This window comes from Carya illinoinensis, chromosome 9 (genome assembly GCF_018687715.1).
Source record: "Carya illinoinensis cultivar Pawnee chromosome 9, C.illinoinensisPawnee_v1, whole genome shotgun sequence".
NCBI classification, from domain to species: Eukaryota; Viridiplantae; Streptophyta; class Magnoliopsida; order Fagales; family Juglandaceae; genus Carya; species Carya illinoinensis.
The window spans coordinates 43,054,128-43,120,780 of NC_056760.1; the positions used below are offsets into that span (position 1 = coordinate 43,054,128).

Below are 66,653 nucleotides of genomic sequence, written 5' to 3' on the forward strand. Positions count from 1 at the left end.
TGGATATTGACAGGTGCATAATACATCCCTTTAATAACTTGGTCCGTTTTTATTTCTTACATAGCTTATTGGTAGCAGCTTTATGTCCTTAGTGTGCAAGTGGTAGAGCTAGAGCAGTTATTTATTAGCTAGCTTAAAAGGTGGGGTTTGTTTTTGGGACTTTAAGATAGCATATTTTGTTAGAAATATTTTTTGGCATTGGATACCTAACTAGGAATCATTAAATGAGTTGCAGAAAATGGTAATATAGGTGGATAGTTACTGAGTGATTAAAGCTACTTCCTGCTGTAATATCATGTAGGAATTTCTGTGGAAACTTTATTAATACCATGATAGCAATGCTTTAGATAACATGATATTTTTATGCAGCATTGTTTGACTCAATTAGTAAAGGGACTGAAAGGGACTACTGCTAGAGACAAAGGACTACTGCATGCCTGAGACACTTCCAGAAATGTTCAAATACTTGTTTTTTGAGCCAAGACCACACCTGCTTTTGTCCAGTAACTTATCAAAGTATAAGTCAGTCTAGCTTGAATCTAGATGTATGAACTGCTTTCGAAAGTTGCCTAACTGTTGGAAATTTCTATTTTAGGATGATATTTATATGGCTGATAGATCAGCTCTATATGGTTTATGTGGATCATGTTTAATGATAGCAGAAGTAATATATAAAATGTGTGTATATGGAAGTACTTTACGCAGAAATTTGGAGTTGATAGAGTTTATATTGCTGATCAGATTTTATGATGATGGCATTAATGCAGCAGTGTTTATACACAGATTTGTCATTACATTGTGTGAATTGATAACAGATCTTGGGTCTTTAATGGCCATCCATGCACATGCATACTGATCATTATGTGCATGGAATTTGGCTAATATGTAAAGAGAAATAATAATGTTGACTATAATGCAACCAAAATATACATATATACATAAATAGGATCGAGCAGGAGCGTTCTATACACGTCCAATGTTATAAGCCGCCCCACTGCAAGATGGAATAAATTTACAACAAATTTATGTACGTACTGGGCTAATGCTTGAATGTTACTTCATTCACTATAGTCGCAAATCTCAAATTCCTACGCCATCTAATTGTGGAAATTATTATACATTTCAGTCAATTTCCAGATTTTTTGTGATGCTGATTTGTGGAAAGAGACTTTTAGCAGCAATATTGAATACTCAATAAACATCTTATGATTAATAAGCCCATCATTCAATTAATTTTGTGTTGAAGATGTATGTTTGCGGAAATAGATTTTTTTTAGCATAAAATAAACATGACAATAGCCTATTTTCAAAACAAGTTTTTGTTGGAAATACACATTAATCATTATGCTCATTTGTAGACATTCTTGTTTAGTGACATAGTTGGATGGTCAATAAAATTATTTCCCACAAAAACTCAGTTCCAATAATTTTTTTTTTTTTTTATGTTATCCATTGCGGTAATTGTATTTTAGTAGCGGTACCAAAATGTTAATGGAACCAATTTACAACAATCACTTCTCATTGCTAGCTGCTTGTTTTGATGATGACCCTTTGTGGGAATATAATTATATTGGCACAATGTACTGCCAATATATTCTATACATGGCGCTAACTATTTGTCGTATTCCACAACTAGTGACATAATTTCTTAACGAAAAAAATATTTTTTTACAATGTATCATCTTAGCAAGTAAGTATCTCATGCGACAATGTACTGCTAATATATTCTATACATGGAACTAACTATTTGTAGTATTCCACATCTACTGACAGAATTTCTTAACGAAAAAAGCCTTTTTGTACAATGTATCATCTTAGCAAGTAAGTATCTCATGCGATGGTGAATGATCTAATAGGCTTATTTCTGGCAATTGTTTTTCTTATATGCAACAATTGGAGTTGCTGTAATAAGTCTACATTTGTGACAAATTACACTTTTGCCGAATTTGATAGTAAAATTGGAAGTTTATTATCTGCAAACGTGCGGCCATCAGTTTTTGTCAGTATTGGAGATTTACGGCAATTTTCCTTGCTATTTGCAGCAAAAGTCATTGCGGGAAAATGCTGAATTTCTTGTAGTGATGATGTTTAACCTGTTCTCAAATGGGTAGGATGTGTTTTGATGCACGACACGTTTGGGTATTTGTTTTGTGTCTATATTGGGGTATTTATGATATTTGTTCATATATGTATAAGGGAGGTTTGTATCATGTCCTTTTGTTCTTTAAGCAAGCATTGTTTATGATGATTATTTGATTTAGACCCAATAATGTTGATCCCCATCATATGCTTAGACCCAACTAAAGCAATATCTCAATTAATTTTCACATAAAACTCCTTAGGAGAATGCCAAGTGTCAATAATAGATGGGTTTTGTCCACTATTGGGTTGTGCCATCCCTAAGAAAATCACGAAAATCTTTCAAACACATTTATGCTTTCATAGCCAGAAGAGTAGGATGCTGAAACTTATCATAAAAAACCAATTTATTCCTACGAACCCAAATCAACTTAGTCAACATAGATATAAGATTCAAACCAGAAGGACTAAGCCTCATTGGCAACAAAGAAAGCAGTTCAGAAAGACTCCCTCCAAGAGTCAAAGATTTTTGTAAACCTCTCAGACAAAGACTTCATACATAAGAATAGGAAGGACATTCTCATAAAATATGCATAGTTTGAAATGGTAGTCTTTATTTTAGTTTGAAATAGTAGTGTTTATTGTAAGAGATTGACAGAATGGCTATGTTTTAGTCACTTGTTATTTTGGTCAAACTATAATTTATAGATTTGAAAAATATGAATGTTTGTGACGATATTATGACACAATGACCTGATTACACCAAGCTTAGTGAAATTGGATCGATTATGTTAGTAATGTTTTCAAAAGAATAATGTGTTATAAAATGTTGGGGTTGACTATAAATATGTATAGTATGTAATCATTGACAGTTGAAACCAGACAAACTTGGCCAATAGATATAATCCCCCCCATTATCTATGCCTTCCATGACTTAGTTGATTTTGCATGCCAACTTTCACACCAATATAGAGCTAAAATGTTCTATAAAATGGCATCGGTTTAGAGGTCCCTTTCATGGCTTAGAATAGAATAATTCTTTATGATTTTATAAACTTGAAAGAAAGGATGAAAAGGAAAAATTAAAACTTCGTTAAGTTCCAGTCACTTAGAAATATCTTGAGGTTGAATCCTTAAAGATTTTGTAAAATATATCTTTTCTCTAACCTTGAAAAATGTATCATTTTTTTCCTCTCATAATGTGCTTTTATAATCGGGTAAAAGTTTTATTAAAGCTTGTAAAATATAAGCTTCTTTCTCCTTTCATGAGTGAGGTAATGGAGCTATTTCTCACTCAAATGTGGTCCACCAAAATATATCATTGAAACTCTAGATTTCATGCTGTTAAATAGCAGCTGTTTGCCAAAACCCTGTGTCTTACACTTTGAAACTTTCCATTAGTCATAACCCTATTATAAAATTAATTAGTATCTTTACATGCAAAAACCCATCAGGTGTGATAAAAAAACCATATTTGGCCGTTGCCAGCCACCTCAAGGAACTTGAATCAGTACTACCTATTATGGCTTGGTGAAAGTATGTAAAATACAAATATGTAAAATATGCATCTTGATATAGATGATGTGTAATAATAAAAAATTAGCTGACCGACTTAGTTTTGTTCAGCTTGTTTTCTTATCAAGTACTCACTTTTTATTTCTTTCGTTTTAATGTTATACATCTATTTCTTTTATTTAGTAATGCAACATTGCAATACAATGATATATTACCAATTTACCAATTCAGTGAAGAATGGGCCAGTCTATATATTGCTAATATGTTGGAAGATGAGGTTATTTATTAGGTAAAATTGTATGGAAAATTTCATAGTTAATGCTTGAAGCATATTAAAAGTATCTTTTGTAATAGCTGATTATGTAATAAACTTCTAAATTAATGATGTTATAACTTTGTTTATATATATGTTTGGTTATTTGTTTGTTGTGTTTGATTGTTTATTCTACTGTGTTTGTTACTAAATGACAGATGAAAGAAGATTCTATGAGTTGTAATGTCGGTACAACTCAAGGGGTTGGTAGTGACTCCTTTTCTCTTTCAGTTGATGTGGAGGAGCATGTGAATCTTCCAACTCCTTCATCCACATATACACAACAACCTACTCATTCCATCCTACCTTTACCCAAAAAATCCAAGAAAACATCTAGTAACCAATCAGTGGTTTGTGAACATTTTGAGAAAGTGTTACCTATTGACCCCAATAACCCAAAAACTAAGTGCAATCATTGTAGTAAGCAGTATAGTTGCCACTATAGGAATGACACTTCTTCTATGAATCATCACCTATATAATATATGTGAAAATTCTCCTCTTAGGATTAAAGAAACTGAAAAAAGTAAATCCTTTAGTGGTAAAAGGGATGCGGAGGGAATAATATGTAGCCCTCAAAGTGTAGTAAAGTATGACGCTGAAAAACTTAGGGTGTCAATTACTAAGTTTTTTATTAGGTATGAATTGCCTTTTAGGCTAGTGAAGCACTTGGGGCTTATTGAGTATGTGGTAGATTTAGAGTCTCGATTTACATTGCATCCCTACTCACTCTAAAAAGGGATTGTATTAATCTGTATAACGAAAAGAAGATACAGCTAAAAAAATTATTAGATGGTCAAAGAATTTTTCTAACCACTGATACCTAGACATCGGTGCAAAACATGAACTACATGTGTATTACTATACATTTTATTGATTTCAAAAAATAATAAAGTTTTGCCAAATTTCCAATCATAAGGGCGAAACTATTAGGAGGGTGCTAGACATGGGGTTGCATGATTGAGAGATTAATAAAATTTTGACAATCACAGTTGATAACGCCTCCTCTAATGATGTTGTTGTTGATTACATGAGGAGGATGATAAAGGATAGTGATTGTACCATATTAGGTGGTGAGTTCCATCACATGCGGTGTGCTACCTATATATTGAATTTGTTTGTTAATGACGGTTTGAGAGAGGTTAATCAGTTAATATCAATGATTAGAGAAGCCATCAAATATGTGAAGTCTTCATCGTCAAGGTTTTCCAAGTTCAAGACTTGTGCAATAGAGGCAAATATTAGCGGGAGAATACTTTGCTTGGATGTTTTCACTATATGGAACTCCACATACTTAATATTGAGCAGTGAGCACCGCTATAAAATACAAATTAGCCTTTGAACGCTATTATATGTATGCGGATAATGAATTTGTGAACCCCACTAGTGATGATTGGAAAAAAGCACAGATTTTTGTAGAGCTACTGAAAATATTTTATGATGTTACATTGAACATTTTTGGTTCTTTCTATGTGACAACTAATGTATATTTCTAGGAATTGTGCACAATCGAAGATACATTAATTGATATGTGCATGAGTAATGATAGCATCACTAGGGCCATGAGCACGGATGTGAAAAATAAGTTTGAAAAGCATTGGGGTAGCACAAATAAGTTTAACTTGATGATATATATTGCATTTGTGCTTGATCCAAGATACAAAATGTTGTCAATGAGGTTTTGGTTGCGATGATGCTAAGGGGATGAGTTGGGGGATAAGATAGAAGCCAAGGTTAAATTCTTGTTAAGCCGCTTGATTGAGCAGTATAACAAATTTCGTGTGGCTAGTGGGGGAAGTTCTAATGTGGCTCAAGAGAGGCCAAGCACTATTTCTACTTCTTCTAGTAGCTCGATAAAATTTGATAGCAAGTTAGAGAAATACCTTGAGGAGCAAGGGTTTATGGAGTTTAAATCATAACTAGATAGGTATTTGTCGGAGGGATGTGCACCAAAATCACTTAGTTTTGATATCTTGGATTGGTGGAGAGTTAATGCTGTCTATTATTTTGTTCTTGCTGAGGTAGCACGTGATGTGTTAGCCACCCCATTTTCACTGTTGCCTCGGAGTCCGTATTCAGCACCAGATGATGCATCTTGGATCTTTTTAGGAGTTCATTGTCTCTAGAGACTGTTGAAATTCTCATTTGCACCCAAAATTGGTCGAGGACCAAACCTGTCGACATCCGGGAGTTGGAAGAATGCATAGAGTTGATGGACCTTGAAGGTAAATTTGAAACTTGAAATATTTTTTTAATATCTATCTAACTTAGTTTATTATATATCTAACTTTGTTTTTTTAATTTTTTTTGATGATTATCTAGCTTTATCTTCACAGCAGACTGCTGTGAATTAGCCTTCCCAATTATGTTGAAAAAAAAAAACTAGTGTAAATGAAACTTTTCTTTGTTCTGTTTATCTATTAATTAATTTTCAGTACTGAAAATATATATGCGAATAATGTTGTTGACAAAAATATATTGAGGTTACATCAGTTTAAGAATTTGTGTTCTTAAATTTGCAGGGCCTTAATTGTGAATATTGGCGACATGATGGAGAGCTGGACTAATTGTTTATTTGGGTAGTTTATCATTCTGTTAACTTGCTATTCTTGAATGGTTTGATATTGATGATTATTATATGTTGATGTCTTTCTGCTTTTCCACTTCAAAATTTGATGCTGAAATTGACTTTTACGTCAAACCAAATCCCAAATGTGTCCCCAGGTATTAATGAGGCACCTATGTATTAATGGTCATATAGAAAAATTATAAGCATGCATATAGTTGGGTGGGTATGACTTGTGGCACAAAAATTAATTTGATGCTTTGTGTGCATAAAGTGGGAACTGTCTAGAATGTTGAATCACGCATGGTTTGCTTCCGTGCACAATTGATTGCAGATATTGGACTGGTAGGCATTCTTCTTTAGTATAAACTCGAGTTTTGGAGTCCTCATATTTTTAGCTGAATGAGGTGCGAAAGTTAGAGGAATATATTTCCTAACCTGACATAAATTTTCACTACTACATTGTTAGATTGGTTTTGGTTACATTTTGATTTGATACGCACCATCAATTTAAGCTTTAAAGTGTGCTGCTGGATTTTTAAATTTGAAATAAATCTTTTCAGGAAGCTGCTTTTGAGGCCGATGAAGTATTCTTGGCTGCAATTGATAAATTCGATGCTATGATGTCCAAAGGCAATGTTTATGCACTTGATGGTAAGTTTTGGAGGATGCATTCATTAGGATTGTATGGAGGATGCATAACTATGATCTTTCTTTTTAGCTTTAGGCTTTTTTGATTGTTTTTACAATGCATCATTCCATTTCTTTTCTTTCTTAGGGCAGGTTTGGTAAGTAAGATGAGAATTTTAAGTTGAAATGAAAGTTTAAAATATTATTTTTAAGTATTATTATTGTTTTGTGATTTGAAAAAGTTGAATTATATATTATATTTTATGTGAGAATTTAGGAAAGTTGTAATGATGATATGAGAATTTTGAGTTAAGATGAGAATTTTGGGTTGAAACATGTTTATCAAACCTACCCTTAGTCTCCCTTTCTATCAAATCCTAATGAAATGACTACATCAAGAATGACTCAAATACATTCTTGTTAACAAAATTTAGAATAAAAAATTCTAATTCTTGAACACCAACAATAGCTCAGATGCACCGTAGGTTGACTTATTGTCATTGTTATCTTATGTATGATTTTGAATTTTTATATGATCTTGCTTTGATTTCAGAGTGGCCCACCTTTCATTCAGTAGTAGTCATGGAAACCCATTAATGTATCTTCTTTGATTCTTGTTTTACAGTCTGATGGATTGTTATATGCTATTGCTCGTGGTCCTCTTCATTGGATTCAAGCATATTTTAAGCATTACTTTTGGTTAGTTGTATTCTGGATGTGTTTTTCTAGATTTATTTTGTCATTTTGTTGGTTAATCAAGTGGGTGCTTGTAGCTTTTGTAGCATTACATCATTTCTATGGTTGGTTTGGATCTTGATAATTGTTGTAAAAATGACAAAACGTGATCAATTTATAGTCATAATCACATAATTAGAGTGGCTACAATCTATAACTGGTTAAAAATAATAAAAATAATAATAAAAAAACTGGGTTCAACCCGGAATCTGGATTTTTCAAAACCTGGATACATCCGAGTTCCGGCCTGTATTTGAGACCCGGATTCCTGGGTTGGAACTCGGATGAATAGTCCTATTGAGGATGATGATCTGGGATGGGAAGTTGTTTTAGAGTGAGTTCTTCTAAACCTGCATAAACCTTTAGCTCAAGGTAGAACAATTACACTGAATGGTATGAAGCAATGTTTTCCATTATAGTACAAGAATTTACCAAGGTTTTGCTTTATGTGTGGAAGAATACTACATGATGGGGAGGTCTATTTAGATGCTAATAAACTCAAGGAAGAATAAAAACAATTTGGTTCTTGGTTACGTGCGGTTTTGGATGGAAGATGAAGGCATACTTTCAAATTGGGTGGATCTAGTCCTCTGGAAAAGCATCACAGGAAGGAGGTAGGGGGTGGTAGTGCGGTGGATATCGGTAATACTTTGGCAAGTGATCCAACCACTGAGTCAACTTCGGGAGAAGGAAGGAGCGGGAAGTTAGGAGAATATCCTGGAGGAGATCATGAGATTGAACATGAAAAGGAGGAGTTCATTATAGGCAATGCGATGATAGAAGAATATGGGTAAGGAAAGGATCTTGAAGAGACTAATTTAAAGGTAACAAATATATTGCCAAAGGAGGTTGATATGGTAGTTAAGGGGAATATGGCTAGTGAAGGGTATCCAAAAAATGCAACGGCAATAAAAATGGTAAGAGCAATGGGGGACGAGAGCCAACCAGAGCTATCTAATAGGCTTGAATTCTGTAACCTAGCCCATCTACAAGAGACACAAGCCCACCAACTCTCAAAGCACATGCAGGCACATCAGAAAACACGTTCATGGAAGAAATGTGCATGCATTCCAGGTAAACTTTCTAAGCCTCTTATGGAGACTAGTAGCAAGAAGAGAGACTTGATTGATAGTAGTTGTTTGAATGTAAAAACTCAAAGTATGAAAAGGTAGAAGCTTAATGATAAGGAATCTGTGGACTTGAAGGCAACCGAGGGGGGAGGAGATGAGACACTTATTAATAGATCGATATAGGCTATTTATTAGCCCTGTTGAGATTAATGATTGTCCTAAGCTAGAATTCATGTGGGCTTGGGAACCCACAGAGAACTTGAGTCCTTTGTGACTTGGTCAGAAGGGAAGTTCCCGAGGTCCTGTTTCTTCAAGAAACACTACTGCATGCTAAGGTTATGAAAAGACTGAAGTTTAGTTTGGGATTTGAAAATTGTATGGCCGTTAGTTGTGAACATAGAAGTGGTGGCATTGCTTTATTTTGGAAGAAGGATATTTTGCTTACTATTCTTGATTTCTCTAAAACATACATACATGCCCAAATTAAAGGGGAAGATACTGTTGAACCATGGATCTTTATGGCCACCTTGAAACAACTAAGAGACACGAGACATGGGCTTTTATTAGATCTCTCAAAGTGGGTTAGAGTCAGGCTTGGTTACTGTTGGGAGATTTTAATGAGATCTTAGGGAATAATGAGAAATGTGGAGGACAACAAAGACCAGAAAGGCAGATGTTGGATTTTAAAGCAGTATTAGATGATTGTGAACTTAAGGATTTGGGTTACATAGGGCACCAATTCACTTGGTGCAATAGGAGGGAGCTCAATCAATGTATTAGTGAGAGATTTGAAAGATTTCTTGCTAATTTGAGATGGTGCTCAAATTATCCAATGGCTTGTTTGTAGCATGGAATAGCAACCTACTCAGATCATGTGCCAATTATTCCTAAAGATGCAGGTTGATAATTATCAAAGGAAGGGACAAAGGCTGTTTAGATTTGAGCCCGTGTGGGTGGAATCATCAGAATGCAAAAGTGTCATTGAAGATGCATGGAAAGGGGTGTCTAGTGTGGATGAGCTTAATATAGTTATAAGGAAAATAGAGAGAGGTGGAGAGAAGTTGGTAGTTTGGAACAAAAACAGTTTTGGGCACGTAAAAAAAGGAATTGAAAAGGCTAGAGTAAAGATGTAGCTTTTGCATGGCCTTGATTCACACTGTCAAAGAAGATCTGAGCATAGAGAAGCAAGAGCTTAAATGTCAAAATGGCTAGAGAGGGAGGAAATAATGTGGAGGCAAATGTCAATAGCACTTTATTAAAACAAGGGGACACAAATGCAATGTTCTTTCATCATAAAGCTTCTCAGAGAAAGAAAAATAATTTTATTAAGGGGTTTAGGAATGCAGATGGTATATAGTTATTGAATGAAGAAAGGGACAAGCTCATATTTGAGTAATTCAGTACTCTTTTTAAAGCATCTTAAAAATTGGCTAGATGGATTTTTTGGAGGGTTTGAGAGGCAGAGTTGATATAGCTATGAATGAGAAACTCTCAAAGGAATTTAGTGCAGATGAAGTCTGCTTGGCATCGAAGCAAATGGATCCTACTAAGGTCCTAGGGCCTGATGGTATGGCTCTAATATTCTATAAAAAATTCTGGAGTATAATGGGAAAAAATGTGACAGCTGCTGTTCTAAAGGCTCTTAATAGTGATCAGTTTCCAAATGAGATCAACCATACCTTCATCATTTTGATTCTAAAGAAAAAGCAGCCTGAGCTTGTGTCTGATTTTAGGCCCATCAGTTTTTGTAATGTAATATACAAGTTGATTTAAAAAACTTTTGCCAATAGACTGAAGGATATATTGCCAAATATTATCTCAAACTCACAAAGTGCTTTTGTACCTGAAAGATTCATTATTGATAATATCCTTGTGGCTTATAAATTGGTGCACTTTCTCAGACAGAAAAGAGTTTCCAAAAAGGGTTTTATGTCATTGAAACTTGATATGAGTAAGGTATATGATAGAGTGGAATGAAGGTTTTTAGAAACAGATATGAAGAAAATGGGCTTTGGAGGGAAATGGATTGATTTGGTCATGCAGTGTGTGAAGTCTGTCTCTTTTTCAATAGTGGTGCATGGAGAGCCAAAATGTCCTTTATACCCCACTTGAGGACTAAGGCAAGGGGATCACATTCCCCTTACCTTTTTCTGTCATGCACTGAAGGCTTGATATCACTATTTCAGCATGCTAAAGTGTATAAACAAGTTTATGGCATACAAATTTGCAAGGGAGCACCAAAGATTAATCATCTTTTATTTGTAGATGATAGTGTTCTTTTTTGTAGGGTAACTTCGCAGACCAGTCTGAATATACAACACCTACTTAAGGTTTATGAGCTAGCTTATGGTCAAAAGGTGAATAGAGAAAAGACTTCTATGGTATTTAGCAAGAATGTGCCAAATAGACAATAGGAGGAGGTAATGGCTTTCTGGGGGGAAGTCCAGCATTACTAGCAGTATGAAAAATACTTAGGTCTTCCTCCTATGGTGGGTAGAGGCAAGAAAAAAACTTTTTCTAACCTGAAGCAGAAAGTATAGAATAAGCTAAAGGGTTGGAAGGAAAAGTTGCTATCTCAAGAAGGCAAAGAAGTTCTGACCAAGGTTGTGGCTTTGGCTATTCCAACATACACTATGAGCTACTTCAAACTTCCTGCTACACTTTGCACTGAGCTAGAAAACATGCTAGCAAAATTGTGGTGGGGTGAAAACAATGTTAGGTGGGTGAGTTGGAAGAAAATGTGAGGCAAAAACTAATGGAAGGATGGGTTTTAAGGATTTACAAATTTTAAAGCAAGCCCTACTTGCCAAGCAAGGTTGGAGGATCATGAAAGAAGACACAACACTGTTGCATCACATTTTTAAAGCCAAGTATTTTTTACATACAAGTTTCAGTGAATCAACCTTAGGGTCTGCTCCTTCTTATGTATGGAGAGGTACCTGGGAGTCAAACAAGAACCTGTTGAAATGGTGTAGATGGAGGGTGGGGGATGGTAAGTCAATTAATATATGGATAGACTATTGGCTTCCAACCCATATACTGATTCATAATACGTCATCTACATGTCTTGAATAGGCCTCTCAAACAGTAGCAAACCTTATTGATGAGGTGACTAAGTGTTGGGACTGTTTGTGGCTAAGCCCTTGATCAAACAATGTAGGAAGGAGAATGCTTAGATGCTTAGGATCAGAGAAATGTGTGGAAGAAATTATGGCAAATAAAGATATCAAATAGAGTGAAAGTTTTTGCATAGAGAGCCTGCTAAAATGGGCTTCCAACTTTGTAGAACTTAAAATAGAGAAAAAAAAATTATGGAGGCCTCTTGTAGGTGGTGTAATGAAGAGGCTGAGGATGTGAGGAATGCTTTATGCTACTGCCCTACAATTAGAGAGCATTGGCAACATCATTTCCATACTTTGATGGCAGCCGATGACAAAATGGATTTTCTGCATATTGTAATGAAAGTTATGGCAAGTGGTAATAAATGGGAGCAGTTGGAATTTTTTTTGTTGGCATGGAGGATGTGGTATAGAAGGAATCAACAGGTGTGTGAAGAAAAAATCTTAATACCTGAACAAGTTATTGAGCATGCGTTGATCTTATCTTAGGAATACAAAGAAGCTAAAGAACAAAAGCAAAAGCCAAAGTTATCCAACTGCAACTGGCAGCCCCCTCCCTAAGGGGTTTTGAAGTTAAATGTGGATGGAGCCATCTTTAATGATCAATGTAGAGTAGGGGTGGGTATGATCCTAAGAAATGAAACATGCGGAGTGATCTTGTCTACTAGTAAGAAGGAGAATGAGGTGAATGAGGTGAATGATCTTATGGAAGTGGAATTGCTTGCTATAGTAAGGGGTCTACAAATTTGTATCCCTCTGGGTATAAAGGAGCTCATTGTTGAAAGTGATTCACTACTTATGGTTAATGAGATACTTGCAGTTGGCGACTCTTTGTCTTTATTGGCCAATCTAGTCTATGAGATTAAGAACATGCTGAAAATGATTCTGAAATGTACCATTCAGCATAATGGATGTATGGCAAATGAAGCTGCTCACACATTGGCAAGACATGCTGGCATCTAGAAGACTTGATAATTTGGTAGGATTCTTTCCTTGATTGTATTTCACAGATTTTTTTAATCTGAATCTTTGATGCAAGTATGGTTGCTCATGAATAAGAGACTTATCTTGATATATATATATATATATATATATATATATATAAAGAATGTCATTTCATTAACAAAATATATTTGGAATGAAAATCTCGTCCAAAAAGAGCATTTCTCAGCTTAATTGTAGTATATTTTGTTAATTTGCTTCGATTTATACGAGTTAAATTAGAGTATTAGGGGTCTGAAATTGGTCAGCTTGAATGTTCATGACTTAACTGGATTTAAGTTCTATTAAAAAGATAAAATAATAAAGTTTTTAATTAAGGTGTGATATTTGTTGTTCTTTTGCACCAAATTAAGCACTTGTGGGAGTCTGGGACTGTTTATTGGTACTGTAGCCATGCATGTGCCTTTCAGGAGATGCGGTCACACCCAGTAGTAAAGTCTTAGAAAATGTAATTTGCATGTGCATGTGACAATATTTGTAGTGTAAAAGAATCCTACTATTGAACCCATTAGAAAGAGCGAAAGAAGGAAAAGAGAAAGCTAGAGTGGAGAATAAAGAAGACAAGAGGAGAGTGAAAAAAAAAAAAGAGAAAGAGTACTAGCATTCATGAATGTGCAAGTACCATGTAATTATTTTGAAAAAAGTGAATAAGTACAGAATTTATAAGAAAAGAGATTAATTTTTTAATAGTGAATCTTATTTTTTTTAAAGCAACTACACATCACTTATACATTTTATGTCTCTATGTAACATTACTTGAAAATAAAATAGTAAACTCTATATACTTAAATTGATCTTAATTGTTTATTTATTTGAGGAAAAAAATTAAATGTTCAGTTATTATTATTATTATTATTTTAAAATGGATAGAATTTTTTCCATTTTTCTGTTTGAATAAGAACTTAATTACATCCCGATTCAAAAAGGAAAAAAAAAAAAAAAAAAGACATTACATCCGTTAGTTTAAGAAAAATGCTTGACTCCTTCAATGGGATTGTAAAGTACCTGGAAAATTAGATGATACGTTAAAATATTCATTTAAACAATAATACATGAGTAGGTTGATCTAAAATTTCGATGAAATCACAGTGTCGACATCTTTGAACTAAAGTCTTAAAATTTGGTTGTACGGACACTGCCCGTTAGTTGCACCTTCCAAGGATGAGCCCATAATGTCCTCATTCCAAATTTTCGATTCCTAACCATTAAAGTCTGACATAATTATTAAAATTACAATATTACCCTTGCATTTTATAAATTAACATTAATATTAATGCACATTAATTACTGATAATTAACGACATATCCTTCTACTTTGTGATCTCATCCTTGGGTTTTGTTTGACAAGTGAACAAAAAGACAAGTGACCTAAGCAGTCCTAATGCATGTTTCATGCAACCATATAGAAAAATATATTTATATATGTATATTTATTTATTTACAATAATACTTGCAAACATATAAGTCTAGATATAAATGATGTTTTAATTTAGAGTACATGATGAGGCGGTATTGCAAAGAAACAAAAGGATGTTTTCGTAATATTAATATATATATATATTATATGTATGAATGGTTTATAATTTTTTTTAAACCAATTATATGTATGTTTTATAGCTAAGCCGATCTCCTATATTTTCAGCTGTTGAAATGTCGGAAGAGAAGTGAAAAAATGGCGATTGATCTTACGGATGCAGTTTGGATATTGACGAGTGTCGCTCTAAGAAAGAGCATATATATGTTCGAGGAGTTTGCAGTCATGTTGATCGATTTCCTTCCGGTTTTGGTGTCAACAATCCGGTTTTCTCGTTTCATTTTCAGTCACCCGACGCCTGTTTCTGCAGGCCGCAGGTACTCTCCCATGTCATCAATGGTGGCTCGACACGATCGGTAGTAGTCCTGCAAAGTTCAAGCCTTCATGCTCATGTGTTGGTGGCTATCTATCTCGTAAGTTTGGTTTTATCTTTTTTCTTGTTTTGCCTCGTGCTTTGAGTCATGAGTTCATTTTAAGGGCTACGATTTGCAAATAAATGTGGAATATTAATCCCAGAGACATAGTTATCTTGTGATTGATCTGTTGTGCATAATAATGCAGAATGTAGTTCTACTTCTCTTTGAGTACTTCTCAGCTTCTTGTGATTTTGGAGGATTTGCATTCTGGTTTAATTGTGTTATGTGCATCAGTGCTATACATGCATGAATATTGATGACCATGAAGCTGGGTTGGGTATTGAGATCAATCCTTATTAGAATAAATAGCCTTGATGTTCCTTAGATAAATATGTACTGAGCATTATCACAAGCACATGGTGTGCATTCTTTGTAAATACCGTAGACAATAGTTTGTTATTATCTACGGTTACCCATAACAAACTTTATTCCTTATTTGATTCCTTTACAGTGTATATATATACATGTACAATATCACATATCAATACAGTGAGAATATTACAAAATCCTCTGCTCATACTTTGCTTCATTCGCACTACTCTAACAATCCTCATCAAATATATATATATATATATATATATGATCTGTGATACAAAACGAGTACGAAAACTTGTTATTGTTTGATAGATTGGATATAATCTTCTTCATATCAAGCGTATAAGGTGTAAGCTAGCTACTACATTGATGAATTAATTAGTGGTGATGAATATATGGGAATTAATGACAATAAATAAAAAATAATTGGCTGCACCAAAACCATTAATGGGATCGGTCTCTTCATCTCCAAGTCATTCTCGAATTTACTTTAATTATATACTCTTCTTATTGAAGGAAAGTATGAAAAGGAGGCCGCCGGGAGGACAATCTTGGCCGCATGTAACCCAATTTGGCAATGCTTGTTTTGGACCTTAATTCAGTCGTTAATTAAATTAGTATGTGCTTTGGTAATTTTGAAAACTAGTAGTGGGACATGACAAGTAGTCCATTTTTAGGCATTAACTAGGAAATAATCACTCAATAGTTCTCGGCAATTACCCTAACTGACCAGTTGATCAATAGATTTTAGTACTAGATGATCAGTTGACTACAAGTTTTCTTAAATGAACAACTTCTACTTCATCATCACTTGTCAACTGATCATCTAAGTAGTATATACTGAAGAAAATTTTTATTTATCATCCCTTAAATCACATACCAACATGTGATTTATTATTTTTAATCTTTTATTTAAACACATATATATTGATATGTAAATATGTGTGTTTAAATAAAATAATAAAAATAACAAATCTTATATTGGTATATGTTATAGGGAAGAGAAGTAGCATTTCTCTATAATATCAAATTAGGGTTTGAGTTGCTGTAAATCAAAACATGGAAAATATAAAAGTACCAGTAGTACTGTCTGTAATTCTGTCATGTGACTGTTGGTGCTGTCATATAAATGTGATGCTGTCCGAATGTCAATGCATTGTCGTTGTTATATATAGTGTCAGCCTTTGGTTTTCCTGGCTAGCTAGCATTGAGTATATTTGGGTGTAGTTGGTTTTTGATGTGTAGTTTGTGATGCAATATTGTAGCATTTTGGAGAGCTAGTTGATGTCAGATGTGCATCATGTACAAATTAGACTCATTATTTAGAGAAACGCGGTGACTAGTAGATCTTATCCTCGATCTTTTACTCATCCAGATTTTCAATTCCAAGGACATATGTACACAGTACACACATGATTAACAGAAGGAAAAATAAGGACATGGCTAGTAAACAATTAAGCACCTGTGGCAGCTGTTTCTTTATTATATATGTTACTTAACTAAATTATTATTTATTTGTCATTAATTTTTCACCAGAAATGAATACTACTACTCTTTTGGGTTTTCTTCTGTGATATGCTTGATGAGATGATAGCAAGTCATCATGCTAGCTTGGGGTACTGCCTTATGCTTCAGGTGATCATGCATGAGCTAGAACCTTACAAATTACAACCATGTTTGGTTCATGATGGATGTAATTTTTTTGTATTTCTTGTTTCCTTCTCCAATTGCAACGTCCTTATTTATATTGACTGTGGATGGCAGAACTTATATAAAGGCTTGCAATATGTATATAATGTATTGACCAAGCTATTAATTTGCTTCCGCATGTGACATGATCGATGGCATTTTAAGTGCTGGTTTAAGATCATGAATACACAAAAGTGCTTTTTAACAACTTCTTGCTTCATGCGGCACAGCACTTCTCAGAGCTCTTTTTGTTTTGATTTGGATTTCAGAGCTCAAAACAAAGAACATAAGCTAGCTAGCTAGGGTTTATAGAATTTGTGACAATGTAATTTGCACAGTACATACCCAATATGTGCATGGCGATCATATATATAGTGTGCAAAGGAAGAGTGTATTATATATGTATATATAATATATATAAAGTCACATCTTTATGCAAAAATTGAAAGCAAATACCTAACAAAACTTTGGAGAAAGACATCAGACTTCAGAGAATCAAATTATATGTAAGACCACCAAACTGAAGACATGAGAGAATTATCGAGAGACAACGAGTTGTTGAATCATCGTTTTCAAAGATCATATATATATATATAGCAACTTATTCAAGCAGAAACCCGCATGGTCTCTATAGATATTATAATAATTTTCATTCACAATAGCTGAAATCATGATACCACAATTCATCAATTATAGACGAGCAGATAACATTTATTGGCATTTTTAATGATCAATGTGGAGCATGGGTGGGTATGATCCTAAGAAATGAAACATGTCGAGTGATCTTGTCTGCTAGTAAGAAAGAGAATGAGGTGAATGATCCTATAGAAGTGGAATTGCTTGCTATATTAAGAGGTCTGCAAATCTGTATCCCTCTGGGTATAAATAAGCTCATTGTTGAAAGTGATTCACCACTTATGGTTAATGAGATACTTGCAGCTGGTAACTCTTTGTCTTCACGGGGCAATCTAGTTTATGAGGTTAAGAACATGATGAGAATGATTCCGAAATGTACCATTTAGCATAATGGACTTATGGTTAATGAAGCTATTCACACATTGGTAAGACATGTCTGGCATCTAGAAGACTTGATAATTTGGTAGAATTCTTTTCTTGATTGTATTTCATAGATTATTTGGTCTAAGTCTTTGATGTAAGTGTAATTGTTCATGAATAAGAGACTTATCTTGATATGAAAAAGAAAAAAAGAATGTCATTTCGTTAACAAAATATATTTTGGAATGAAAATCTCGTCCAAAAAGAGAATTTCTCATCTTGTAGTATAATTTGTTAATTTGCTTCGATTTATACGAGTCAAATTAGAGTACTATTAGGGGTCTTCAAGATTTACTGAAATTGATCAGCTTGAATGTTCATGGCTTAACTCGATTACGGTTCTATTAAAAAGATAAAATAATAAAGTTTTTAAATAAGGTGTGATAGTTGTTGTTCTTTTGCACCAAATTAAGCACTTGTGGGACTGTTTATTGGTACTGTAGCCATGCATGTGCCTTTCAGGAGATGCGGTCACACCCAATAGTAAAGTCTTAGAAAATATAATTTGCATGTGCATGTGACAATTTTTGTAGTATAAAAGAATCCTACCATTGAACCCATTAAAAAGAGCGAAACAAGGAAAAGAGAAAGCTAGAGTGGAGAATAAAGAAGAAGACAACAGGAGAGTGAAAAAGAAGAAAAAAAAGAACGATATTAGCAAGTACTGTACAATTATTTTAAAAAAAAGTATGGAATTTATATGAAAAGAGATTAATTATTTAATATTAGATTTTTTTTTTTTTTAAATTGACTACACATTACTTACATATTTTACGTCTCTATGTAATATTACTCGAAAATAAAATAGTAAACTCTATATACTTAAATTGATCTTAATTGTTTATTTATTTGAGGAAAAAAATTAAATGTTCAATTATTATTATTATTCTTTTAAAAATGGATAGAATTTTTTCCATTTTTCTGTTTGAATAGGAACTTAATTACATCCCGATTCAAAAAAAAAAAAAAAAAAAGAAAAATAGACATACATTCATTAGTTTAAGAAGAATGCCTGACTCCTTCAATGGGATCGACTAGAAAATTAGATGATATGTTAAAATATTCATTTAAACAATAATACATGAGTAGGTTGATCTGAAAATTCGATGAAATCACAGTGTCGACATCTTTGAACTAAAGTCTTCAAATTTGGTTGTACGCACACTGCCCATTAGCCGCACCTTCCAAGGATGAGCCCATAATGTCTTCATTCCAAATTTTCGATTCCTAGACATTAAAGTCTGACATAATTAATAAAATTACAATATTACCCTTGCATTTTATAAATTAACATTAATATTAATGCACATTAATTACTGATAATTAACGACATATCCTTCTACTTTATGATCTCATCCTCGGGTTTGGTTTGACAAGTGAACAAAAAGACAAGTGATCCTTAAGTAGTCCGACTGCATGTTTCATGCAACCATATAGAAAAATATATTTATATATGTATATTTATTTATTTACAAATTACAATAATACTTGCAAACATATAAGGCTAGACATACATGATGTTTTAATTTAGAGTACATGATGAGGCGGTATTGCAAAGAAACAAATGGATGTTTTCGTAATATTAATATATATATTATATATGTATGAATGTTTTATAATTTTTTTAAACCAATTATATGTATGTTTTGTAACTTATAAGCCGATCTCCTATATTTTTAGCTGTTGAAATGTCGGAAGAGAAGTGAAAAAAATGGCGATTGATCTTACGGATGCAGTTTGGATATTGACGAGTGTCGCTCTAAGAAAGAGCATATATATATTCGAGGAGTTTGCAGTCATGTTGATCAATTTCGTTCCAGTTTTGGTGTCAACAATCCGGTTTTCTCGTTTCATTTTCAGTCACCCGACGCCTGTTTCTGCAGGCCGCAGGTACTCTCCCATGTCAACAATGGTGGCTCGACACGATCGGTAGTAGTCCTGCAAAGTTCAAGCCTTCATGCTCATGTGTTGGTGGCTATCTATCTCGTAAGTTTGGTTTTTATCTTTTTTCTTGTTTTGCCTCGTGCTTTGAGTCATGAGTTCATTTTAAGGCTACGATTTGCAAATAAATGTGGAATATTAATCCCAGAGACATATATAGTTCTCTTCTTAATCTGTGCGCATAATAATGCAGAATGTAGTTCTACTTCTCTTTGAGTACTTCTCAGCTTGGTGTGATTTTGGAGGATTTGTATTCTGGTTTAATTGTGTTATGTGCCTCAGTGCTATACATGCATGAATATTGATGACCATGAAGCTGGGTTGGGTATTGAGATCAATCCCAAATATATATATGATCTGTGATACAAAACGAGTACGAAAACTTGTTATTGTTTGATAGATTGGATATACCCTTCTTCATATCAAGCTTGTAAGGTCTAGGCTAACTACTACATTGATCGATTTAATGATGATGAATATATGGGAATTAATGAAAATAAATAAAAGATAATTGGCTGCACCAAAACCATTTTCATTATTGATTTTAAAGGGTACTAATGAAACTAAACAAAAATCTAGTTGCAAGCATAATTGCGTACTAATACGTGCACCAATCTACTGTGATTAGTTAAAAAGTAGATTTTATTGAAAATAATGTGAATTTAAATTTTGAATATGAAGGAATCAGTATTGGTACACAGATTAGTATGCGACTTTGTTTGGACGTAGCAAAAATCTGAAACTAATTAATAGGATAGATCTCATCATCTCCAAGTCATTCTCCAATTTACTTTAATTATATACTCTTGATCTTATTGAAGGAAAGTATGAAAAGGGATGACAATCTTGGCCGCATGTAATCCAATTTGGCAATGCTTGTTTTGGACCTTACTTCAGTCGTTAATTACCAGGAATAATCACTCATAGTTCTCTGCAATTACCCTAACTGGCCGCCGGTTCAATAGACTTAATTTAGAACTAGATGCTCGGTTGACTACAATTTTTCTTAAATGAACAACTTCTACTTCATCATCACTTGTCAACTATCATCTAAGTAGTATAAATTGAAGAAAAATTCTATTTATCATCCCTTACATCACACACCATCATGTGATTTATCATTTTTAATCTTTTATTTAAACACATACATATCGATGTGTAAATATGTATATTTAAATAAAATAATAGAAATAACAAAATATATATTGATACGAGGTGTGGGGGAAGAGAAGTAACATTTCTCTATAATATAAAATTAGGGTTTGAGTTGCTGTAAATCAAAACATGGAAAGTATAAAAGTACCAGTAATGTCTGTAATTCTGTCATGTGACTGTTGGTGCTGTCATATAAATGTGACGCTGTCCGAATGTCAATGCATTGTCGTTGTTATATAGTGTCACAACCTTTGGTTTTCCTGGCTAGCTAGCATTGAGTATATTTGGGTGTAGTTGGTTTTTGATGTGTAGTTTGTGATGCAATATTGTAGCATTTTGGAGAGCTTTGATGTCAGATGTGCATCATGTACAAATTAGACTCATTTAGAGAGACTCGGTGACTAGCAGATCTTATCCTCGATTTTTTACTCATCCAGATTTTCAATTCCAAGGACATATGTACAGAGTACACACATGATCAACAGAAGGAAAAATAAGGACATGGCTAGTTATAAACAATTAAGCACCTGTGGCAGCTGTTTCTTTATTATGTATGTTACTTAACTAAATTATTATTTATTTGCCATTAATTTTTCCCCAGATAAAAATGAATACTACTACTCTTTGGGGTTTTCTTCTGTGATATGCTTGATGAGATGATAGCAAGTCATCATGCTAGCCTGGGGTACTGCCTTATGCTTCAAGTGATCATGCATGAGCTAGAACCTTACAAATTACAATCATGTTTGGTTCATGATGGATGTACTTTTTTTTGTATTTCTTGTTTCCTTCTCCAATTGCAACGTACGTACTTATATTGACTGTGGATGGCAGAACTTTTATATAGGGTTGCAATATGTATATAATGTATTGACCAAGCTATTAATTTGCTTCCACATGGGACAAGATCGACGGTGTTTTAAGTGCTGGTTTAAGATCACGAATACACGAAGTGCTTTTTAATAACTTCTTGCTTCATGCAGAACAGCACTTCTCAGAGCTCTTTTTGTTTTGATTTGGATTTCTGAGCTCAAAACAAAGAACATAAGCTAGCTAGCTAGCTAGGGTCTATAGAATTTGTGACAATGTAATTTGCACAGTACATACCCAATGTGTGCATGGCGATCATATATATATATATGTAGTGTGCAAAGGAAGAGTGTACCATATATCTTATTATTAATAAGTGCCAATAGCTTAAGCTACAGTTTTTTCGTCTAATATTTTCATTTCCAATTTTACCCTTACTTTTATTCCAAAATTTTGATCGGTTTGCTTATATTTTTCTTTTGCTGACAAATGTTTTGGTCTTTTTATTTCCACCTCCGTGTTCCAATGTCTTCGTCACATCTATGAACTTATCACTTCTTCTTTGTTCTTGTTGCCTATCCGACATTCACACCCATTTCTCACAAACCTCTCTCTCTCTCTCTCTCTCTCTCTCTCTCTCTCTCTCTCTCTCTTCACTTATTCCTCTTCACCGCCACACCCTCGCCTCTAGCAAAGCATAACAGAGACACCACCGCCTCCGTCAGTGAAGCACGATCTCTCGCGTCGGATCTCTGACCCGTGGTTTGATCATCCATCCTCCTTTCCAACCTCAACCCCGCATGCCTCCGGTCTCAGCCCGACGAAGACGAAGATGGAGACAAAGGCAGAGAAATACCATCCTCCATCTGAATGAGAAATAGAGGTCGGTGAAGAAGAATACCGATGGATCTTCCCAAAGCTAAGTTTTTTTTCAAAATTTTTTTTCCAAACGACGAATGTTTGAATGATTACTTTACTGAACCATCAAAATCAGAAGATTTTGTTCAATGTTTTTGAGTTTTTTTTTTTTTTTTGGTGTGATGGACATCCGTATGATTTTGATTCCTTCTGTTGGGGTTATTTTCTGTGAGAAAATGATCTATCGGATCATATGCATATAAGCATATGTGGCTTTTATTCTGTTGATCTCTCTCTGCACTTTTTTAATTTATGTATTATTTTCTTTATGGATTTGATGATATGTTCTGTGATTTTTGTTTGCAGGGGAAGGAGAATATTACTCCGATTGGCTCAAAGATCACAATAATTTCAACTTCGTGCCTTGTTTTTTATGTATTTGTTTATCATAACCAATGTTTCATTTGTTTGCTTAGGAAAGCCTAATGGGTTTTTTATTACTCTGCTTGATTGAAGTGTTTGGTAGAGTTAAAAATTTCCTGAAATGTTTAATTTTAAATTGCTCTCACTGCCTTGTATCAGGATCACATGCGACAAGCTGGCGATGATTATAGTCATAGAAGTGCACCATGACGATAGCCTCGGATCGCTTTTATATATATGTGAATTTATTCATCTCTATGAAATTTTTAATAACTCTTTAAAACTTTTTTCCAATGAAGAAAGATATATATGATAATATTTGGTTTGGACGGAAAGTGGGCAAGTTGAGTGGAGTAGGTCGATCCATGATTAGAGCAGAGTCACGATCAAGTCGACATCTAACCTAACATTGGTGAAGCCCCATACAGAAACAATTCATCTGAACTTGGTGCAAAAATCAATGTTTGTGTATTTCCGTAGGACAAGACCTTCATAAAATTATTAAAAGAATTTTAAGCGGTGGACTTCAGACGGTAAAATAGTATTTCTCTTATATATGCATGCTTCTTTTGATTTTGTTTGTTTGGCATCTAGCCAACTGCCAACACCATTGATCTATATAATATTCTAATATAATATTTCTTGTCATCATGGTGCAAATATATCCTCATCTTTTTGAAGAATAAAATGGAGGAGGAGTTATATTATCTTGGACCCAAAACATTTTTTTTTTCTTTTTTAGTTTTGAGAGAAGCCAAATTAAAGCATGCAACCAAGACCTTACAAAATGGATACATAGAATTAATTACAAAATATTCAACTTGATCTATCTTTGATTTCCTCTATCTATAGATATATATACATGATACATATAATTATACTTTGGGGGACAGAGGAATTGCTACATACGGACCCTCAAAACCAATAATTGGAAGATACGAGAGAGCTCTTGTACGGTTATACCAATCATCAAACTTTAAGGTGATCTCAGGTGCCCAATATTAAGGCTATTTAATTTTGAAAACAATGAATACTGTTTACTTGGAAGATAAGGCAGAACTATTTATAGAGAGAGAGGCTTTGCCAGCTGGTTCAAAGGACAGAGACATTAGGAAACATATATGTTAAGTTATTGATCACTAGATTGTGACCTTTAACAGCTTGTACAGTCGAAGATTTTAAAAAACTTCAAATGCATGGGGTCATGCATCCATATCTATATGATCTACTTCAATTAATGTGATTACTGTACTTTCACCCTTTGATTTAATTAGTTGGCATTTCTCTTCTACTTTTACTTTATTCAATATTTTGCTTGTTTTGAAAACACACATAATATCTGACCTCTTTTCTGAATGTGCACACCAAACTCGAAAAAGTAGGGTTTGTTTAGATATCAAGATTGAAAAAGACAAATGAAATAGTCGTGCCTTTATTACTTAGTTTAATAAATAACTCAAAATGATCATTTTGGATATATAGTATGTCAACTTTCTTTTCTATATACACATATTAAAATAGCTTGAATATCAAACTCCCAACAAATAATATTAAATTATTCAGGAAACTAACATTTATTGACTGTCTTGTAACAACTCCCAAAAACGGGTCACACTAAAACAAAAGAAATAGAATTTTAAAACATTTTAATTTTTTTCTTTTACATTTTAGATTCTCAACAAAATTTTATTTATAACTCATATATTAAGCAAAAACATTTAAATGAACTGTGTATTAATATCTAGATAACAAAAAACTTTTATAAACATTATTATTAAATTTTAAGTCATTATTAATGTATAAATTAAAAAAAAAATTTACAACATTCTAAATTTTATTTATTTATGTTTTTAATTCTTAATATAATTTTATACAAAATTCATATATGAATTGAAACAATTTAAATGAAGTATATGCTAATAGTTAAATAATGAAATTTTTTTATAAACATTATCATTAAATTTACAGAAAGGACATGCATTGATGAACTTAAGCCGATCACCCTCAATCCACTTCTAAATGTTTATCCACACCTCCATGTAAAAATTATCATTTTAGAAAAAGTGTGTAGGAAAACAAAAAGGGATGGGGCCTGGGGATTATATTAATATTTAATTATAACGATTTGAAAATGCATTATTAGTATAATGGTTTAGGTGGTTCACTTTGACGTAATGACGATTTAGGTGATTTGAATTTTAGAGCCTTGGAATCAATGACTTTTAATATTCAAATATTATTCCAAAAGGAGGCCAGGCCAGCAAACTTTGGCGGTACTGGCCTGTGGTAATGGACAATTGACAAAGATGTGTCAAAAAAACCTACATATATAATATGCTGCTTGATGAAAATTATTCTAATGATAAACAAAAAAAATGATATAAATAATTTTACTATTTATAAGTAAGAAGTAATAAAGAATGAAAAGAACTAATTTGGTAATATAATATAATTAATGGCATATAGTTTAGAGATGTACTTTTGAATGACCCCTAACCCACCTAATCACAATTCACACAGGTCAGTAGAAGAGGGACATGGGGCTCCACTCTCCTTTGACAAAGTAAAAAGACTGTTCAATAGGCTTTGATAAATCCCTTTCTTAACAGAAATGCTTAGGTTCTTTTTTTCCAAAACGTGAGTATTGGTTTGGTCCTCAACCACTCCCCTCGCTCTCATAAAATAGAGACAACTAAAATAGTGGTCTACTGTTGGACCAAAAAGTGACCCATTTGGGTGTCTGTATTGTGACATTATGCATAACTACTATCTGGATTGCTTTCTATATATATATATATATATATATAACTATAACTATTACAACTACCATTGTAAAAAACTAAACAAAATATCCATTTCGTTGTTGACTTGTTGTGGCATAAGCCATCTATTTCCCACCAGCGGTTGTCATGGGGAGGAAAATCGTGGCTAAATAACATATTTCTTGTAATGTTTGTGCTAATCTACATTCGATAATTTTGGGCGTTTGTAACGATGGAGCCCATAAATAATTGAATTATATAATGATCGACAGCTTTGAATTCAAATTTACAAATTCTCAACACGAAATTAACACAATTCAAAACGAAAATTAGCGGATAAACGTCAAGGATCCTTATTAATGGTGAATAAAACTATTCTATTTCTTGGCGGTACAGGTGGAATCGGATAAGAACAATAGAGAAGTCATCGTTTGAATAGTTGAAAACCCATTACGTGAATTTTTTAAAACTTTCATGATGCTCATCTAATCTCTATCGAATAAAAAAGTTTACAGGGAAAGTTGGTGCTAAGTCCCTTTCTCGAAAGCTCCCTCCTACCGACACATCTAAGAGCTCTCGCTCGGATTTGGTTTTGAGGAGACAAAGACCTATGTTCATTCAAAGAACAAAACAACAGTTAGTTCTTGATTATCAACTTACTATGGTTCAAATCTTTTTCTTCTAATATAATCAGATCCTAATAAAAACCATGAAAAATCAGTACCTGATTTGATCTTTGGAACCGAATCGTTTGTTGCAGGATTGCTTTTGGATTCAATGCACGACACCCCACCTGCACCATAAATTAAAAAGAATTAAATATGTAAGCAGTCGAAATAAAGAGATAAAATGATCGACATACTAACTTTATTCAATAATTAAATAAACTCTTCCATCTTATGTACACGTGTTATTGATTCCGGTACATGATTTGGCATATTCTCCCTCTCTTACATCTTCCCTGCCAACGTGCATGTATCATTCGACACATAGAGGTGCTGATAATTATTAGATGTGTCAACAACTTGAAGGAGCTTTCAAAGCATTTTCACGTGCTGGCTTAATTTACGAACCAAATTCAAAACGGTAGTTGGATTATCTTCTAAGTTCTCAAAGCATTCGCATTAGATTGACTATTTTAATTTTTAAAATTTGAAAAATATGTAATTTTTTATTTTTTAGCTAATCACTTAACTCTTAAAATTTATATTAAATTAACCATCACATTCTCTATAATAATAAAATATTATTATTTTTAAATTTTTAATTTTTTTTCTAATGTTCGATAACTTGCGATAATCATATTTATTTTCATATTCATAATCTAATAATCTATAATATAATAATTTTATATGTATATAGATGACAAAATCTCATATATAAATAAAAATTCCATATGTATAATCTATAATAATCACATTTCTATAATATAATAATCTCAAAATATAACAAAATAATTTATTATTTTGTCTTACTAAATATCTTGTTGAACTTAAACAGTAGGGTTTTAACTTTTTTTTCACAACAAAAATGCACATGCATGCCGGACCCTACCGAAATACTATTGAGAGCGATATGAGAGACTTCATTAGAAAAGAAAGGCTCCCTCATAATATTATCTATTGTTAATTACACAGTGCAAAGTGGGGCTAATCGACATCACCTCTATCCATGAGCAAACATTTTCTTAGATGCCTCACCATGCCAAAAAGTCAACAGAAAGACTCAAAAGTCTCCACAATATTTCACAGGGACGTGGATATGCGTGTGCAATTGTGCATGGAATATGTTGCGTGGGTTGGAATAATGATACGCTATTCTCGCACGTTTTTGGAGCCTATGAAGAAAAAAAGGGGGCCGACGCCGGGGCCGGCGACCAGGCAATAATTTAGAGAATAATTATTTATTAATATCGGTGGGTCTCGCTTGTTTGCACTGAATTCCAATTTTACATTTTGTGATTCCGAAATTAATTAATTAACTAATAAAAAAAACCCAATTAAAATATAAAATACTGAAGTAGTATTTTTGGCTCTGTCTGTGTCAAACGTATTGAATTTATCAAATCTAAGGCTTAATTATTATTATTTTAAAAAAAAGTAAATAACTAAAAAAAAAAAATACTAACCAACGCCACAAAAAACCATAAGACTTTTCATATGCCCCAGACCATCTTATTTAAGTGATCACATGTTTTGCTCCGGCCACGAGCTTTGTTTTTTTTTTTTTTTTCTGAGGGAAATATACTACTATTAAAAAACTAAAAAAAATACAGTTAAGTACTATTATATTTGTTAGTTTTAAAAAATAAAGATAGACAATTTCAGAAAATATAATAAACGGGTAGCATAATGTATTAAATATGATGTTATATCATGTTCATAGTGTTGCGAGTAGAGCAGTTAATCTAACAATGTAACGGGTCGAAGACAGACTTAGTTGAGCATCCAAACAAGTCGTAATTCACAAAAAAAAAAAAAACCGAAAACCGTTTTAAGGACGGCTGGTTTTCATTTGGTGGGACAGAATCCACTTCTCAGCACAAAAATATTGCATGTGGGTTTCTCTTGTGTGTATTGTCATGTACACAAACCTCCCACATTCCTCTAACGAAATAAAAGTAAGAAAAATATAGTTGTAAGCACAATTGTGTACTGATCTGTACACCAATGTGATGTGATTGATCAAAAAGTAGATTTTATTGAAAACAATGTTAATTTAAATTTGAAGTATGAATGAATCAGTATTGGTACACAGATTAGTACGCGACTGTGCTTGCATATAACAAAACTCATAAAAGTATTCCCCATTGAGCCACCCCGACTTCTATTATTTCGCTCCTCACCTTCTCTTTCCTCTCACTTCTTTTCTCTACTTTTTTTTGCCCTATCTCATAGGGTTTTCATGTCCTGGTAGTTTTGTTACTCTCATGAACTCCTGGCCTAAAGCTCTGTACAAAGAGATTTTGGCCGTTGTCTTCTTTGGGTTTCTCTTTTTTGTTTTCTTTGGAGGGTTTTCTGGTGGAAAACGGTGCGGATTCGACCTCCTGGGTTTTTTCAGCCGTACCCATGTCTGAGATCTTCGATTTCAGTGGTAAGCTCTCGATTGTCTTAGAAAAACATAAGCGATATACTTTAAATATTCTTCTAAATGACATAGTTAGTAGAGAATTCATCAAAATTAAGCCGTTAACCTCTGTCTCTCTCTCTGTTTTTTTCAACAAAAACGGTGGCCCTTTGTTTTAGACCAGACAACTCTGATCCGTAGAATTTTTACAGGTCTTCTATAGCTGTCAGGCGCCGCAGCTATGATACTACGTTGCTCTTCTGTAGTTGTCAGGCGCCGCATAACTATGACACTACTTTGCTCTTCTGTAGATGTCAGGCACCGCAGCTATGATACTACATTGCTCTTGTCTGTTGTAGAGAAATACTTCACAAGAGATAAGTCGTCATAATTTTCTCTATAAAAGAATTATTCAGTTCATCTTCTTTCGCATATCATCTTCTTCACTTTTCTGAAATTAGTCTGCATTCTTACTCTGCAATCTCTTTCTGCTTTCTCACTTTGCAATGGCTCAGCAATCTTCTCATTACCACTACATGAGGTATTCTGCACCTCATTCACCAGTTGTTTCTGCTTCTTCTGTAGGTGCTATTATGCAATCTAATAATGATCTGACTAATAAGTCAGATAATGAACTTATCTACGAGCTTGTGAGTCTCGGTACCCGATACTCATCAGCCATTGTCGCATATTCTCAGCAACTACAATCCAGGACTGGTGGGGTTGACAAACTCCACGAGAATATTGCTATCCTTCAGCGGCTTCTTATGGAGTCCAACATGAAGATGGAAGCACTAAAGCGAGATAACAGAGATTTAAAATCTTTGCTTAAATCTTCTTTTCGAGTGGCTACTCCTTTAGATAGGAAAGACATGCAGATTTTTGAAGAGTAAGAGCGTTTAAAGATTGAGGCGAAAAGCCTCAAATTTCTGTAATTTTGCTTCGACATAATAAAATAATACTTCACAAATATTCATATTTGTATTTCTATCTTCTGTTAGATCTTCTATGTGTTCCATTTTATTTTTCCTTTAATAATGCACAATTTCTTACAAAACCGTAATATGAATCTGAAATACTAATTGTATTTAAGAGATGGTATTTTAGATCTAATAATTTTATTCATCTCCTCCATGAATGTTCTCTAAATTCCAATTGAAACTTGTCATTTTACAAATTTTTTAGTTACAATTCACTTGTAAAATCTTTGCTTGTTATTTGGAAAAATTCCAGTGGATCAAGATATCAACAATCATGACAGTGTTGCTGCTCTCCTGTTAAACATGTTGATTCACATGAATAACCTCAGTTGCTTCAGTATACTGAATGAGATGTACTTATTTCTTTTGTTCTTTATTTTAGGACATTTTGAACTTTTGCCATTTATTGTAGTAATAACATAATTAAAGATGAACTGATGACTACTGCATAATATGCATGGAATTCTACCTGCAGTGTTCTAAAATGAAGTAATTTGCTATGTTATATGTAATCAACACATTTCCTAATCAATTTGTGCTATTATCTGCTTCTACAAATTATTGATATGCTTTAGTGTTCCCAGAAGAGCAAAAGCACATAGTGAAACAGCTTCTGAATTTCAGGTCAGTGATGGAGAATCCCTCATTTCTCATTAACTTCTAACCGACACTTACTTATCAAATGACACCTAGACAGAAAAATAAATCCATAACTCATTTTGTTGTTTATATCTGTGTAGTGTAATATTTTGTTGTTTATATGTTTATTATGAAGAGGAAGAAAATTGTTAAAATATAGATGAAATTCTGTCTATTTATAGCTAAATTGAAAAATTTTTAAATTGTTACACTTAAGAAAAATATCGACTGGGCACACTTGCATCGCACGTGCTGCTTTACTAGTATATAAAGACATCTTTATGCAAGAATTGAAAGCAAACACCTAACAAAACTTTGGAGAAAGAGATCAGAGAATCAAATTATCTTTAAGACCACCAAACTGAAGACATGAGAGAATTATCGAGAGACAACGAGTTGTTGACTCATCGTTTTTAAAGATCATATATAGCAACTTAGTCAAGCAGAAACCTGCATGGTCTCTCTATATATATATATTATAATAATTTTCATTCACAGTAGCTGAAATGACACCACAATTCATCAATTCTAGACGAGCAGGTAACATTTATTGGCATTTACATGGAGCTAGCGCTTCACATCCTCGACATTACGTAGTCCATGGAATCTACAGTGAAATCTGCAACCAAAAGATAGAAATTGTATATTTTAGCTAGAGGACTTGTGGAAATGATATCAGTTATCAAATGCATGCCTGTCACCAAAATTGGTTGGAAATTACAAGTGGTCACTAATTTTTTTCGTCTTAATTAAGAAGGAAAGACTACCAACCTGCATCTTCCTTGGTGAAGCAGAGAGGAGGTGTGATTCTAAACACATTTCCGTAGAATCCCCCCTTTCCGATCAATACTCCCAATTCTGCAATGGCAAAATTAGATTCCCATTAAAAGCTAGAGGTAAGGTTTAAGGTTATGTCAGACGAAAAAAATACGGACCTTTCATCTGGTCCATCACATGCAGAGTTTCAGCTTTGGCAGGAGTTTTCTCTTGATGATCAGTGACAAGTTCAACTCCAAGCATTAGTCCTCTTCCCCTCACATCTCCTATAACTGCAGCAAGCAATATGGTAAAACAAAAAAGATTACGGACTAGACTCTTATACAAAGATTGAAATTCCTAGACGCAAAAGCTTAAGGATGACGGTTTACTTTCATATTTATTCTTCATTGCCATTAGTCTATCTTTCAAGTAAGACCCCACAAGAAGTGCATTCTCCTGAAGATTTTCTTTCTCAATCACTCTCAAAACTGCAAGTCCTGCAGCAGTACATACTGGATTCCCACCAAAGGTGTTGAAGTAACTGCGGCGAGTCAAGACTTCTGCAATCTTAGCCGTGGTTACCACTGCCCCAAGGGGAATGCCATTTCCAATGCTCTGCAGATACCAGAGAAGAAAATCTTTAGAGATTAACGAGAAATTGTTTTTAAAGAATTGTGTACCAGCTCGAGGAGATATAAATGTCTTCGTGATTGAAGTGGACGATCGTGAATCTACCTAGTGAGATTTTCAGAACAATCTGTAGAAATACACCCATTTTTGAAGGGGAGCTCAACGCTTTAAGCAACTCAGAGCAGTTCATAACTTTCGGGACTGCCGAATCAACCACTTGCATGGTGGCCCTTTCCTTAACACTTGATTTACGAAGGGAAATCGGGACCGGAGTATTCATTTGCCTCCATTTCCCCCTTTTTATTTGAATTTCTTCAATAATTGAATGAGTTTCTTGTTGGGGGCACCCCAATCTGATTACAATAGTAATATCTATATATGATTTGGTTATAAAAAATAAAAAATCATGCTAGTAAGGATAATTATAACCCACCCCATATGCTATTTGACCAAAAAATAGGTGAAGGATTTGATCAATGCAAGTCATTAATGCAATACTAGCAAACTGCCTAGAAACGTACTTCAACATATATAATAAGCAGGTTTTATGAACAAAAGATGAGCATGCATCTGTACCAGATAGAAGGTATCAAACCTCAAAAATTTCCTAACATGGCAAGCTGACTTCTATAATGCTACTGTGCCTGAGAATTTTTATGGACATCTCCAGAACCCAGAAAAATAATAATTAAAGAGAGCAAAAGAAAGAATAGAAAATGAACCTTTGCCATTGTCACTATGTCAGGCACGACACCTTGGGACTCAAAGCCCCAAAAGTGACTCCCTGTTCGAGCGAACCCTGATTGAACCTCATCAGCAATACAGATGCCTCCTGCGTTCCTAATACTTCCATAAACAGCCGGCAAGTATCCAGGGGCCAATTCTACAATTCCCCCCACACCCTGTTGTACACACAAACAAGGTTAAGGAGATCATGTATAAAGTGCATACGAGAGAATGAACAATTCAAGGTAGGTGACGTACCTGAATTGTTTCAGATATAAAGGCAGCAACATTGCCAGAAGTTCCAAAGTCGATAAGATCTTGGACATCTTTTGCGTACTTTTCACCATCTGAGCCAAAAACACCTCTATACGGATCTGGATTCAAGGCATGATGAACTCCACTCTGTTGACCAAAGAGATAAATGTCTGATGGTTAAGTTCTGATATGTGCATCGGATGGTTAAATTAAATTGCATCTTCTTAATACCAAAACTTGAAATTATTTGATCTAGAAAAGGATACTCTCAAGGACGACCTCAATTGAGAGAGAAACTATGAAGTGAGTTCTAATAATTTATTTTTGTCGGTATGGTATAAATTTAAGGCCGACTTCATATATCTATCTCTCTCTTAGTTCAGACCATTAAATTCGGATAAGAACTTGAGATAGTTCATACTAGAACTTGGACAGACATTGATTTAGTACGTACCACATTCAAAGAACTAAAGGCTTATAAATTGCATGTCTTAGTTCAATTGTAAGAGCATAATTCATCATTGATTTAAGCTAAATCAAGCACGTTGTCGGAATGGTACAACAACGATAAAGTTGACAATTTCACCATCGCTAGAATGCTTGGTTCAATAGCTGTGACTGTCCAATGAAATTAATTAAGTTTTAGCTACCATTGTTATTAACGCCAAATGGGACTAAAAAATTGGCCATAATATGCCTAGTACTCATTCCCCACGATGTGACCTCTTCACAATCTACCAAACAATTGAATTAACTATATAATAACTCAAGATCATCCTCCCCCTTCCAAAATTCTGTCCTTTCGAGTAGAATCACGGTCATGGGTACTGAGGAACAGAGTGGACGATGACTCATATGAAAATGAACGCCAATTGATTTTTGGTTGGACTTTTCCCGAAAGAAAATATAATATTTTCTGCATTTTTGTTAGCTAGTAAGTAGAAGAAAACACCTGTAACATGTTGCACAGATTATATGCCATCGTGTCCATTTTGATACAGATATTCAAGTGAAATCTAATATATAATTTAAAGATGTCATATATCCAGCGATACGAAACGATTATCAACTGTATATATTTTTTAGAAGATGTCATATGTCCACACTTGAATTAAGAAAAATGTCAACTTTTGATGGTATGTACTTCAATAAGAGAAAAATATCAATTTTCGATAGTTTAAAGATGTGTCGGTTTTGATGGTTTGATGTATTAATTTTGATAGTATAGAATACATATACTTAAAAATCTTAATTTATACCTCGAGGGAGTAAAGTGTAATTTTCTTTTGATTTAGATTTTTTGACATTTTTTTATGCCACAAACAATATTAATCAGACAGAAATGATTTGTGCAGTCGGGAAATGCAGTCGGCGTACAGTCGGCTGTAAAAAAAAAAATTAATACAGGACCTACATGAAAAAAAAAATTATTTTTATAACTTTTTATAATTCATGCAGGTCCCCTGAATATAAAATAATTTTTTTATAATTTGAAGGCTAAACGATTGAGATTGTGATCTGACCGCCCAGCGTAAACCCAGCAAAACGAGATGCATATGTGTAGGACCATAGATTATTCATTCAGGAATTTTTACCTGCACGACATTATATTTCCAAATGCTCTGTCCGGTGGCCCCCATCGTCGCGGCTGCGTTTCCATGATACCCATTTCTCAAAGATATTATATCTTGGCACCCTGTGTACAACCTGGACATCATAATAGCCAACTCGTTCGCTTCCGTCCCAGAATTCGTAAGGAACACCACCTATATACCAACAAAGATGGTTGCAAAATTCTTCAAGAAAATCAAACACTTCTTTTGTTTTTGTTCTGATTCTTCTTAAGAAACATATTATAAATTTAATTTTAAAACCTACATATACATGCATGATACTATCAAACTTTCTACAGATAGATCAAAGATAAAATATCTTATATATATATATATATATATGAATCATATAGCTGCAGCCTATTTTCTTAATTTCTTTCCGTTTCAATTAATTAAAGTCGGTGGTTTTGATCAATGCTTATATATGTACTACTTATGTACTTTTGAGTGAAAATTTAGGCACCTTGAGGTCGCCAGGCAACTTGGAGGCGAGGGCCTCCGCGAAATCGGCGATGGCGGAGTTGAGGTAGAGGACGGTGGAGTGCTGCAAGCGCTTGGTTTGTTTGACGATGGCGTCCACCACATCGGGGTGGCAGTGCCCGCAACACACTGTTGCAATCCCACCGAAAGCGTCCACGTATCTCCTCCCTTCGTCGTCGAACAGGTACTGCATCTTCCCATCTACGACGTTCAACTATGATCACATCCACCCCGAAAAAACAGAGGAAAAAAATCAATTCCATTCTCATGGCCCCACTTTGGCAAATCATATCATGTAATTTTATTCAAGTGTATATCTATGTGTGTGTATATATATTATATATGTATGTATGTAGAAATCAATTCCCGAAAGAACGGCAATCGAGCATATGATTTTTGTCCATAAGATGAGGTGCTGCGCGGCGCGGACTCACGGGTTTCTTGTAGGAGTGGAGCAATGAAGGGCTGAGATAGTCCTTCCGCTTCGCCAAGATCTCGTCGACCGAGGGACCGTTGTACGGCGGAGGAGAGTAATCGAAGGAGGGCATTTTCGGAACCGAGACGTTATCCTCTTGGAGAGAGGCCTCCTTCTGAGCTAACCGAGAAAGAGAAAAGCAGCGTTGCGCTATCGCAGAATTTCTTGCGGCGGATAGTACGGCTCTCCCTCCCTGCATTTTCGGTTTTGGTGGGTTTGCTCTTCTCTGCTACGTTTTTCTATATATCTTCTATATATATATACGCGCCTGTATTCTAAAAGTAAAAACGTTTCTTCTCTAACGAGTAGCGAGTTTTGGTTATGGGGCTTCGAGGAAGAAGATTCCGAGAATGCAGAGTCCGTGGTGAAGCTAAATTTAAGCGAAGCCGGAAAGTTATATATAGAGGGGATCAGGGCCGTAGGAGGAACGTACTTCGTACGGGTGCTGACGTGTCTCGGGTCACATTTTGAAAAATAAAAAATAAAAAATAAAAAACGCAAATGGGGAAATATGTTAGTCACAATTTTATAAAAATAAATTTATAAATTTATTAAATTTAAGTTAAGGTTTCATTTTATTATAAAATACATCTAATATATTATATAAATTTATATTAATTTATAAATAGAAATAATAGTTATAGTCATGAGTACGTAATCGCCATGTAATCATTTTGAAAAAAATGAATACATATGAGACCAACATAAAAAGAATTAATTTTTTAATAATAGATCTCACAATTCTTCAAAATGACTGTATATTATTTGCACACTTTATGACTGTATATAACTTACTAATTTGTAAATTTACTCTTAAGAATATTTTTTTTTAATGACTCTATCACTTTTATAATTTATAATGTCTTCTAAATTTTTAAAGTTTAGTTTACTTTAAAAGGAGTACATTGACATTTTATTTGATGCTATCTTATAAGCTTTGTAATTATCTTCTTTCACATCAACTCTTTTATTTGTTAATTTTTTTTAAATAATGATAAAAAAAAAATGATAGTTGAAAGGTTTAGAGGTATCATAACACCAGAAAAATATCAATTTAAAAAGCATATTACAGAATTAATTACATCAATAAACATGAAAAGAGTATAAACTAATATATGTTGGAAGTAAGATATAGATAATATAGAGTGAGTGACCATGTATAAAATACACCTGCCAGCTTGTTGCCTTCACAGAAAAATGCCAAAGGGAACAGTCAAGTGTGTGAATAGAGTAATCACTGATTCACCTCTTCCCATAAAATCACATGATGAGTGAGGTTTTAGCTCATTGCTTTCTTTAGAGTAATGGAGTACAAATATATTTGAGAAATGATATTTGCAGTCGTGGTTATGTAAGTAGCGTGCAGTCGTTTTGAAAAAAATGAATTAATATGGAACCCACATGAAAAAAAAAAACTAACTTTTTAATCGTGGACTCCACTTTTTTTCAAAACGATTGCGCGACGTTTACAATTTCACGACTATTGTCGGATATATTTTAATTGGCCAACTTTGTTAGCTTTTCTTTTCATATAAATTAATGCAAATGCCAAGTAAGGATATCATCACTTATTGACGATTGAGGCTGAAATTCTAAAATACTTGCTCAATAAAAGGTGTGAAAGGCAATATTCATGTTGTTGCCGTGCCTGATCAATGTTTTGTTTGTGGTCTTATGAAGTCATGTATAATTGGCTATTTTTTAGGAAAGAATAATTTAAACGTGCAAACAAGAAAAGCTCAAAAGTGGTAAATATGATTAGGATGGTCGAGTCTTGAGCTGAATTAATAATAAAATAAGTATATATAGACGGAAAATACTTTAATTACAAATGAATTATATAAAAACATATATATTTTTATTATAAAGTAAATTTAATGGATTTCACAAAAATATGTAAATTTATTTTATATAATCTTTTTATTTTTATAATATATAATTTCTTTATTTCTATAACAGTTCTTTAAATAGATAGTACCCCAGGAAAGAACAGTAGTGTGTGTGACTCCCAAGTGGTCATACTCATTGCTTTTTTGCGAAATGGGGTAAGTATGGGTCTCCATTAATTTTTTGGCTTTTTCCACAAGGGAGATTAGCCAACAACTGAAGAAGCCTAAGCATAAAAGTTGAGAACTAAGCAACCTTTTTTGTATCACTTCAAAGGTGGGGTTTCAAGCTGAGATAAATTGAAGCGGCCAAGCAAAGTTTGTTTCTGCTGGTTAAATTCTAGCCATAAATTGTTCAAAAAACTATAAACAAATAACGTGCAATATGATTAAGGATAACCACTGCAATAATGCAACGAAACAATATATATTCGATAAGATAATCATATATATAAATTTATAATGACTCAGATTGAATTGAAATCTACCATAAAATAAAATAAAATAAGCCACAAAACATGAATACCACCTTCTACATCGTGAGTCAATCAGACGTCATTGCCATGGAGGATTCCACGTTCTTCTCTCTCTTGATTTTGTAGCAAATTTTAAAGGTTTTTTCCCCTCCCACTAGCGTCTACCTGAAGACATCAATTATGACTAGAAACGAAACCTATAACATATGCAATTTTAAGGAGTTTTATTATTTTAAGTCGTATCAACTAGTAAAAGACAATGAATTTGTTTAGTTAAGTACTTTAATAAAACTTGAAGATTGTGTTCATAAATATTAAACAATTCGATTGCGTTTTGGATTCTGAATTGATCTAAGATGATCTAAGTTGATATGTTTAATAATATTTTGTGAGTTTCATTGAGGTGCATTTGAATATAAATAGGTTGAGATATATGTTTAAATGTATGAAAATGATAGAGATCCCGATAATGGGTCTCGACAATATTTTTATTTTTTATTTAGTAATTAGAAAGTATTTTTTTTTTAATAATTTTTTGATTTAAAAAAAATGTTTAATATGATTAAAAAAATACATGAAAAAAAAAGAAAGGAAATACACATGTAAGAAGAATTTCTTGGCAAGAATTTTCGGTGACTGTAATGCCACCCTTAAATGTATGAAATATGTTGAGATGAGTTTAATTTTCTTATAAAAAATTAAAAATATAGTAAATTTCATCAATAATTAATCTGAAATGGATTGAGATCACATTAACAACCAAACATAGCCTTCTCTTTACTGTTTTGTTTTTTTTTTCTCTATACATAGTTTATTAAAATTTATAATAAAAAAAATATTGCATTGAGAAAACTCCACAATCAGCTTATAAACAATTTTTTTGTTTTTGATATCCGTGGCTGTTCGGCTAGCTTATAAACAATTAAAAATTCACAATTGTTCCTTATACAACTAGGAATCAACGTTAACAGAAGCACCTTTTTCGTCAAAATAGTTTTATTACATTAAGTTATTTTTGTATATTCATTGCACACTTAACTGATGTGATTGGTTAAAATAATTATTTTATATTAAAAAAAGTGATGCAACCAATCATATTAATAGAGTGCACAAAAGTGACTGTACATAAAATAGATGGTAAAAAAACTCCAACGTTACCTTAGCATATGAACATCTAAACTGGACATATATATTATTAGTCATTCTACTCATCATCTTTATACCACTTAATTTTTTATTTATTTGATTTTTTTTGTTTTATTCTTACTAAATTAAAAGATTTTTTTTATTTTTTTTAAACTTATCATCTATATATTATATATTTAGTTAAAAAAAATCATGTATAATATATGACGAAAGAATAATGAGTAAAATTTTTCATATATTATAACATTTATTGCCATTTGTATAATTTTCGGACAACCTCAATAAATATCCTAGGATCCACTTTCTTTGTCTATCTTTCTCCCGCATAAGATTCTCAAGTTCTTATCTTGATCATCGTCCTTATCATCTCCACCAATGCAAACGTAGATGGCAATCAATCAATGGTCAGCAAACGTGTTCTAGCTACCTATGATATGATGACTCATTTTATATTTATATAGTAACTATCTTTTATATAGTAACTATCTTCGTAATCTAAACAATATCATTCCCGGATGGTAATAAACTTACTACTTTATCATTATCTATTTATTACTTATAAAAAATTTGATTTTTTTTTCTTATCATTTTTCTTTTTTAAGTATTTTTTTAACATCCTTAATCACTAAGAAAACATTAAAAAAATATAATTTTATTAATAATCACTTCCTTAATCATTAAATAAAATAAAAAATTAAAAAAAAATCAAATACTAAAAAAGTAATAAATGGATAGTAGGATGGTTGTAACTCTTTATCATTTTCCATCCTTCCCACGGTGCACTTCACTTGTTTTGATGGCTTATCCTGTTTTCTGACATGGCAACAATATAAATATGTTGAGTTAAGGTGATACCATAAATAACGGGCTACAAGAAACACATCCAAGTGAGTGAGCCAGACAATTTCGAAAGTATCAGAGAACTCATCATAAATTAAACCACATAAACCACGTATCAGGCTCACACGAAACCAATCAAACAGTTGCGGCACCAACCGAAGCATCAAGAGATTAACGCAACATAGACAAGTGAAATAGGACATGAACAAAAATGACAACAGAATTTAGAAATAGAATAAGAAATATTCTCTTCATTCTAATACATCATATTGGTATCCACTTATGTGTAATTTAAAACAATTTGGACTAAAATTGGTTCTAGCAATCAGTTTAAGATAAACAAAATAATGACAAGAGTGGCCCTTGATAGATGGAAAATCAACAAATTATGAGCTGTATCGCGGGTCTATAAACTTTTTGAACAAAACAGAGTAAAATGTCAAAATATAATCCGGCAAATTTTTGACGTATCATGAAGACTACGTTTTTGTCTATTGGGTCCATCCTCATTCCTCTGGTTACCGCCCACCATCGCGGTCATGGCTAACAACCCTGCTGCCCACACATGTAAAAGATATTTAGTTTATTCCAGTATTATTTTCTTTCCAAGGAGTATAAGTTATATGGATTCCCACGAGCTACTTTAAGTCCATTCTACTGGGATGTGCAATATTTTGCATTTCCCATTTTATAAATTTGTTAGTAATTAATGCAGATATCCACAGTCGGGATTTCAAGTTTGAGAAAATTTTCCTTGGCAATAGAGGAGCTGGAGATTTTCTCATCGGATATGGTAGCTTATGGATCAAATTATCATTACTTTTCTGCGATTAATCTCCCGGTCCTGGATCAATCATCTGTGTCTCGTGAATGCATAGTGCAGCTCTATACAAGCATTGTATCTTATCCTAAATAAAGTTCATAATTTGGAAAGTGAAAGCAGATGGTTCCATTCCACACGAATAAATACACGACAAGCCTAACAAAACATAATCACTTCAATAGGTCCAAATCTTAATCAAGCGTATAAGACAAATTTTGCTGGGCTGTGCTGCTGAATTATCTTACAAAGATAGAATGCAAATCAAGCGAAAGGCTGACCTGTAGTATAGATTGAAAGGTTTCTCAAAACTGTCTGAAGGTAAGGTTGAGACGGCCGGGACGAAGACGAGTTTCTTCCAGCAAGGCCTTTGGAGCCGACTTTGGTATGATGGATGACACACCATGAAATATATGTCTAGATTTACCACCAAAAAACAAAACATCTCCTGATTCCAGAAAAATTCTTTCTGCATTGTCCACATTCCTCTGATCTCCATACAGGAATTCTGCAGAATCGCCCAAGGATAAGGAGACAACTGGCAATCCCTTACGGAGACTCTCTCTGCTTTCATCACGATCCTAATTTAAATAGATATGTATTATATTCAAAATGAGTATGTATAACTTCTTTAAACAATTTACAACAAGAAGTATAAAGCTCATCATGGTACTTTTTTTTCTCTCTTATCGTTCCTAACAAAAAGTGGATGTGTAGAAGTATATATAGATGCTTATCTCCTCAAACTTTTTATGCTTGTATATCATACAACTTGTTGATGTCTTGCAAAAAATGCTAGATTGTACAACCACATTTTCCAAGCTACTGACATCAGAAAGTAAACCGCATGTATTTTTTTATATAATGGGACAGTCTAACATGGTAGTGCAGCACTGACCTGGTGGAGCCCAAGTCTCCCACTGGTAGTATAAAAGTTGACGATGCATATATCAGGAGATGTTAGAGGGAGTATGTCTTCCACATTGCTAACATGGTATTGTTTCTTAACAAGGGCATGTGCATCTTGAATTGCTCTCTTAACCAACAGGCTAAATTCACGTGGAATGCAAGGTGGCTCAATACCATCAACAGGCCGAGTGTCATCATATTTTCTTGACATGGGATCCCAGTTCATACCAAGACACATCATCTGCAGATGAAGTTTTGCTCCATTTTGGTAACCCGGCTGGTAGAATCTCCCTGGGCCAATACCAAGATAGCGACATTTCTTTACAATTTCAACCTGAAACAATAAGTGGTACATTGTACAACTACTCAAGCTTACGGGATTTTGGAATACCCAGCTTGCTTTTTTAAAAGAAACTCAGAAGGCACACATGCTAGCTAATTGGCATGCCAGCTTATAGCAACAAAGAACATTAACTTTAGCTACATTGTATTTATGTGTAGACTCGATTTATTTGACAAGTATTTGAAACATTCAAAAACACTAATACCCAATTTAAGGCATGGCAGTAAGAACAACCTGTTCTTTATGGGTGATGTACTGTTTTAGTAGAACCATCCCAGGCCGCAGTACTCTTTGTTTTGCCCCTTCCATTTCAGTGTGCCCCATTTCATTCAAAGAGCCTGTGGATATGTTAGCAGATCTCCTGTTTCCATATAGGCATATATCATATGGCTTGGCCTTAGGAAAACCATGGGAATAACTCGTACCGCCTCCATATTTTGAATTGCCTCGTCCATGTTGAATTCTTCCGCCATGAGCAGGCTTTTGCTTCTTCCCAGACCCAAACCGCTTCCATCTAAAATCTGTATCCTATGTAGATGAGTGATTGAAAAACTATTATGCCTACGGATAACTACAGCTTAAAAATAGAGCAACAAATGAACATCATAATTAGGTTTACCAATTCCATTATATTATACGACACCAAGGCAGTCAACTCGTGTTAAATTTTCAAATGTGACAGAATCTAAGCGAGCAATAACAATAAAAAAATAATAATTAATACAATATCGTTGAGCCTAAATTCATAAGCTGCTTTCAAGACCTACAAATGTTTCTTCTCTTCCATCTTTTGCAGATTCAACTAAACAATATATTCAATTCCTTGAGCTCCTCTTTGAGGTTACATACAGTATAGGATTAAACCAACCTAGTTTACAAGAAAAATCATACAAGTTCATTTGAAATTGAATTCCACATTTGTTTCTGGTTAAGAAGACGAAAACTTACGGGGTCATAAGGAGGAGTCGCAGAACTGATCGAATCTTTTCCGCGAGAACACTTCACTCCGCTGTTTCCCCAATTCGAGTCGTTTCCCAGTGATGAGAACCGCAGGAAAACATGGCTGGAACCATACCTCCATGGAGGATAGAGACGATGGTACCTCCATGACAGGGTGGAGGTTCGACGGAGAAGCATCCTCTACAATGCGACCCCGTTTTCAGCACACAAACCGACCATGAGGATCAGGGATTCAGGATCGCGCGCTTCCTGCTTATCAGGCTTTATTGCTACGTGTAAAATGGTGATTTTCCTTTTTAGAATAATTACAGGTACAAAATTCATTTACAAATTATTTTACAAGTCAGTCCATATTATTCAATATAATCTTGTTACTTTATATAAAATAAATTTTAATTTTATAAAAGGACTCTCTATTTTATATATAGAAATGAAAGATAATTGTAAAGAAGATTATAAATTAATATTTTCATTCCTTTTAGACGGTTTTTTTTTTTTTTAAATTTTTGCAAAGTAATAAACAATATATTCGTAATTCATCTGTATTAATACTGTGATTTAATGAGATTAACATCTATTTCTTTTTGAGTTATAGAAAATCTTATTCTAATTTCTTTGTATCCATCTCAACATCCTCTCTTTCAATTGCTTTAACAAGTTCTTTTCCTTTCATATTATATCCACTGATCCTCTTTCAATTGTTTTGATCAAAAGCTTTCCTTTTCCATCTTATTTTTCCGTTGCAGTATAAATTTTGCCCCCATTTCTCAAATTTTTTAAGTAAAGGTTCTCTTTTTTTATATGATTTTTGTTAATGTCGTGTTATATACATCTTTAGACCGGGTTCCAACAACTCGGGTCTTGGTCCTTGTACCTACAAATTTAAGAAAACACATAAGGAGAGAGGCCTTGGTGGAGGCTAGGGAGTCTACGATGTTTAAGTTATTATATTTCTTTAATAATTTGTGCGAGAGCTTAGCCAAATCAGATGGAGTTCTTTATACTTGGGGGTCAACTTTTATACTAGGTTTTTGGGAAAGGACAACCTATACCTTGCCTCAGCTCGCTCATGTCACTTCAACTGTTTACCTAGTCAGAATCCTTTAATGCGGCTTGACTCCCTGACTACACTTTAACTCGCGGATGATCATTGATAAGCCTCTCCATGCCCATTATCAGAAGATCGAAGGTCCATCGCATCTCTCACCCACTTGCCTGTACAGGTTTCCGAGGGCTATGTGTCATTGGGGAGTGTCAGGGCAGTGAGTCCCATCTGTCCCTACCGTCCGTCTTTCCCATATGAGTGTTGCTTCATGAGTTGGTTTTACTCATGGGCCAAGTACTCTGTAGAGGTCCAGTGACTCCTTTTAGAGGAGAGTTGTCGGGCCTGATTGAGCTCTCTCCCCTTTCCCCTGAGGTCCCTTATGGGCTTGCTATATGGACCAACATGGGGAAAAAAAAAGTCCTTTTACAGTTTGATGGGAATTCATTATTGTCTTGTTTTTCTTGTTCTTATTTTTCTATAGTCACATACGTTGAACTCTCCTACCTTCAAAATAGACGGTTATTACTTTTCCCGGCTCTACCACACGTCAAGCCTAGGTTCTTGGTTATACTTGCATGGCTTTTTTGTCATTTAATGGTTTCAGGCGACAGTTCCTCTCCCGATTTTAGTGGCACGTCCTCTGATAGTTGGATTTGGCACTTGATTGCTTTTATCTAATTCTCTTAGCATTTCTTAGCATTGATGGTGTCAGGTGGCTCTTTCTCCCCATGTCACATTGCACAGTACACGCCATAGGATTTGTGCTCGTCTTGCTAGCCTCGTGGGGCATGTGTGTGTTCCCATGATTTGGGATACTAACTGTCACTAGGCCAATTTAAATCCCACTTGATCGTCGTTTGGAGCATCCTTTGTTTTCTCATTCTTTCTTAGATTCCTTTGTGCTTCCCTTCATTATCTTTGAATCCTCATTGTGTGTATCTTGCCTTTCCTTCTTCCACCTTTACATTCTCATGGCTCCCAAGAACCTTTCATGCCCTGCTCTTAAAAGCTCCAAGCATGTTAAACCTTTTGGTTCCTCACTAACTATCGGGGGCCTAGACCTTCATGAGGTCTTTATTGAGTCACAAAGGTTTGATTGGTTCTCCTGGAAGTTGGTGATGACTCCTGGCAAGTTAGAGTCATTGAAGTCAAACTTCAAGGTGCCTGACATCATTGAGTTTGAGGTGTTGTCCCTCAATGAAGGCGCCATAGATTATGCCTCGAATGTGGCTTTGTACCATAGCATGTTTTCTAGTGGCCTTAAGTTGCATTTTTATCGTCCAGTTTGGGATGTGTTGGATTACCTTCATTTGGCACCTACTTAACTCCACCCAAATGTATGGAGGATCTTGGTGTCCTGTGCGCCATTTGGCGGCATAACTATCCCGTTCACGCCATCTAGGGAGTTGTTGGCGAAGACAAAAGCTTCAAACCCTTGGTAACTTCTGAGGAAGTGAGACGGATTGAGGTCGTTCACTCCCGGGTGAAAGCTCACCCAAACGACATTTACTCCAAGGCCTTGTTGGATGAGGGTAGCCTTTGGTGATACTTGCCTTCCCCGGCCAACATATGTTTCGCTGATTGGACCATACCTATGCAGGCGACCATTCCCCAAATCCGTAGGCATTCCCATAGTTTGCCGGTATAGGGGAAAGGGAAGAAGCCCATGAAGGAATCTCCTACCAAAAGCAGTTATGACTCGGAGCCCTTGCCTCCCCTGGGGCAGCCTTTTGTTCTTGTGCTCGTTCAGCAGCAAAAGCCATCATCAGAGAGGGGATAGAAGATTGTATCGTCTCTTAACACTGCGTCTTCTTCTTCTTCTCCTCCAGGAAAGGAGGGCGGTGTTGATTCCCTTTGGTAGGTTCGAGCTGACCCTTCAATGGTCGATGTTACACAGCCTAGAGGGGCTCTCCCAATTACTTCAAAAATTTCTTCTTTGACCTTGTCGGGCAATGCAGGGATTGTGGAATTCTCGCCTGAAGAGGAGTTGCTCTCCTTGCGGTTCCTTTACCCTTGTCTGATGAGCATCTTGCCAAGGGTGATGATTTTCTTGATCGGGTTTCTATCTTGGAGTCTCCCATTACTTATTCTCCTGAAGTTGAGGTTGTCTAGACCAAATCCATTTTAGAGGGTAGTGGAGGTGACAACGTTGTGTCAGGGAAGGAAATAGCGAGGGAAATTTTATGGGCTATGGAGGTTCTGGTGGATGTACCTGAGGCTGAGGTCACGGCGGTGTCAATGGAGGTCAACAAAATTTCGGCTGATGTTGCCGACACCTGGGCTCCATTTCCCTTCGCTTACACCATCTTAGCCTTGGCGTTGGCGGAAGTTGGAGCTAGGGTCAGGGTTGGCAAGGTCTCGACTACTATGGTGGACGTTGGGGCATCATTGTCCTTCACTGACACTCTCGGCGGGGCTGGTGCCAAGGCGGGGATGAGAGTGGTGAGGGAGCTTTCTTCACTTCTAGCCCTATGCGTTCGCAGCTGGTGAGGTTCCAGTAGTTTCCACGGGCCTAAGGGTCGGGGAGGATATTAAGCTTGATGTGGAAGGTAAAGGTGAAGGTCGAGGAGACCCATTCCTGGCAGAGTTTGCTGGGGGCACTGAAGCATTGGGGGGGGGGGGTGATGGCGCCCTAGTCGAGAATACTTTTGAGGATAGGGGATATGCTGCTTCGAGGTTGGCGGTAGGCGGGGCCTGTTCTGACCTTGTCTAAGAAATGGATTGAAGATCAGGGGGTTCTTTTCTGGGGTTGGCTATCAACTCATTACATTCCACTTTAAGTTTTCTCAGCATATTTTCCTTTGGTACTGACTTAAAACCTTTCATTGCAGGGTGTGGAGTGGTTGGTGGCCTTTATCGTGGATGACCGGGAGGGGCTGGAAGGTGAGAACTGAGCACTCCAATCTTTGGCGCAATTAACCTTGTGTCATGCTAAGGAAGAAAGGGAGAGAAAAAAGGAGTTAAAGGAAACCCTTGTCAAGGTGCAATTTAGTTTGCGTTTGGATGTTGAGCTGAGTTCTTTGTGAATAGTTGTGAGTTGAGATAGTTGAATGATTTTGGTGGGATCCACTTAAGATGAGTTTAAGTATGTTTGGATGTTAAAATGAGTTTAAATATTTATGAGAAGTTGTAAAAGAAGTGGGTCCTACCATTATTTTGTATTGTGTAATTTGACTAGAGCTGACCAACATATTCTCAATTGACTCACCTAATACAGCAAAAAAGTAATGATTCATGTGCACTGCAACCCCCAAGGCCTAGAAAACAATTGCATCATCCGAAATAGCAAAGAGCCACCATCCTTTTTTCTTTTCATGAATAAAGTAGCCATTATCGACTACCAGAGGCATTAACTTTCTTTTTCACCATGCAAACATATTCACAATTTCCTTTTCTTTCTAGTTTTTCCTACTTTTTCTTTAATTTTTTTTATCCATTTCCTTTCATTTGTTTTTTCATATTACTATTTCATTATTTTCCACACTTTTACTTCATATAATATATTATTTCTTATTTATTATTTGAGTTAAATGAGTAACACCAAGTATCATTATCTTTCCTAATTTTTATTTGATTATATAAAATATAATTTGTTTTTTTAAAATTATTTAAAAATAAAAAATTAATAAAGAATATCACTTTATTATTTAAATGAGTCAATGCATGTAAAAACTAATTTTTCACTACATTTTGTATGTAAATTTTTTTCAACAAAAATAATTAAAAAAGATTACAACACTATGCTAGCAATTGGGTTTTTCCTTATTGCCTAGTAGTATGCACCCGCATAAGTAGTACAATAGCATCTCTAGTTACAACCATTGCCTGTGCCGATGCAATCAACATGTCAGGAACATGAGATTGTTCATTGATGTTCTGATCCACATTCATTTCTGGATAATCATCGGGATTGCTAAATACCAGAAATGTTTGATCATTAGGCGTAACAGTCCAAATGAAATTATGTATCGTATAACATGCGATAATAAGATAACGTCGTCGAGTTGGACAGTATTCAGACATGTTTTTTAAAAGTTGGAAACGCCTTTTCAACACATCGAAAGTTTGTTCAATGACATTCCGAAAGGATGAATGCCGATAATTAAATAGATTTTTATATCTTTGGAAGGTATGATTTCCATGACGTTCAGATTTGTGGTACCTCATCCTTGGATAAGGTGACATATATCCCTCCATGCAAGAGAATGCAGAATCTATCAAATAATAATAACCTAAGAATTCAGTAGAATAGTAATCTTTTTATAAATATTGTATATAAAATTACCGTAAAAATTTTAGGTACAAATTAAATAATGTGTAGAAATTACTGTCTTCAGGCCATGGAAAATTATTTTTCGGACGCCTTAACGCATCAATTAAAACGCGAGCATCATGGGTTGTACCCTCCCACCCGGTGTATATGAATGTGAATTTCATATTAAAATCACACATACACAAGACATTCTAAGCAAGTTGGTGATACCGATTTAAATATGTGTTAGTTACGGAACTCGGCACAGTTGTGTCAATCATGACCCCATCCATTGTACCATTACATTTCTACAGATTTTGTTTTAAATTTGTATAAATTCCAAAATCGTGTATTAGAAACATTACGACATTTGTAAAGTACATTTTAATCTACGAAAGTAGATAATGTAAGAAAAATTTATCTCGAATCATGGATAATATCTGGAATTTCCTTCAATATAAGACATCACCCCCATCGTCTAACTTGGTTTAATCACATGATGCGCAAGGCGACATAATGCAGGCATTATTGCATACACATGTCGATTCACGGTTTCAATCGAATGTTGAAATAGATTAGCTGAATTTTGTTGAACCACACTATGTCCGGTGGTGTAGTGATTGAGCTGAAATATTGCATGTTTTAGCTATTTAAAACCAATGTATTTTAAATTCTTTGTCACACTATTAGTGGTTTTAGATGGAAAAATGGTTAATAAGCATAAATACGAATTGTGATTTTTAATTGATTGATATCATGTTTATGCTCAATTTTATAACTATAATTTAATTGGAAAATATTTCCTCACAAATATAATATATTTTTGATAATCTATTTTTTTAATTTATTTTTGAGTGTTATTTTTATTTACTTATTTTCAGCTCAAATAAAATTCACATGGATCCAGTTGGAACTTTTGATCAAAAGTGCATATTATTTGAGAGGAACGAAGAGAAGAAATGAAGAAGTGTACTTGGGCAGCTAAAAATAAAGACAAAGACTTTTGGTGGTGACTTTTTTACTTGGCTGTTCATAGATGCATGCGGTGAAGCAAATGATTTGCGGTGGACAAATACATGCAATGTAAAAGTCAAGAACAGATTTGGCAAAAGAAGAAGTGAAGGACATAGAAGAAAATAGAACAGATTTGGCAATTAAATACATGCGGTTATTTAATTGGTTTTGATGGTTGGTGCAGCTAAAGGGGATTGATTGGGGTGGAACGAGAGACGTCTACGTCTCTTGGAGGCTTTCGGCTATTTATTACCAAGAGAGGTGGGCGGAAGGTTGGAGGGCATTGAAGCATCGAATTGAGGCAGCTATATATATATATATATATATATATATTGCTGGACGGAGAAGGTAAGGGGTGAAAAAGAAGAGCCGTGCCTGACTTGTACCTGACTTGTAGAGAGGGAGACCTGTAGGGAGTGAAAGGAAGTGCCATGCCGTGCTTAAATTGCATTGAATAGAGTTGTCGTGCTTAGATGAAGTTACGGAAACAAGTCTATAAAAAGGGGACGTGTGAGTGAAAGAGAGGAGGGAGATGTGTTGTGCAGGAAATTTGCAGGGGAGTCAGTTGGTGGGGAGTTTCCAAAAATAGAGAGGGTGAGAAGAGAGGGTGAGAAGAGAGGGGTACGTGTAGAGGGTTGAGAGGGAGACGTGCTTGAGTTAGCTGGACGTGAGGGAAATTATTTTACTGGGTAGCTTTAATTCTCTTGCAGGAAGGGAATTAGCTGGAGTAATTTAATTGGCTGAGGTTTATTTTGGTTGATTGTAGAGGGAAGAAGAGAGGAGGCTCGGTCAGCTGGGATTAGTGTAAACTTTTGCAGGAACTCGATCGGTGCCACAGGTACTTAGGGAGTGAGCTGTGCTTGATTGATTAAAAGAGAGAGTCAGTTGTTTTATTTTGCTGGGAGGAGAGTCGGTCAGTGCTTGGAGTTGATAGAGGTGTCGGTGGGTGCTTGAGTTTATTTTTCTTGAAGAGAAGTCAATGGAGAGAGGGAGTTGAAGTGGAGTTTTCGTCTAATCTATTGGTTTCATTTCTATTTTCTACAGTTCAATGATGGCGTGGATTTAATTCTCTCGGCATCAATTGGATTCCAAATTTTGATATTTCTAAATTGTTGCTTAGTATTTCTTATGTTTTATTTTAGTTTTCTAATGAAGAATATTTATGTGATTTTTATAGTACTTGTAATGAATATGTTTGGCTAAATTTTCATACTAAGGTTAGAGGTGAAGTTTAATGATTTAAATATTATTTTCAGATCCACGTAAAATTTATTCTGTGAGCTTGATCGATTGAATGATTTTATTATTAGATATTTTGATTATCTATATATTTATCTTGATTCATTGTGATTTTCGAATACAGTGAATGCTTGAGAAATCTCTGTGATATTCAAATAGATTTGTGAATATTTTAATCATCATCGTTCACGCTTAATCATAAGTGACTATTTTTTCTTGATCTTAAATGCTAAATCTTCCAATTAAATGGAATCATTATTCTAATTTAATTGAAGTAGATCGATCGGAAACAATATCATAAATTATTAGACGGATCCTCGAAACCTTAGTCTTTCTTTATATCAATTCATTTTATCATTGTAGTTTGAAAGATTTATTTTATAAATCTTTATCTTTATATTCGATTGTACGTTTCTTTTAGTAATTTCGTTTTATTGTCTGAATTTATTTTCTTTATCACAAAAGTCAATCCCTGTGAATTCGATCCTGTAAGATACTACAATACCTGTATACTTGCAGGTAAAACTGCACTAAATTTTTGGTTCATTAATTTGAGTCAAGGTTTAGGCGCAACAAGTTTTTGGCGCCGTTGCCGGGGATTGCAATGTGTGATAATTTAAAAAAAAAATATTTAGAAATCTTTTGCTAATTGTTTTTCATATTCTTTTTGCAGGTACAATTTTTACGGAAAAGAGAGCATGTAACATTGCTTCCATATTCATACCATTTGGTAATCTCATTCAAAAAAAAAAAATATTTCTTTTACTTTCTTGCTTGTTTTGCATTTTGTTTATTTTGTTGTTTTTTAGTCTTTGAATGTGCTTGATCCTCTATGATGAATGATCTCGTAGCAACGTGATCAAACGGGTAGATTGAGAAGAGAGGAAATTGTTTTAAAAGAATTGGTTGATACTTTGTCAAGTGATTCTAAAAATTCTCATTCTAATACCATGGCTGACAATCATAGTATTCATGATGAACAAGAAAATGAAGAGGCACAAAATAATCCGCCAATGAGAACTTTACGCGAATATTTGCAGCCTACAAGGACAAGTACTCCATCTTGAATGATTTTTCCTACGAATATGGAAAATTTTGATTTAAAACCGGGAGTAATCCAATTACTTCCCAAGTTTCATGGCTTAGACTCAGAAAGTCCTTATTTGCATCTGAAAGAATTTGAAGAAGTTTGTGCAACTTTACAAACCCAAACTATCAATGATGATATTGTTAGATTAAAGTTGTTCCATTCTTTTTGAAAGAAAAAGCTAAAAATTGGTTGAACTCCTTGAGACCAAGATCTATTGGCACATGGCAAGAAATGCAAAGAGAATTTCTGAAAAAGTTTTTTCCTACTCATAGGACCAACACTCTTCGCAGAAATATTATGGATTTTTCTCAAAAGGAAAATGAAACTTTTTTTCAGTGTTGGGAATATTTTAAAAAATTGTTGCTAACTTGCCCACATCATGGATATGAGACTTGGCGCACCATTAGTTTTTTCTATGAAGGTTTAACATCTCAAATGCATCAGTTTGTAGAAATGATGTGTAACGGTGATTTTTTAAATAAAGATCCTGATGACGCTTGGGACTATTTTGACCAGTTAGCTGAAAATGCCCAATCTTGAGATAACACAGATCGTTCTGATCGGTCAAATAAGCCCAAACACAGTGCCATGTCTCAAGAAGGTATGAATGTTCTTAAAGGAAATGATGATGTGAATGCTAGGATAGCAAGTCTGACAAGAAAAGTCTAAACCATGGAACTTAGAAAGGTAAATTCGGCTAAGGCCATTGAAAAAGAAGAAAAAAATTGTGGCATTTGTGAGATTAGTGGACACCTAACTCAGGATTGTCCAACAATCCCTGCTTTTAAAGAGGTGTTGCACGAACAAGCAAATGTCATGAATTCTTATAGGAGACCATTTTCTTCCCCTTATTCGGAAACATATAATTTTGGACGGAAAAATCACCCCAATTTTAGTTGGAGGAATGAGTCCAATTCAAATCAAAATCCTCAAGGGCCATCTTTTTCTACTTCTTATGTGCCTCCACATAAGAAAACCCTTGAGGAGACATTATAGACTTTTATGTAGGGACAAGCCAATATCAACACTCAGACAATGCAGGCCATTACTAAGATGAGAAGTTCTATTAGCGACTTGACCTCTGCATTACATGCTCAAGAAAAGGGTAAGTTTCCTGCTCAACCTGAGCCGAATCCTAAAGGTAAATTTGAGGTAAGAAATTCAAATCTTTCTGATTCAAAATTTGAACATGCCAAGTCCATCACCACTCTACGCAGTGGAAAAATAATTGATAAGAGTATTTCAATAACGAAAGTTGATGAGATCAACAACTTTTTAAATTCCAAGAGTGATGGTGAACTTGAGAAGGTTGAATTAGATATGCCTGTGAAAGCTTCAATACCTGTCCCATTTCTCCAAAGGTTGCAATATTCTCACAAGTTGGTTCAAAATGCTGATATTCTTGAAATTTTCAAACAAGTAAAAATCAACATTCCTTTGTTAGATGCAATCAAACAAATTCCATCGTATGCTAAATTTTTGAAAGATTTGTGCACAGTGAAGCGTACGATGAAGGTGCAGAAGAAGGCTTTCCTCACTGAACAGGTAAGCGCCATCCTCCAGAACAATTATCCACCAAAGTACAAAGACCCGGGTTGTCCAACAATTTCCTGCGTGATTGGAAATTTTAAAATTGAAAAAGCTTTACTTGACCTCGGAGCTAGTGTTAACCTCTTACCCTATTCGGTATATGAGCAGTTGGGTCTTGGTGAGCTTAAACCCACCAAGGTAACACTCCAACTTGCTGACCGATCAATTAAAATACCGAGAGGGATAGTTGAGGATGTGCTAGTTCAAGTAGGCAAATTTTATTTTCCCAGTGGATTTCATTGTTTTGGACACAGAACCTGTCTTTGATGTTTGTACTCAAATTCCTATAATTTTGGGTAGGCCGTTCCTTGCGACCTCAAATGCTTTAATAGATTGTAGGAGTGGTGTGATGATAATTTCTTTTGGCAACATGACTTTGGAGTTGAATATTTTCAATATTTCTAAACAACCTGGCGATGATGATGATGTGCATGAAGTAAATCTAATCCAAACTCTTGTTTAAAATAAATTTGATTTGTCAAGTTTTTCTGACCCCCTTGAAGCTTGTTTGGTTCATGGTACAAATTTTGATGATGATTCTGTGCTTGCATCTATGAATTTTTTGCTAGAATCTACTCCTATAATGGACATTGATAAATGGCGAACACGTTTTGAGGAATTACTACCTCATGATATCGTGTCTCTTCCTTCAAGTGTACAAATACCAAAACTCGACTTGAAACCTCTACCTGCTGATCTCAAATATGTATTTTTAGGTCAAGCAGAGACATTACCAATGGTCATTTCATTAAAACTGGATGAAATTCAGGAGAGCAAATTGATTGGTGTTCTCATTGAACACAAAGAGGCAATAGGATGAACCATAGCTGATATCAAAGGTACCAGTCCTTTGATTTGTACCCATATGATTTATCTAGAGGATAATTCTAAACCCTTTAGAGAGATGCAGCGTAGACTGAAGCCCAACATGAAAGAGATTGTCAGAGCAGAGGTGTTAAAACTTTTGGATGTAGGGATCATTTACCCTATTTCTGACAGCAAATGGGTTAGTCCCATGCAGGTGGTACCCAAGAAATATGGTGTGACTGTAGTTAAGAATGTTGATAATGAATTGATCCCAACTAGAGTTACTACTGGTTGGCGTATGTGCATTGACTACAGAAAACTGAATTCTGTCATCAGAAATGATCATTTTCCCCTACCATTCATGGATCAAATCATTGAATGTGTAGCGGGTCATAAATTCTATTGCTTCCTAGATGGTTATTCTGGATATAACCAAATTGAGATTGCTCCTGAAGATAAAAAAAAGACCACTTTTACATGTCCATTTGGTACCTTTGCATATCGAAGGATGCCATTTGGACTTTGTAATGCTCCTGCTACATTTCAACGATGCATGATGAGCATATTCAGTGACATGGTAGAGCGTTTCGTTGAAATATTCATGGATGATTTTTCTATTTTTGGTGATTCATTTGATGAATGTTTGACTCATTTGGAAAGAGTGCTGATTAGATGTAAAGAAAAGAACTTGATTTTAAACTGGGAGAAGTGTCATTTTATGGTCACTCAAGGGATTGTTCTTGGTCACATTGTTTCTTCTCAAGGTTTTGAAGTGGACAAGGCCAAAATTGAATTAATTTCTAAATTGTCCATCCCAAAGAACATCAGGCATATCAGATCTTTTCTAGGTCATGCAGGTTTTTACAGGAGGTTCATTAAAGGCTTCAGCACAATTTCTAGACCTTTGTGCAATTTATTGTCAAAGAAAATTTTTTTTGTGTGGACTGATGATTGTGAGTTAGCTTTTACAAAGCTAAAAGGTATGTTGATTTCAGCCCCAATTATGCGATCACCTGATTGGAATTTACCATTTGAGATTATGTGTGATGCTAGTGATTATGCTGTTGGAGTTGTGTTGGGCCAACGTAAGGACAAAAAGCCTTGTGTTATTTATTATGCAAGTAGAACTTTAAACAGTGCTCAAATGAATTATTCAACAACTGAAAAAGAGCTACTTGCAGTAATTTTTGCACTTGACAAATTTCGCTCTTATTTGATTGGATCTCAAATTGTTATTTTTACTGATCATGCTACATTAAAGTACCTGTTAGCGAAAAAAGATGCAAAGCCCAGGTTGCTTAGATGGATTCTTTTGTTGTAAGAATTTAATTTGATAATCAAGGATAAAAAGGGAGTTGAGAATGTTGTTGCTGATCATCTGTCTAGACTTGTTCTTTCAGATTCCATAGAGACATTTCCTATTAAAGACACATTTCCAGATGAGCAAATTTTTGGTATATCTCAAGTGCCATGGTACGCTGACATTGCTAATTTTCTTGCTACAGGTGAAATTCCTCATATTTGGACTCAACAAGATAAGAGGAAATTTTTTGTGGAGGTAAGAAAATTCTTTTGGGATGATCCATATCTGTTCAAATATTGCCAAGATCAAATAATTAGACGATGTGTTCCCAATAACGAATTTCAAAGTGTGATAGCTTTTTGTCACTCTGGGATATGTGGTGGCCATTTTTCTGGAAAGAAAACTGCTTTTAAAATTTTGCAATGTGGTTTCTATTAGCCTACCATTTTCAAGGACACCCATGAATTTTGTAAAACTTGTGAGTGTTGTCAAAAGTTGGGAGGGATTACCCGCCGGAGTATGATGCCATTACATCCAATTTTGGTTCTTGAAATATTTGATTGTTGGGGCATCGACTTCATGGGACCCTTCCCAGTTTCTTTTGGCAATCTCTATATTTTGGTAGCTGTGGATTATGTGTCCAAATGGATTAAGGCTGTTCCATGCAAAAACAATGACCATAAAGTGGTACTGAAATTTTTGAAAGAAAATATTTTATCAAGGTTTGAAATACCTCGAGCCATTATCAGTGATGGGGGAAAACTTTTTTGTAATAAGCCTTTTGAGGCTTTAATGCGAAAATATGGTATTACTCATAAGGTTGCTACCCTTATCATCCACAAATAAGTGGCCAAGTTGAGGTATTTAATCGGGAGATCAAATTTTTTTTAGAAAAGACGGTTAACCCAAGTCGCAAAAATTGGTCTTTACGACTAACCGATGCACTTTGGGCATACTGTACTGCTTTTAAAACTCCAATTGGTATGTCCCCATATCGACTCATTTTTGGAAAGGCATGTCACTTACCTGTGGAATTGGAACACAAAACTTATTGGGCAATCAAGCAATTTAATTTTGATATGGATAAAGCTTGCTCTCTTTGTAATTTTCAGCTTAATGAGTTAGAGGAAATCAGGAATGAAGCTTACGAAAACTCTCGCATTGCCAAGGAGAGAATGAAAATTTTTCATGCCAAAAATATTTTTCGAAAGTCTTTTGAGCCTTCACAAAAAGTTTTGTTGTATAATTCAAGGCTCCATTTGTTTTTTGGCAAGCTTTAATCCCGATGGATTGGCCCCTTTATTGTAAAAGCTGTTTATCCTTTTGGGGCCATTGAGATAAAAAATCTAGAAAATGGTAATATTTTTAAAGTTAATGGACAAAGGTTGAAACCATTTTTGGATGATTTTACTCCAGAGGTTGAGTCCACTACTCTGGAGGATCCTGCTTATCAGAATTAATTTCTGATTCTTCATTGTATATATCGTATTTGCTTGTTTTGTTTTTTTCTTTCTTTTGCTTTTTGTGTTTGTTAACTTTGACAAAAATCTACTCCTTTTGTGCGCTCGAGTATCTCAGGTGACTTCTTTCCTTTATGTTTAATCATTTTCGTCTTAATATATGTTATGCAGTGTTTATCTTGCTCCAATTCATGCCTCTATAGCATACATCATCGAACATTCAATTGCTAAACATTGAAGACAATGTCACATTTAGTTGGGGGGAGGGTTTTCTGTTGAAAATTTATTAGTACCTAAAAAATTAAAAAAAAAATGAAAAATTAAAAAAAAAAAGAAAAATTAAAAAAAAAAATTTGTGAGGTGCATTGAAACAAAAATGATTAACACACACTTCTGGCATTTTTGTGAAATTTGAGTATCTTGGTGGAGTAGTTGAGCGGAATTATTTTGTGAAGATTTATTTTCAACCTTAAGCATAGAACATGACTTATGATGCCTCATATTTTGTTGATGAGTGACTTGAAATACCGGGATGCGATATTTACAAAAATGAGAATTAGTATGATTTATATAGAATGAAGGGCAAGTTTTGAAAGAACATTTTACACATGCTTACACTTGTAGTGTTCCTCATTAATGTTCATTGATTTAAAACAGGAGAAGTAAACTACAAGACTACCGAGCCTTATTTAAAAAAAAAAGAAAAAAAAAGAAAAAAAAAGGAGAAAGAAGTGAGAAAAAAAAAAGAATTCGTGTAAGTTTTCTTGAATAAAGGGCTATAAACAGTTACCCAAAACTTTGGGGGTTGAGTGTTCAACTTTTAAACAGAGTTGGCGTGAAAACTGCTAGTCCATTAGGCTTTGAGGTAGTTAGAATCAATAATAATTAATCTTAAGGTTGAAAAATCCTATGATAAATCATGCTTATTAGTGAGTAACACACAGAGGTTTAGCCACACACATATCCGAGTTCTGAGACATTTGCCCCAATTCTATGTGAACAGTTATTGAGACTTTCCTTGTGGATACAACTCCTGGTGTTGAGTAGTCACGAATCAATTTTTGTGAGAATTCAGAATTATGTTTGATTGTTTTTGTTTGAATTTCGAGCTTTATGCAATGTTCAACTCAATTAATTTTCACTATTTTGCTCAAAGATTAGCAAAAAGCTAGTTGGGGGGTGTGATTGAGCTGAAATATTGTATGTTTTAGTTATTTAAAACCAATGTATTTTAAATTCTTCGTGATACTATTATTGGTTTTAGATAAAAAAATGGTTAATAAGCATAAATATGAATTGTGATTTTTAATTGATTGATATCATGTTTATGCTTAATTTTATAACTATAATTTAATTGGATAATATTTCCTCACAAATATAATATATTTTTGATAATCTATTTTTTCTTTTGTTTATTTTTGAGTGTTATTTTTATTTACTTATTTTCAGCTCAAATAAAATTCACATGGATTCAGTTGGAACTTTTGACCAAAAGTGCATATTAATTGAGAGGAACGAAGAGAAGAAATGAAGAAGTGTACTTGGGCAGCTAAAAATAAAGACAAAGACTTTTGGTGATAACTTTTTTACTTGGTTGTTCATAGGTGCATGCGGTGAAGAAAATGATTTGAGGTGGACAAATACATGCAATGTAGAAGTCAAGAACAGATTTGGCAAAAGAAGAAGTGAAGGACATAGAAGAAAATAGAACAGATTTGGCAATTAAATACATGCGATTATTTAATTGGTTTTGATAGTTGGTGCAGCTAAAGTGGACTGATTGGGGTGGAATGAGAGACGTCTACGTCTCTTGGAGGCTTTCGGCTATTTATTACCAAGAGAGGTGGGCGGAAGGCTGGAGCGCATTGAAGCACCGAATTGAGGCAGCTATATATATATTGCTGGACGGAGAAGGTAAGGGGTGAAAAGGAAGAGCCGTGCTTGACTTGTAGAGAGGGAGACCTGTAGGGAGTGAAAGGAAGTGCCGTGATGTGCTTAAATTGCATTGAGTGGAGTTGTCGTGCTTAGATGAAGTTACGGAAACAAGTCTATAAAAAGGGGACGTGTGAGTGAAAGAGTGGAGGAGATGTGTTGTGTAGGAAATTTGCAGGGGAGTCAGTTGGTGGGGAGTTTGCAGAAATAGAGAGGGTGAGAAGAGAGGGGTACATGTAGGGGGTTGAGAGGGAGACGTGCTTGAGTTGGTTGGACATGAGGGAAATTATTTTACTGGGCAGCTTTAATTCTCTTGCAGGAAGGGAATTAGCTGGAGTAATTTAATTGGCTGGGGTTTATTTTGGTTGATTGTAGAGGGAAGAAGAGAGGAGGTTCGGTCAGCTGGGATTAGTGTAAACTTTTGCAGGAAGTCGATCGGTGTAGTAGATATTTGAGGAAGGGAGCTGTGCTTGATTGATTAAAAGAGAGAGTCAGTTGTTTTATTTTGCTGGGAGCAGAGTCGGTCAGTGCTTGGAGTTGATAGAGGTGTTGGTGGGTGCTTGAGTTTATTTTTCTTGAAGAGAAGTCGGTGGAGAGAGGGAGTTGAAGTGGAGTTTTCATCTAATCTACTGGTTTCATTTCTATTTTCTACAGTTCAATAACGGCGTGGATTTAATTCTCTCGGCATCAATTGGATTCCAAATTTTGTTATTTCTAAATTGTTGCTTAGTATTTCTTATGTTTTATTTTAGTTTTCTAATGAAGAATATTTATGTGATTTCTATAGTACTTGTAATGAATATGTTTGGCTAAATTTTCATACTAAGGTTAGAAGTGAAGTTTAATGATTTAAATATTGTTTTCAGATCCATGTAAATTTTATTCTGCGAGCTTGATCGATTGAAGGATTTTATTATTGGATATTTTGATTATCTATATATTTATCTTGATTCAATGTGATTTTCGAATACAGTGAATGCTTGAGAAATCCCTGTGATATTCAAATAGATTTGTGAATGTTTTAATCATCAATCGTTTACGCTCAATCATAAGCGATTATTTTTTCTTGATCTTAAATGCTAAATCTTCCAATTAAACAGAATCATTATTTTAGTTTAATTGAAGTAAATCGATCGGAAACAATATCATAAATTATTAGACGGATTCTCGAAACCTTAGTCTTTCTCTATATCAATTTATTTTATCATTGTAGTTTGAAGATTTATTTTATAAAGAATAAATCTTTATCTTTATATTCGATTATACGTTTCTTTTAGTAATTTCGTTTCATTGTCTGAATTTATTTTCTTTATCACAAAAGTCAATCCCTGTGGATTCGATCCTGTAAAATACTAAAACACCTGTATACTTATAGGTAAAACTATACTAAATTTTTGGTTCATTAATTTGAGTCAAGGTTTAGGCGCAATATGTAGCAAAACAGTTCTAAGGTTTCCTCAACCGTGACCTCTCGAATCGAATCATGCAAGGTTATATCTCTACGTAACCGATTGCATAAGGTCCATAATGCATATACCTCAATTCGAAACATCTCGTAACAGTTATCAGGATGTCCACCTTATCATGCATTGAGGTGGACATTCTGATATACTCCTTTCCACGCAAGTCAATGTTATGTTATGGCCTAGGCATATGACGTTGGGCACGGGATTACTGCTCCTCCATCATCATATTCAGAAGGGTCACCTCTTCTTGCATACCATCGTTTTGGCTTCTCCATGCGTTCAATTCTGCTCATCTATTTTTATCAAATGTATTTGACACATTACTACTAGAGCCCTCCTCGCTCGCATTGTTCTCCTTGGTGTTTATCTCATCATTCCACTAGTTATCATTGTCCATGGTGTGCTTTTAAAAATATTAGGTACGTAAATATTTAGAAATTCTAATTATTTGTAATACTAGGAATAAAATGAACTCACTTTTTTATGAACTTAGCAAGTATTTAAAAAAAAAAAAAAACCATGCCAATATTTGAATTTAAATTAGGCCACACGAAATAAGATTGTTAGAAATTAACATACAACTAATAAAGTACTAGAAAAAATAAAAGTAAAATAAAGTGCCAGATAATTCTGTAAATCCAAAGTAAGCCCAATATGTGTGGTTAGCGTAGCAACCAAACCCAGTGCAATCTCTGCTCTGGACTCATGCTCTGGAAGATAGTGACTACATTAGGATCCATAAAAGCTTTTGCTATGACAAGCTAAACGTCCATAGGTAGGGGCGGGGTGATATCATCCTAAAACTTCATACATTGTGCAACACTATTATAGCCTGCATCAGACCCATTATTTGAACTCTCGCCTCTACAGCGCTTTGAACTGCATAGGTCAAACATCTTTGCATCAAACTCTGCCCCTACTTTAGAACTAGCGGCAATTGTTTTCAAGGCATCACACAGCTCTGGTGAGATTGATGGCCCGGCTGTTTCCCTACATCGTTGTCGAGGATTCATCTTCTGCGGCACCCCTCCTTGCATTTCGGGAGTGATCTCGATGTCATCTACATCAATGGTCAAGTCTAATCTAGTGCTAGTTTCCAACGTGGAACCCGGGCCCTCAATTCATCCTCCAGCCATTGCTCCTCCTCTCTAGAGAGGGGTTCCTGCGTTGAGGCAAAATGCATCACTCCTGTTGCGACCACCTGACCAAAAATCATGCAGAGGATGTCGTAGTTGGCACAACCACTGTTCTTGAACTTTTTCCACTCGGATCGGACCTGAGAAATGGTAAAAATAATTAAACAAGTTGATTATAAAAATAAAATGCATCTAATCATATAATGGGCCATAAATTGATTAGATAAAGCAATAAATTAAAAATACATCAATTAGACCAAAATAAGAGGAAGGTTACCCGGATCGCATTTGCCCAATGTTCATCCGAACCAATTACAGTTTTTGTGATGGGGTTCCAACCCATGCCCGTTTGACCCATTAAATCTGTAAACTAGCATTGCATCTTCTTAAGATGGGCGATTTTTTCCTTCACTTGTGATGAATCAACCCGCTTAATTTTTAGGTCATTGAGGTGCGTCGGACACAATCACAGTTTGTTATTTTGGACTCTACAAATTTACTTTCCAATGTTTCTTGGTATAACATGTCAACCAACTTTCCTCAAACCTACCAACCCACATGTCACGATCACGTAGAACCTCTACGTCATCCATGGTATGCTGCTAATGGGCAATAATGACAACACAGGGGAATAGACATGAATGCAAACAATAGACAATGCACTTAAACATGGTACATGCAGATAGCACAAACATTTAACTTCACATATTAAATATATGCAATATATCATAGAAGGAATCGAGGCCTACATGCGAGTAAGGGATATTTATAATGTATTTGTACTTTTAATTAACTACCTTGTACAAGGAGCTGCTGGATGAGTGCAGAAAGTAGGGCTGCAAGTTATAAATGGCATTAGGAAAGTCAATGTTTAGAAATCAGATTACACAAAAAGCAATAGGGCATTATAAAGCAACCTTGGACCCAAATGTTTCCACTACAAAGCTGTATCTCTCTTTACGATTATATAGTCTATGAACCAATCAACATAAATCATATAGAGTAAAAAAGCCCAACCTAAAACCCATTATCTGCTCCCCCATGGCAACTCTCTTAAGGCATTTGGTCTTTTTAAATAGGGCCTCAAAACTTCAGTGCAATGGATAATCTTGACAGCTATTTAAACAATCATTTTTGGCAAGAATAAATATGGGTGCAAAAAGAATTATGAATACACTCTCACACCATCCTTCAAAATCTTCAGACCAACTAGAATGAAAATTTTCCTCCAAAGAAGGAAAGCCAAGCCACACTTTATAAATCAAACCAGCAATATATATATATATATATATATTGAAGAAGCATAATTCAACAAAATACAATGACATTGTATTAACACAACTCTTCACTAACAGAAATGCACTGCATGTGTTTGACAAAATTCTTATGAAACATTGAAGGTGAAATTGGATAAGATTGAGTTGAGATCGTTGCTTACCCGGTAAGAGCGCATCCTCAGAGCTGTGATTACTGATCTCTTGATGGTAAGCCTTCGGTTGTGAAGCTTGACCGTGGAGCAGCTTTGCTTTCGTAGTAAGATGGTGGTGGTTTGAGTTGAGTTTGGCATGGGAATTATATAGGAATAGGGGTACATAGGAGGTGCTCACACGGGTTTACAGTAGCACCTATGAATTTATTGGAAAGAAAGTTGAGTGCAGAAGCAGAGATCAGTTTGTAAGCCAGAGGATGCATTCTGTTTATTTAGCACATTGAAAGGATGTAAGCCAGAGGGTTGCAGCGGTTCAGACGGGAAAGACAAGTAGTAAAAATTCCAATAACCGTTGGAGGGGTTGACAGTGGAAAGCTTTTCTGTTAAAACAGGGGCTGCACACACTAACATCCAACCCGTCCACTATGGGGAATGACTGTGGGATTCGATTGCCGCTAGTTTTCAAGCCGTCAATTTCGATTGGGAAATATTCACAATGCCGCTCGAGTTGAGTTTTTTATGGAGGCATCCGAGAGGTTTTGAATGGATCGGAAATTTTGGGATTTACATAAGGGCTGGGGGAGAAGAAAACAGGAAAGAGAGAGGGAGGGGTTACAACGGAATGGAAAAGAAAAATTAAAGTGGGCTGCAAGGTCAAGAATCCCTGCAAAGTCAGTGCTGTGTCACGTCTATCTACAGTATGAAATGAGTTCATGGATGAAACTAGTTCAAAGTGTGTTTGAATGGCAGATGAAGTTCAAATTTGAACTACAATAGTGCTAAGCTAAACTCACTCAAGGAACCAAATGGGGCCTTAGCCAACGACGAAAGTAGAAGAGGATACTCTAGCTTTGTCACCGAAAGGCCCAATTGAAGTCTGACTTGGTGAGGTCACGAGAGGAGGCCAGTTCATATCGTCTTGAAGTAGTGTTCACTAAGGAAGTGAGGGACAACCTTTATGAGTCCCTTGATCACTAGCTGGAGGAGCTGGAAAAGCTTCAAGTCAAGAATTTGCGGCTAGGGAAGCAGCATGACTCCGATGCTCGGGCGTACAAGTGGCTTGAGGGGAGTACGATAGGCTTTCCCAGTCTCTGAAAGAAAAGAAAGATTCTCTCAAGGCCAAGTCCTAGAGAGTGAAGGACTTGAAGGTCAAGAATGCTTTGGCTTGTGTCGGGGAATTTAGTGAGAAGTGCCGAGTTGCAAGGTTGGAGACTCGGCTTGCCGAGCCGATCATGTGATAGCCACCCAGGAGGCTACTATCCAGGACCTGCGCTTTCACTTGGATAATGCTGAAGCTGCTGTCCCCCAACTGCGTTCGGAGTTGTCATATGTTCGTTTAGTTTGTGATGACGCCTGGTCTTACAGCTACTTGGAGGGCTTGGAGAGAATGAGGAACCATGTGCTCCTGAACCCCCATAGCAATTTAAGGGCACTAAAGCGCATGACCTTCCTCTGAACCCGATGGTGTTGAACCACGGTGCCTCCTCAATAGGGAAGAATTTGATCCTAAGCATACTCTTAGACAACCTTGCTAGCGACAACTTCGCCAGCTGAATACTTCCCTTTTGTATCTATGTGTTTTCATTTTTCTTTGTCCGTGTCTATACTTCGTAATGATATCAATGGATTTCCCTGTACACAATTTTTTCTCTTCTTGTGTTCTTCTTTTTCTTGCTTTTACCTTTTCATTGGTGTACTTTGGGAGTATATCAGGCGATGGGTGTAGGGATGATGCTATTTATTACCGTTAGTTTGGGGGTGGGGCTTCTCGGGAGTTAACACTACGTAGTCGAGGGACCGGACCTATATACCATCGGGGGTAAGTTGCCAGTTAGTTGAGAATTTGTCCCGCTCTTTACCTTCAGGCAAGTGGGAGATGCACAATAGTGCTGGAAAAAAAATTGAACAAGCTAATGTAACTAATCTCCAACTACGAGTGCAGAATTTGCAAACCTGGAGATCTGAGGCGTTATTCATTTGGTGTCTCATTTAATGGAGGTGGAGCATGGTGAGGGTCTGAGGTGTTACTTCCTCATTCAATGTTCTGTTGTAGGAGATGGCGTCCCAGGAGTATTGTCAGGGAGTTGAAGGACTAAATCGGCTTTCCATCGGAGGAGAGGTCGGGATGCCTCAGGCTAATGCTGCCTCTTTGGTCACCCCTGGGAAGGTAAATTGCTGGACAGTTGAGGAGTTGTTCTGCTCTTCATTGCAATGGGGGTTGGGGTAAGTTGCCTGGTAACCGAGAGACTATACCAATTCTCCTCCGTGAAAGAGGTCGGGCCACCAGGGGCTAAACCTGCCTGTTGGCTCTCACAGGGAGGTAGGTATCGGGCAGTTTGGGATTAGACTCTTTCCCACCCTTTGATATCATAAGGAAGGTAAGTGTCAGGCCAGGCTGGTGTTAATCCCACTTTCAGCCATAGGGAGCTTTGGGTAAGTTTCCAAATAGTTGAGAGGCTAAACCTGCTCTCTGTCGCGGGAGGGATAAGATGGCCCTAAGGCGCATCCCATCTCCTCTAGGGCCCCCTGGGGAGGTAAGTTATCTGGTATTTTGGGACTGGATCCCCTCCCGCATGTTGATGCTCACAGGGAAGGTAAATGTTGGGCAACTAAAGGCTGGGCTCGAGTGAAGGTAAGTGTCGGATAGTTGTGAAGCTAGGTCTGCTCTTTGCCTTGATGGATAAGTTGTCAGATAGCCGATAGGCTGGACTCGCTTTCCTACTTGAGGGAGGTTGAGCCGCCTGCCCGCCTATTAACTCTTACGAGGAGGTAAGTTATCGAGTAGTTTGGAATTGGACTCGCTCCCACCCGTTGACATCATAGAGAAGGTAAGTGTTAGGTCAGACTAGCACAAGTCCCACTCTTCGTCGTGGTGAAGGCTGGGATAAGTTGTCGGGTAGCTGAGAGGCTGGACTTGCTCTCCGTTGTGAGAGGGATAAGATGGTCTTGAGGCACATCTCATCCTTTAGGGCCACGCAGGAAGGTAAGTTATTGAGTAGTTTGGGACTAGACTCGCTCCCTCCTATTGATGCTTATGAGGAAGGTAAATGTCGGGTAGCTGAAGGCTGGGCCCACTCTTCGACGCAAGAGGGATAAAGAAGCCTTTAGGTGTAACCCATCCCTTTAGGGCCTCACAGGGAGATAAGTTGTGGGCGATGGAAATCACGTTGCTGAGAGGAGGAATCGAGATGTGGCTAGGCGAGATGTAATTTATTCATGAAAACCACACTTTCATTAATAGAGTTTACACTATTAGAATGGTAATGTAAATTACAAGTTATAAAATTTTTAACAATAAAAATTTCGTAGATGTTCGGCATTCTAGGGGTGTGGCAGCTCGTTCCTTTGGGAGTCTTGAAGCTAGTAGGAACCCGAGTTGTTGTTGGCGGTGACCATATAGGGGTCTTCCCACTGAGGGTCCAATTTTTCTTTGTCTTGGGTAGTCGTCTCCATCTATTTTGGCACGAGGTCCCCTTTCTTAAATGCCCTCGGATGTACCCGAAACATCGTTCCACTCTCCTTTTATTGATGGCAGTCCTCACTTCTGCTTCAAGCTTGATATCTTCCAACAAGTCAAGTTGTTCTACTAGTTGTTCCTTGTTGGAGTTTTGCTCAAAGTTCTGCACCCTATAGGTAGGAATCTTGATCTCGACTAGCGGCATCGCCTCATGACTATAAGTGAGAGTGTGGGGGTTTCTCTCGTCGGGGTCCTCACCGTGATCCTGTATGCTTATAAAACTTCAAGAAGTTCCTTTGCCCAGGTGCTCTTTTTGTCGCTGAGCTTCTTAATACGGCGTAGAGTCCGGAGAGCAATGTCATTAATGCGGCATGGCTCCTGACTACACTTTAGCCCACGGATGATCATTGATAAGCCTCTCCATACTTGCTGTTAGGAGATTG

The 66,653-nt window shown here is 35.3% G+C and overlaps 2 protein-coding genes, 1 long non-coding RNA gene, 1 other non-coding gene and 1 pseudogene across 6 annotated transcripts; 2 read left to right on the forward strand and 3 right to left on the reverse strand.

Moving 5' to 3' along the window:
* Positions 1-14,402: 14,402 nt before the first annotated feature.
* LOC122275747 lies at positions 14,403-20,268 on the forward strand. The gene is made up of 2 exons (XR_006228691.1): positions 14,403-14,975; positions 19,719-20,268. It is a non-coding gene; the product is annotated as an uncharacterized LOC122275747 (long non-coding RNA).
* A 10,718-nt stretch (positions 20,269-30,986) lies between these two features.
* Positions 30,987-35,986, reverse strand: LOC122275744 (alanine--glyoxylate aminotransferase 2 homolog 3, mitochondrial-like). Its single transcript, XM_043084956.1, has 9 exons — positions 35,570-35,986; positions 35,119-35,349; positions 34,638-34,808; positions 33,046-33,189; positions 32,784-32,963; positions 31,821-32,046; positions 31,608-31,721; positions 31,444-31,530; positions 30,987-31,291 (listed from the first exon to the last, which is right to left on the reverse strand). Exons 1-9 carry the CDS (start codon positions 35,807-35,809, stop codon positions 31,248-31,250), a joined length of 1,437 nt encoding a protein of 478 aa, XP_042940890.1. The 5' UTR covers positions 35,810-35,986; the 3' UTR covers positions 30,987-31,247.
* A 3,809-nt stretch (positions 35,987-39,795) lies between these two features.
* LOC122275745 (alpha-ketoglutarate-dependent dioxygenase abh1-like) lies at positions 39,796-43,248 on the reverse strand. 3 transcript variants are annotated; one of them, XM_043084959.1, is made up of 5 exons: positions 42,979-43,248; positions 42,265-42,558; positions 41,677-42,021; positions 41,060-41,359; positions 39,796-39,931 (listed from the first exon to the last, which is right to left on the reverse strand). In XM_043084959.1, exons 1-4 carry the CDS (start codon positions 43,165-43,167, stop codon positions 41,084-41,086), a joined length of 1,104 nt encoding a protein of 367 aa, XP_042940893.1. In that variant the 5' UTR covers positions 43,168-43,248; the 3' UTR covers positions 39,796-39,931; positions 41,060-41,083. The 3 variants fall into 3 exon arrangements, with proteins under 3 accessions (XP_042940893.1, XP_042940892.1, XP_042940894.1); XM_043084958.1 differs by lacking the exon at positions 39,796-39,931 and adding an exon at positions 40,161-40,510; XM_043084960.1 differs by lacking the exon at positions 39,796-39,931 and adding an exon at positions 40,161-40,513.
* Positions 43,249-51,912: 8,664 nt separating this feature from the next.
* LOC122277889 lies at positions 51,913-52,016 on the reverse strand. Its single transcript, XR_006229198.1, has one exon. It is a non-coding gene; the product is annotated as a small nucleolar RNA R71 (small nucleolar RNA).
* Positions 52,017-53,025: 1,009 nt separating this feature from the next.
* Positions 53,026-56,694, forward strand: LOC122275746 (annotated as a pseudogene).
* Positions 56,695-66,653: the final 9,959 nt, after the last annotated feature.

Excerpts from the sequence above, each read along its gene's own strand:
- LOC122275744 (XM_043084956.1), bottom strand. The coding sequence starts at position 35,809 with ATGCAGGGAGGGAGAGCCGTACTATCCGCCGCAAGAAATTCTGCGATA. Across the intron at positions 33,190-34,637 it reads GGAAATATAATGTCGTGCAG|AGTGGAGTTCATCATGCCTT; the intron begins GTAAAAATTCCT and ends TTTGGTCAACAG. Across the intron at positions 32,964-33,045 it reads TTATATCTGAAACAATTCAG|GGTGTGGGGGGAATTGTAGA; the intron begins GTACGTCACCTA and ends TGTGTACAACAG.
- LOC122275745 (XM_043084959.1), bottom strand. The coding sequence starts at position 43,167 with ATGCTTCTCCGTCGAACCTCCACCCTGTCATGGAGGTACCATCGTCTC. Across the intron at positions 42,559-42,978 it reads CGACTCCTCCTTATGACCCC|GATACAGATTTTAGATGGAA; the intron begins GTAAGTTTTCGT and ends TCATCTACATAG. Across the intron at positions 42,022-42,264 it reads ACATCACCCATAAAGAACAG|GTTGAAATTGTAAAGAAATG; the intron begins GTTGTTCTTACT and ends TTATTGTTTCAG.